Source organism: Tinamus guttatus, unplaced genomic scaffold (genome assembly GCF_059628265.1).
Source record: "Tinamus guttatus ecotype Peru unplaced genomic scaffold, ASM5962826v1 Tinamus_guttatus_pri_ptg000668l, whole genome shotgun sequence".
Taxonomy (NCBI): domain Eukaryota; kingdom Metazoa; phylum Chordata; class Aves; order Tinamiformes; family Tinamidae; genus Tinamus; species Tinamus guttatus.
The window spans coordinates 189112-261200 of record NW_028289202.1 but is presented as its reverse complement, the minus strand read 5'-3'; the positions used below and the strand labels follow the sequence as shown (position 1 = coordinate 261200).

Below are 72089 nucleotides of genomic sequence, written 5' to 3'. Positions count from 1 at the left end.
TCCATTGACCTGCTAGCAACGCTCTTCCTAATGCACCCTAGGATACAGTTTGCTGCCCTGGCCACAAGGGCACATTGATGCCTCATGGTCAGCTTGTCCACCAGCTCTTCCAGATCCTTCTTGGTAGAACTGCTCTCCAACAGATCAATTCCCCCAGCTTTTCTTAGTATAAGGGGTTATTCCTGCTTAGGAGCAGGACCCTGCACTTGTGTTTGTTGAAGTTCTTGAGGTTACTCTCTGCACATCTCTCCAGCCTGTCCACATCTCCCTGAATGAGAGCATCAGTCACTCCTATTACAACCACATTGCTGCTTTTTTGTTTGTTTGTTTTTAATGTAGTAGATTAAATATATGCTTAGAGTTCCTAGCTCTGCTATTAAAGACTTTTTTTCCCCAAAGTTTAGGCCCAGCAGAAAGCCAGATAATAAATAACTTTCATCTATCATTTCTGCAATACACCATGTGGCTATTTTTATAGGTGCAAATAATTGTTTTGGACTTTTATTTTCTTCTATATGGCATGTTCTTAAAATTTAGAGTGAAGTAGGATTAGTCTTAAATCTCATATTTCTTAGTTTCACAATATAGCATTTTAAATTTGACTGACTATATGACTGTTTGACTATTAATGCGTATTTGCAAATTGATGATTTGTTATCATCGAATTTCAGTACATTTGCACCTTCTAGGAAAAAGAAACTAGGTGACACTAGGCTGTCCAGAAAATATGATCAAAAGTTTTTAATTTAGTAAATCATTTAATGACTTGCTCAGTCTTCCTTGTAGGAACTGAAATATGAACATAAGGATACAAGAAATGATCACTATTTGCCCAGGCAGCTCCCTGTTATGGTACTCATTGCCACAATACAAGAAACTACAGAAGCAAATATCAGTTGTAGCCATTTTCTCTTCCACATTCCCATACTATTGGACTGAAGATATTAAAAAATACACCAATGTCCATTCCCTTTAGTAGCTATTTGTGGGTGATATTGCATACTTGGTGATCATGAAAAAATATTAATTACTTTACAGATATCTGCAAATTAGAGGTTGTGAGGGAATACTAGAGTGAAGGGGTGTATACTAGCATAAATTCTCAGAACTTCATGATTGCCTTTTGTTACACATTTTCATCTTTAAAAATTATACATTATATATATGTATGTGTATGTATGTGTGTGTACCTATCTGTAGAAACATATATATGCATACATGTGCATATATAAATATTTCTGTATGAAAAGTAATAAGACAGTGTATAAATGGAAATTAATTAAATAGCTAAATAATAATGTTTTCCTAGAATAATAAATATTTTCTTGGAATTCTCAGCGTGGAACATCTCCATTTTAAAATCTTAGCAATCCTTAATAGTAACTTGAAATTTTTATTGAAAAGCTATCCAGAGCCTTCAGCTCAATTTCAATTACAATTCATAGAAAAGTGTGTGTATACGTATATCTTTTATATATGTACATAATATGTAAAATGAGAGCTACACAGATATTATCAGGGAAATTTTATCATGAGAACAGATAATCACATTCTGCCTTTACATTGGTCCAATCATTAATTAATCTGAACAGAGAATATTAAAAAAAAGAAGGAAATGTATGTAAATATGTATGTGTGTGTATATGTCACAGCTAAGGGCCACAGTTTGTATAAATGATTCACAATACCCTGAAAAGAACTGGGATGATGCTAGTACTTTCAGCATTCTAAGAATTAAGCTGAGTTAAAGGGGAAACTCAAATTCTGCAAGCTATGAAAAGACAGATGTTAACCTCCTGAGTCCTCTTCCAGTCACCTGCCAATCTTAGTACAAAAACCAACACAAAATGTAACATGCTTTTATACCTATGTAAAGTCTTTATGAAGATTAAAGCCTTTCATTAACTTTTTTTTTCAGGCAAAAAAAAAAAAAAAAAAATCCTCACTCTCCTCAGAGATCACAGTGAGATCTTTTATAACAGATTTCCCTGTGTGTATTAATTCGTTTTTACTGTCGATATTTCAGCTGCTGTTTTGGATTACTGGACATCCATAAATCTATGGACCCAGCGGGGATGCACCCAAGAGTGCTGAGGGAACTGGCAGGGGTTATTGCTCAGCTGCTCTCCATCATCTTCAAGAGGTCATGGAGAGCAGGGCAGGTGCCAGAGGACAGGAAGAAACCAGTGTCACTCCAATCTTCAAACAGGGCAAGAGGGAGGATCCAGAAAACTACATGCCACTCAGTCTCACCACCATCCCTGGAAAGGTGATGGAGACCCTCCATCCTAGAGACCATCTATAGGTATGTCAAGGAAAAGAAGGTGATCAGAAGTAGTCAGCATGGATTCACTAAGGGTAAGTTGTGTCTGATGAACCTGATAGTCTTCTACGATGAGGTGACCAGCTGGATGGAAAATGGGAAAGCCATGGATGTTGTCTACCTTGACTTCATCAAGACTTTTGACACAGTCTCCCATAACATCCTCATAGGGAAGCTCAGGTAGTATAGACTAGATGAGCGAACAGTGAGATGGATTGAGGACTGGCTGGATGGCAGAGCCCAGAGGGTGGTGATAAATGGTGCCGAGTTCGGTTGGAAGCCTATGGCCACTGGTGTCTCAGAAAGGTCAGTACTGGCACCGGTGCTCTTCAGCTTGTTCATCAATGACTTGGATGAGGGCACAGAGTGAACCCTCAGCAAGTTTGCACTCCTCAGCAAGGGGAGGATGGGGCCAGGCTCTTCTCAGTGGTGGCTGGTGACAGGATTAGGGGTAACAGGTGCAAGCTGAAACATAGGAAGTTTAATCTCCGTATGAGGAGGAACTTCTTTACTGTGAGGGTGACAGAGCCCTGGAACAGGCTGCCCAGAGAGGCTGTGGAGTCTCCTTCTCCAGAGATCTTCAAAACCCACCTGGGCAAGCAGTGAAGTGTGGTACATCTTGTTCAAAGTCAAAAAGTATTAAATCTATTTAATCCAAAGGAATCATTTTGATTATTATTATCCCTCAGTCCAGTCCTGTTTCCTCAGTCCAGTCCTGTTCAATTTATTCATCAATGACTCGGATGAAGGCACAGAGTGCTCCCTCAGCAACTGGGGGGAGTATCTGATAGCCCAGAGGGCTGCACTACCATCCAAAGGGACCTGGACAGACTGGATAACTGGGCAGTGAGAAATCTCATGCAATTCAACAAGGACAAGTACAAGGTCCTGTACCCAGGAAGGAATAACCCCAGACACCAGTACAGGCTGGGGACTGACCTTCTGGAGAGCAGCTCTGCAGAGAAAGACCTGGGTGATGACACCTGGGTGGACAGCAAGTTGACCATGAGGTAGCAGTGTACCCTCATGGCCAAGAAGGCGAATGGGATCCTGGGGTGCATTAAGAAGAGCATCTCCAGCAGGTCGAGGGAGGTGATTCTGCCCCTCTAGTCAGCCACATCTGGAGTATTGTGTCCAGTTCTGGGCCCCTCCACAGATGTGGAGCTGCTGGAGTGAGTCCAGCGCAGGGCTACAAGGATGATCAGGGGCCTGGAAAATCTGCCCTATGAGGAGAGGCTGAGGGAGCTGGACCTGTTCAGCCTGAAAAAGAGAAGGCTGAGAGGGGTCCTGGTTTGGATATATAAATACCTCAAGGGAGTAAGTGAAGAGGATGGGACTAGCTTCTTTTCAGTGGTGGCCACTGACAGAACTGGAGGTAATGGCCACAAACTGAAACACCAAAAATTCCACAGGATCTTAAGGAAAAAATTCTTAACAGTGAGGGTGACAAAGCACTGGAACAGGTTGCCCAGACAGGTTGTGGAATCTCCTTTTCTGGAGATCTTCAAAACCCACTTGGATGCAGTCCTGTGCCACGTGCTCTAGGTGACTCTGCATGTGCAGGGGGGTTGGACTAGATGACCTCTAGGGGTCCCTTCCAACCTTAAGCATTCTATGATTCTATGATTATCTGGCATTGTTTTAGACTAGGTATCATTAGGTAGAAGTCTCATATCACAGTCAGATACAAGTGCTTTTTAACCAGGATGTTTTAGGAATATAAGAGAAATATTTCTTTATTTGTAGCTCTAAGAATATATTTTAAAAATAATAATATTTAATGATGACCTAGATCAGCATGATATACAAGTAAAGTGATAGCTTTACATATTAAAATACACTTTTTAAAATTAGCATCTCACAGTACAAGTTTTTAGTGTATTTACCCTTGCCACTCCAGCACATGGGATTCGTGCCTGTTATCTTTATGCACTGAAAGACTTTCACCCTATAAAATGAATACCAAAGCAATTGTGCATGTTCATAATCTCACCATCTTCAGTTGCTCAGTACTAGATGCTTTAGGCTTGACATAAATGACAATAAAATTCAAAAATACCTAACAACTTCCAATGACCTGCAGGAATGTGGGTCATTATCAGTTCAGAATTGCTTCTTGTTTAGCTCAGGTTTAATAACTAACAATCCTTCCTGACATGCACTCATGGTGCAAATTTTGATGTGATATCAATAATTAAAATACTTTCATTATGAAATAGAGGACTGTTCTTCTAACAATCAATTTTGAGAATTTTGAGAATAGAAGCCTGTATGACTTTTGAGGCAAGAAACAGACTCTTTCTAGTGGTCCACATTCTTAAACTCAAATCAAGCCTCCTTTTCAATCATAATGAAAATGTTATTCAAAATAGACAATAATATCAACAAAGTGAATGGAGTATACAGGCAAGGTGTCGTCGGCCAAAGAAAAGATATCAACAAAGGTCTTACATCTTCAAAATTAGTGCTCCAAGTGTTAAGCTAGCAAGTATTGGGCAAGGACAGCAGGTGTATCACTTCTTCCTATGGGCTGGGTGTGTGCGTGTGATAAATGTCCTTAATGGTAGGAGATGGATCATGAAAACTAAACGGAGAGAGAAGCATTTTTTTTCCAGACCAGAATAACGTGTCTAGCTCTCTTTGAGAAATGAGGCGTAAGACCTGCAGCTCTCCTCAGCATTTTCTACTAGTTAATTTACTCTGCTTAGATCAGCAGCCTCATTTTATGGATTGCTTTAGGTCTGTGACCCTCCTCATACACTATGAAAGGTGGTTAGGCACTTAAATGAGATTGTGGGTTCTATTATGTGACAATATATATATGAAAGGCAGAAATTGCAATTTAGAGAACTAGCTCCAGTCTCAAACATTTTATAGTCTAGATGGAAATGAATGACGATCATTGGTCTGGGTCTAAGAGTTTCTCATCAGTTCTGTGTAACTTACTTTTTATCAGATGAGTAAAAATATATCCCTGACTGCCTTTTTCTCTGCCTACTACTTTAAATAAACATCTAGACTATAAGTCTTCCTGAATGAAAGATGTTTGTTACTCTTAATGACAAAATGGACTAGAAAGCTAATGTTCTCTTGAAATTGCATGATCAACAAAAATGAAATAAAAATAAAGAGTCAAATAAAAATAGAAGGATTTAATATTGGGGTCAGTGTTTTTTTATCTTTTATCTTTTTTTTTTTTTTCCTCCTGAAACGGTGCTCTCTGGAGTGGCAAATCAACATGTAATGCACTAAAAGTGAATTCAGCTTCTGAATATGGCAAAACTGGCCCTACTTGTGTTTTAAATATGAAATGCTGGCATTTGGAGCAGATGTTCCAGAAAAGCAGTTCCCTTTCTGACATATATCCCCATATTGTGAGATTTTGTTTTGGTTTGTTTTGAAAATGTTGTATTGACCTCCCTGAAAAACAAGATTCTCCACTCATCCGTCCAGCATACAGAACACATGTAGGGATATCAGAAGTTTATTCTCAAGTAGTCATGAGGGTAAATCCAGTTTTCAACATGGATTCAACTTCCAGCAAGTGAATCTACATAACTGTATTTGATTTTTATATATAGACTAAGTCTAGTAACTGGATCAAAGCTATACACTCACCTAAAATAGTTCTTAAAAGAGTTATCAGAAAACTGTTTTTATTGTACTTATTTTCACAACAGTTTAGATATACGTATTTCTGTAGTAAAACAGAAGGAAAATATCCTCTCTGCTGAAACATTTTGTTGTCTCAAAAAAAAAAATGGAATATTTAAATAACAAAACTTTTGTCTTCTTTTTATTTCATAAATATTTATAGTGGGTATTTTAATCTATATTTGTGTTTAACTTGACAATGTTGAAATACTCCACTGCTAGCTAAGTGATCATTCTTATCTGAGACAAAACTATTTTGAGAATGCCATAATTTTCAACAGAGAGGATTTTTCTTTTTACTTCATTTTTTTAACCTTTTTTAGTTAAAGTCCAGGATATTAGTCTGTTTGCTCCCTCATAAGTTTGAATCCTCTTCATTTAATGTAAAATAATTTATAACATAAATAAAATGCAAACAACTTTATTCACCTATAGGCAAGGTAAGAGGAAAGGTATTCTCTCTCACCCTAGTTTAACCTCTTCCAAGGAAGCAGCTTTTTAACCTTATGAATATACCTGATCAGAAAATTGCAATCATATGAAATACTTATATTCTAAGGGCTAGTAATACATATAATAGATCATAAAAACAACTAGTTGTGATAATTAGGCTGTCTTTTGCTATATTTTGTCTTTTGCTAAGAAATAAACTAAGGAAAGAAGTAGAGCAATTTCTGAGGTTGTGCCAGCATATGCTGGTCATTGACCTTCTACTATTTATTTAAATGTTAGAGAAGTTGCAAAGAAGAAGTTGCAATAATTCTTTTCTCAGTAAATAATACTATAGGTTTGTTCCAAAATATTTTCTTCTCTCTCAAGGTAGTTATGGCATATATATAATTTTAAAAGAATTTTAATATCCAACAGGAAAAAAAAAATGTTACTAATCTGAACCTTCAGTTACTAGCATGAATGTTTTCAGTGTTAGTATGTATGCCATGATTTCTGTTTTTAGTTATATATTGCAATTTTATTGAAGAATATGTTAAATTTACTGCTTTTGTTTTTGTTTTCAAAACAGATTAGGTAAGATTGGCATGTGGGTGGCAATTCAGAGTATATTTAAATGGCTATATGTACATATGTTTATACAGGTTTACTCTATCCTGTGCTACTAATTTATCATTAAATCTTCTCTAGTGGGAGATTTAAACTCTAGCAAGTAAGAGTTCTGTGAGCAAAATATGCTCATCTTCATAACACGAAGCAGATATAGACAAAGCAGATAGTTTGCTGTACTTTTCAAGCTTCCATCACTGAGGGCTGGACTGTCAACATTAATCATATACTTCTAGGGTAAGAAATGGATATGGCTAAATTTAATTTGTTCCTAGTTGACTTCTTATTTTTGTCAAACAGATTAGAAGCAATCCAAATAACCTGTTGTGTAGAAAAAACTGCGAATAGTTTGCACTGAAGCTTAAGTGGGACCCCGTAACATTTTGATCAATGTGTGTGTGCAACATTCTCCTTTTGCTAAGCATTTTACATATTTTAGTTGCACTTTCGAATGAAAGGAATATCTACTTTCGCATTTTCAGTTAGGAAATATTAAGGAATTTTACTTTTGTGTGGAACAAGAATTTTATGTACACATCACATCATTTGTAGCCTTTATTTTTTGAGTTATCTTTCTTAGCAGTCAATAAGCTTCTGCATATACAGTTTCCTGTGCAAAGGAGTAGTTATCTTTTTCTAGCAGTGGTAGCAGAGAAAGCTACCACTGATCAGATCAAGATCAAACCAGATTAGCAGTGCCAAAATTCAAATGCATTCACATTTTTTAGAGACATTTCCTGATTTTGGTATGTTTTCAGTAAGTCTCAGGTGCCTGGTTGCTTCCATCTCTGTTTTCCTGAGGCAAGAAGGGCCTGACTTGCAGGAAACCCATCCAGTTCTGTGGTGTAGAAGTGGAGCAGGGGGAGGTCTGAGCAGGAGAATCTCACATGGGACACAGAAATACCCTCAGAGCCCCAGGAAGCTCTGAGGCAGGACCACACAACTTGACGAGTCCTTTCCCTGAAGAAAGGGTAAGAAGCGGCTGTTAAGAGGTAATTTCCATTTTCCCTGATCATTATGGATCTGTATAAGACACATACATTAATTTGTGTGCACAGGAAAGAATATGTTAAATGACATTTGAGTATAATTACATTTGTACCTCTTGCAGGTACATCTAAAGTGCTTGTTTTGGAGAATGTGGACCTCTATAATATTAATGAAATTTGTTATTTTCTACCATTATTATAAAACCTACCAATACCTAGTGTTGAGCAGGACAGAAGGCTGAAGCCATACATTTCTATTGTGCTACAGTCACAAGAGCTCCCACAAAGTCATATAGAAATTGCTGGGGTATCTCATTATCAACTCACATCTCAAATTAGGAACATCCCAGGGTCTGTAATTAATTATCCAGAACTGATATTCACTCATCCTGTTTACGTTACGTAAACGTTAGAATTATGTAAATTATGTTAGATTGTTACCATCGTTCTTCTCTCTCCACAGCAGTTTTCCTTTCTCCTTTATATAATTTGACTTTTTTCTTGTTTCTTGTGGGGATGAGGGAAATAGCCAGGAAGAGAGCTTCTCTGACTCACTCCCAAGCTAGCTCCCATCACAATTCCCCAGATTCCCAGAGGGCCCAAAGGCTGCAAAAAGCAGCAAAACAGCTCCATTCTTTTCACTTACCTGCCCCCAGAGCAAATCTTCCCCTCATTTCTGGCTGATTTAGTATAATTTTGGATGGCTTCCAAATGCACACTTTTATTAAAATAGCCCAACTCAACCCTTAAAAAAATGCAAACTAGCAAAATCAAAACAAAATCAAGACCTTGCACACTTCCTCCTGAAGCAAATGGAAGAGCAAATACAATTAAATATGTAATTGAATATTTTATGTGAGCAGCATTCAATTCCCTGACAAATGGCATTTCCAAAAGAAAACGTCCTTCATATCAAGTGATGAAATTAGGAAGCATTATAATTCTCTTTGCTCTTGGGGCTATGGTCTCCCTTATCTTGAAAATGCAAGAAGGCCAAATACAAAATGAGGGTTTAGGCAGTACATAGGTCCCTTCTTACCTGCCACTGAAGTGAATAGGAGATTATACTAACTAGATTCCTGCAATTATCATTACTAGTTTTTTCCAGCTTAGAAGTCTGGAAAGGCTCAAATGGAATTCACCCAATGGCTACTAAAAGATCTAACTTAAGAAAGAGTAGACCAGATAAAATGTTGTTAGGGAAGCTATATTTTTAAAATGCTTTTGCTGACAGATCATGAAGTTAATTTCAACAAAGCTGACTTTAAAGTATCTGTTCATAAAATGAAAGCTTCAGCTTCAGTTTCCTTCTACATATTAAGGGTTTCAAATATATGCTTCTCATGCTCATAGTCATTTAATAGCTAAATTGGGGCTGTCAATTGGGTAGAGAAAAGGTAGCAGCAATATACTTTTCTCTGAAGAAGTTGCTGCATGAACAGAATAATAATAGGACAGGAAAAGAAAGCACAAACTTATTTACTTTTTAAGTACCAGATTATATTTTTAATCAAGATTTCCTATTTCTGTTCCAAATTCTTTTTTTCTTATTATTTTTAATATAAGCAACTGTAAACAAGTCTGTGAGCAGGAAAAAAAAAAAAAAGTTGGTACCTTTTCCCAAAGAAAGCCTGTTACCTAGACAGACTTTTGCATTGTCTCTTTTAATGAGATAATTTAGACTTATTTACTTCTCAACAGACTTCGTTAAGCAGGAAGAGGAAAAAATGTGCAAAAAATGCAAAACCTTCTAATATTGGAGCCAGGATGTTTCTACCAAGATAGCAGATTTGGGTGCAAATTTCCTAATAAGAATAAAATGAATTCATCATAGACATGTCATATGTGCTATCATACATGTATATGTGATTTAGATGAAACCGGAGCTAGCTGGTTGCTTTGAAAAATTGTGCACCATTTCCTCTCAGCTATATTTTCAATTAAAAATAAATGTCCCCCTGTTTTCAAAGAGAGATGATCCTCCTTCTCTACTCAGCTCTGGTGAGGCCACACCTGGAGTGTTGTGTGCATTTCTGGGCTCCCCAGTACAAAAGGGACGTGGAACTTCTATGGGTCCAGTGTAGAGATACAAAGATGATTAAGGGACTGGAGCATCTATCGTATGAGGAAAGACCAAACGAGTTGGGCCTGATTAGCCTAGAGAAGAGAAGACTGAGAGGAGATCTGATCAATATGTATAAGCACTTGAGGGGAGAATGTAAAGAAGATGAGGCAAAGCTCTTCTCTGTGGTGGCCAGTGACAGGACAAGGGGTAATGGGTACAAATTGAACAGGAACAGGAAGTTCCATCTCCATGCAAGGAAGAACTTCTTTACTATGAGGGTGACAGAGCACTGGAACAGGCTGCCCAGAAAGGTTGTGGAATCTCCTTCTCTGGAGATCTTTAAAATTCGCCTGAATGTGACCCTGTACCACATGCTCTAGGTGTTCCTGCTTGAGCAGGGGGGTTGCACAAGATGATCTCTAGAAGTCCCTTCCAACCTCAGCCATTCTATGATTTTTGTGAAATGTTTCAAGCATCTACTTTCACTCTAGAATTAACAATCCCAGTGCAGAATAGGATTTATCAGGCTAATACTGCTTTTCAGCACTTGCCTACTGGGTACACAGTGCACTGGTAACCGTGAATCTTATTTTCAGGCATCTTCCTCTCTCTGTTTGCTATGTAGGGATTTTGGTTTCTAACATGACGTTCCTAATTTCTTATTTTTTTAATGGTTTCTGTGAGAGAATTGCTCGAGAAAGGGGAACTTAGAGAAAACTAGACTCTAACAGAAGTTATGTCATTATAGAGGCTTGTTTGAGATGAGAGACAGTTATCACTTCCAGGGTGGTTGGTATGTGCAGAATCTACTTCTCCACGATTCCCTTGGCAACACAATCTGCCCTCCTAGCACATACTAATAAGACTAAATGGAGAGTGAAGCAGAATGGAGACACCATGGCCAGACTTTTTTGATTTCCCTGTGGAGGGGATAATCTGATGGTGCCATGCAGAGGATGAGTGAATGGAGGGTGGAGCGGAGTGAAGACACTGCGGCCAAATTCTGTTGTACTCCCTGCACAGGTGGCAACCTGGTTGTACCACATAGCTGATAAGCCACATGGTGCGATGTCTGGTGCTGGGCCAACAATGGTGGCAGATCAGTCCCTTCCGATAGGCTTTACTCAAACTTCTTCTCCTTCTAATCTCGTTATAATACCAATACACAACCTCATCCCACTGAGCACAACTCCTCATTGAGCATGCTCTCTAGGTTTTCAATTAACATGGGGATTTTTTTTAAATCATTGAATAATGAAAGTAAGTATTACTAGAGTCACTCAAGCTTCACCTAAATGTAAAATAAAAAATATAAAAGGCGAAGTAAGAAGATATATAGTAGTAAGGAAGAATGGGGTGGTAAGAACTAGAAAGGAAGGAAAGATGGGGTGGTTAGAACCAGGAAGGAAGCATGGGATAAGAACTAGGAAGGAAGAATGAGATGGTAAGAACAGAGGAAGAGGAGCTAAGGAAGAAGGAAGAGGAGAGGGAAGATTCCATTGTAACTTCTGGATCAGTCAATAGGCCCTTTCCTCTCCTTGGGTCAGCACACTGTCTGAGGAGACTCCTCAAGATTGAGAGCCCTCTCCCATCTCTCACTCTGGGTGAGAGATGATTGCGCATTTGTACGCTAGGCACTAGCTAAGAACCCCACACTGTAGCAGACAGCTGACATACAAAACCTGTTTTCCAAATGTTACATTTGAAGAAATTGTGCTATTCGTGAACCCAACCACTTGTTTTGAAGGCAATTGGACCAATGGTCAGTAGACTGTTGGTGAATCTGATACTGCCAAAGTGGGGTGTATGGCTAACACAGTATTTGGTATCCCTATTAAGAGATGAATCCAGTCGCCCCCAGTCCCTGTAACCTTTGAGGATCGGGTGGAATGCAAGGGGATTAATCTCTTACCAAATTTTTCCCGCTCCACCAAACCACAACAGTTTCTAATTACGGGGTTCTAATATGGAGTCAATTCCCTTCCAAAGCGTAATATTGACTACAGTAGGTATGGTCTTTTTTCTTTTTCATTGATAGTTTAAATTATGTATATTATAACAAATGTATATACTTACCTCAGTTCATGCTACAGATGCTGGATCATAAAAGTGAGGTTTGTTTTACCAAATACTTGCTTTCAGAAGCCAGACCTATATAGGCATAATTCATTCCATCATTGAAAGAATGTGCTAGAGCATTTGCCACTGTCTGCTGACTTTGGAAAAAAAAAAATGTGCAGAAAAGTTTATGTATGTCCAAGTGCTTAAATTATAGACTGTTAATCCATTTCAGATTATGGCTCATGCCCACAGCATAGTTAAACCTTTCTTCCTGGAGTCAAGTATGTCAGCACCACAAAAGAAGTATTCAATCTTATTGTGATCGGGCCTTTATATCTTTCAAAGCTGACATGATCAAAAATTTTATGAATACACTAATTCAAATTCTAATATACAATTTCAATCCATAATTAGATTTTTTTTATGTCTAATTCAATCATCTAATGATTGTAAAAGCAGAATGGCTTCTATCTTTTTGAGGGATCCAAGGCAAATCACCGCATGTAGATATAAATAAAAGATGTATAATAATGCCTACTCTAAGGAGATCTTTAACATATAATTTTTACTCAAGTGTAAAAGTGAAAGGTACTACATGAAAGGCTTGGAGATAATCAGCAGAAGCCTTCAGGGGAACCTTATTATATAGCCTGCACAACTAAAAGATACAGTCTCCAGTCTCGTGGTAAAAGTTAAGTGCAGATAAATATGATCCTTTTAGTAATCAAGATCCATATGCATTTTAGCTTTGTTCATCCAAATAAATATAAAATCCTATTATCTTATCAATTCAGAATTTTGGTTTTAGTTAAGTGTCCTTATATTTGAAATACGAACCATGTAAGTGCAAATGGTGCTAAAAATTGACAGAAGTATGCTTTCTTGTGTAGATTTCTATTATATTTTTGTTTTGAGCTTTAACACTAAGTAAGAAGGAAATTTAAATAGCTACATCCTTGAATATTCTAGAACTGTGCATAGAGAATTTTTAGAGGTTTATAAAAAAATTAAAGGTGCATTTATATCAATGTACTATAATACCAATTAATACAATCTCACATTGTATGTTTTTATCTAAAAGTTAGACTTGTAATTTCAAAATATTATGGTACTCCCAATTCTACAGTTCTTAATATTGGGAAATAATGTAAATATTATTATTGTGCCTATATAAGCAAAACTGTCTCTAATATATTTTTTCAAAGCTACATAATAGGTATTTATTTCTAAAGATGAACCAGAATTGCAGGGGTCTGGGGCAAAGGGATTAGAGGAATATGCATCATTGTTCCTATGTTTAAAAAATTGGAGATGTGATTAAACTATATGCAAATTCTGTTGAATAAAAAGGGCATTTAATTCTAAACATAGAAATCTATGTTTTATCATATATAATTTTGTTGATGCTGACAGCTGGTGTGCAGGATAGAATGATTCAAAAAATCTTAAGCATATATTTGACAGTAAAAGTTCATGCAAAAAGATGCAAACAAGATGCCTAAACCTATTTAGCTATATGACTACCCTTGAAATAATTGAGCAACTTTTGCTGAATGACGTAATTCAAGAGACAGATTGTTTGTGTACAGGAAGAAGGAGAAAAACAATATGTAAAGAAAAGTGACATATGAGCATATGCCAATGACAAACAGGTGAGATCACAGCATATAGCCTGATGGAAAATTATTTGTTCTGACTGCACTGTAAGCCCTATCAGCTAGAATTCCCTATTGCAGAGGTTAGAAAAGAGAATGAAATCTATAGGAGAAGAAATTCAGAGTAATAAATAGTATAAAATATATTTAAAAAAAAAAACAGTAGATGTAAGCAGTAGATGTGATTTATATTAATTTCTTCTCTATTTTTATTATAGCTATAATACAACATTTTTGTATTAAAAAAACTTATAAGGTCAACACTGGAGAGTAGTCACTCACATTCTGGTGTAGGAAGCTTGGCTTTCTGAGTCTTTTTTTCTTTTTCTTTTAAATCTGTTCTAGGATTGGATTGAGTTCAACATAATCACAGAAATTAAAATTTAACCTATCTATCTCAGAAAACTCAGATGATTATGTTCGTGCTAATGCTAAGTTAAACTCGAGCTACTGGTCAGAGTAACAGGTTAAAGCTGTACTGCACATTCTTGCTGCCCTTGAGCTGCTTCTATTCTATTCTATTCTATTCTATTCTATTCTATTCTATTCTATTCTATTCTATTCTATTCTATTCTATTCTATTCTATTTCAATAAAAGTTCAGAGAACAGACTGATCCTTTGAACTATTTAAGGATTATTGACATATTTCCCCATCAGTATGCTCCTCTGCAGTCTCAAAAAGCCCTGAGAAGTCTAGCATAACTTCTTTCCTTCTAGACCAATCCTTTAGGTTGTCCCCAATTATTCCACAACTTCCCTAAAAAACAGCATGTTTTATCAATTTTATCATAAAACAGCCTCATTTAGTGAGTTTCTCCTTACTTGCAGTTGAAGCTGAAACGAGAATCTGAAATTTATTGTGCAAGAGGAAGGGGGAGTCTGTAATTAGCAACCTAATAGTGATCATATTCACCCTTGCAAGTTGTCTGGGTTTCCCCTAAAGTCAGAGGAGAGCCAGGCCATTCAGGCAATGGAGGCTAGGCTAAAGCACCTTAGGTCACTTCGAGACCTCAAGACATCTACATTTTATCAGCAGACTAAACTGACTAGTCTCTGGGCTTCACTAAGGTTAGAAATCATATCTCTGTTGACTTTGAGGACATCTACATTTAGACATTTAGCTCTGAGTCTCTCTAAAAGCTCCCTTTGATGATTATAAAACTTAATGATAAGAAAATGATAAATTCCTGGAAAAAAAGTGAAAAGGAAACAAATAAGCAAACAAACAAACAAACAAAAAGTAGAGGAAAATAATATCTCTATAAAATTACTCTATCAGAATACACTCTGATCACAATCCCAGGAAGAGTTTTCTGTATTTATAGATGCTTTATTTTACAGAGAGAGAGAGAAAAAAAAAAAAAAAAAAAAAGAGCTGCAAGACAAGAAAATGATTACCAAAGATCACAATGCATATAATTGTAGGGGTTATTTAGAATGTTTTCTTTGCTGGCAGTGTTAGCCCCAGCTGAATATCCTATAAATGCTACTGTGTGGATATGACCATATGCGTACATCTAGTGTGAACGTGCATATACAGAATATTCTTACTTGCTGTTTGCAGTTTAATTATTTGTTAGGTTTATGCATGCTGCTACCATGAAATTTCTTTTCTTTTTTTCTTTTTTTTTGAGTACATACCTTTTCTTCAAACACAGTCTGAACATAGCTTCTTTTAATTCTATTGTCATTATATTATAACATGTTCAGAACTGAATACATCTGGAAATTACCTCTTCCATAGCAGTTTTTTTTTAGTCATTTGACACAGCTCAGCACAATCATTGTGAGGATCAAATTTTAAATGCCATTTTTTTTGTCAAGTTGTCACATTCTCAAAATTACATTTTTTACTGCTCATCTGAAGAAGGATTTTTTACATTTATTATCTACAAATATTAATAGTCATCTGCATTCTCCTTTGATCTGAATTCCATGTCATCTGATCTACAAAAGACTTTACTGTGATACTTTTTTCATGAAAAATATTGTTTTATTTCTGTAAGTAATTAAATTTTGTTTCTGGTAACATTTTGAGAAAACAGTTTGCAATTGTGGTTGATATAAAAGAATCAAAAATGAGGAAAAAATTAAAAAAGGAGTCAAAAGGTAATAAAGTATACAGTGTTACATAACACCAAAAAATATCTCAGACTGCTTTTCAGAGTTACACATGCCTACTGAAGCACAGACAATGTTGTGATGTATGGAGTGAATGTCTCTCTATTTTGCCCTGCAGCCCTGCCACCTTCAGCCACTGAAGCATTAGTAACTTTGCTGTGGTTGACTCACAGACCCTGTTCTGTGCTCTGCATTTCCACTCAGAGGACAAGTTTGGATAATTTCCTGGAAATGTATAAAACTTCAGGTGTCATTGCAATATGTAATAACTTGCCTTGTCTTAACTTTGAAATATGTTATTTGGCGGGGTTTCTTTCCTTCCTTCCAGGTTTGGCTTGCTTGCTTTTCCTCACCTGCACTTAGTTGCAGAACTGCTTTGAAAAGAAGGAAATGTTCTCCTGCAGAAAGCAGGGAAAGCGGGCCCTTTATATATTTTATTTTTCCATTTGGTCTATTTCCCTGTGTGATTTTGTTCTTTGATCCTGCCTGATTTAATCAAAGCAGTTACAACTTTGTAAACAAAAAGTATGATTTGCAATGATATGCAAATGTGATGGGCTACACTCACTGCATAGGTACTTTGAATAATAATATGCAAGAATAGGAGTGTACTGTTTTGAATACATATCTTATAACAATGTACTCTTGATATGGAAAATTAATTTAAATATGTGGCCTTTGGCTTTAGACCTTTTTGCAGCATTGCTACTATTTATTCTGTCTTTGTGACACTGCTTTTTTTCTTACTGCAATACTTTTCTAAAAAATAGCTATGTTTCCTATTTTCAATTTGTTGTAGCACTTAAACAAGAATGAAATGCTATCTAGTGTAAAAAATACTTAACTGCTACAACTTACTGGCATAGTTTATGGACAGTAATCTGGAAGTATCTTATATCTATAAACCTCAGAAGTATGTATGTGTAGACATGCATTTCTTTCCCCCAAAATCCTAGCTAGTTTAATAAGAAGACACCAAGATGCTAAACCTTCAGTACAAAGTATTGATTAGATTTCTGCATCCTTAAACTAAAACTTGCGTGAGTTAAGACAAAGTCAGTACTTTAGTTTAGCTTTATAAATCAAGCCAGACTTAACCGTTTAACTCCTTGTTCCTTATCCAATAACCCATACTATATTCAAAAATCAATTTATGCTAAATTGTATTCACAAAAGGTATGCAGCCTGAAGTTATTTGGGAAAAGATGTAAAATGCTACATTCTACTTTTAAAAGTGTTTGATCAACATGTCAAATGTTGGATTTAAGAAAGAAAAGCAAACACACCAGAATGCAAAAAGCCAGTCATTCAAAATACTTTACATTTGGGAAAAGAACCTCATAAACAGCCCTAATTTGGGAAAAGAATCTTATAAATAGCCCTAATTCTTCGGGTTTTTAGGTCATTTTGCAGTCACACAAACTGGATGAAAATTATTTGTTTAATATTCTTTTCCACTCTGTGTAAATATACAAAAATAATTACACTTGGTGAAAAGCGGTGGAGAATTTAGACAAAAAACAGACAGATTTTGATAAAAAAACATCATTTGTTCTCCTCTATTTGCACTGAAATGATGATAGACAAATGTAGGCTTAATAGAGATATTTACATTCAGCATTTTACAGTCATAGAACACAACAAATCTCCAGCAGTTTTATAATAACAATTTATATACCCATATGTATGTATTAAGTGTTTTTGATTTAAAATATCCTGGATCTATTGATTCTGCACATTCATATCTTAGTCTATAAAAAGCGAACAGATAAGGGTGTCTGGATCTTCTTGGTTTTCTTTTATCTCTTAAGGTGGTTTCCCTAGGTAATCCTTTAATGTAATACAGAGTTTCTTTTTGCCTCTTCTCTTCCTAGTGAGTGCATTTTGTCTTTCTGGCTGTACAGCAATCCTCTATTCCAAATGAATTCTCCAACAACTAGATTATTATGCAAAGATAACAACTGTCAAATATATTTCATCCTCATTCTGAGTCAAGAGTGAACAGTTTGTCAAATTCTTCTCAGGTATATTGTCAAATTCTTCTCACGTATATACTTGCAGGAATGGCTACCTTGAGTTTCTCTAAAAGGGAAAAAGGGATGTCAGTCATGCATTTACTCTTCTAACTAACTAGAATAAAGGTGTAGAATTAAGACTATGTGTTTTCAGTAGGTAGTTCAGTAAGTTTCAGTAGTTCAGTAGATTCAGTAAGTTCTCACACTGGAGTGAGGAAAATCCAGAGCTATAATTTGGAATTCTTGAGCAACAACAGAAAACCACTGGATATATTTCTCGCTTTTCGTTCAACTTATAATGCAAGCAATATTAAATTGCAATACCTTGCAATTGCTTAAAAACTTCAATGTAGAGCTGTTGAATTTTCATATAGTTATTGAAACACAGCTTTGAAGTTCTTCACATCTTGAATTAGAATTTCACCCACCTAATTTTTTTAGCCTGATGCCAAAATAAAGGCTTCATGTTCATTACCAAAAAGGTGTTCTTATTTCATTGCTAAATGAAATTGCTAAATTTCATTGCTTATTTTTTTTTACAAAAACACCAAACATTCTTTGTTTGCAAAGGGAGGAATGGAGACATTGGTGATTATTTTCTATATTTCTACTTGGAAGCAAAAAGCTGATTTCAAAACCATATTTCTCCCTATGGCCTATCAACAGATTTACCTGAAAGTAAAATAAAACAAAGCAAAACAAATTACTACACAGCCAAATATTTAAGATTCTTAGCTTCCTTTTGAGAAGTCAACCATCGTGATCTTGCATTGAAAACAATAATCTCTGGGAACCAATAACGATAATTATAGGAAGCAAAGGAAACTAACATACTGGCTTCACCAAATTTATCCACCACTTCAGGAATTATTTACATGGAAGCATTTGCTTCTTGTTCGAAAAATGATGACAGGAAATTAACAATGATCTAATGGTCTACAAAAATAGTATATTGCCCATGAGAACTAGACAAATGGCCACATTCTGAAAGACAAAAACCACAAAAAAACATACATATTGAGCATCAAGCTGAAAAAAACAGGACAATCTCTCTGCACATAATTATTCATCAACATATGTTTTACAGGCTTTGACTATTAGTCCTATTACAATTAAATATTTTCAGAAGAGTTTAATTGTACATTACGCAAAATAATTGTAATGAGAGACAATGTATTTCATAATGATGATTAAAAAAGGTCTGTTTTTAATAATTACAATATTCCTCAAAACAATGTTTATAGTTTTTCCATGCATTTCATCGTCTCCTGACAGAGGATGATATTAATGATAAGTTCAAGTCAGAAATTAAAAAAGATTTAAATTAATACAAAAATAAACAATTTATGAATTATCTATAAATTTTTCCTGGTAATTAATACATAACAACTGATAGAAGAGTGAGTAGTTCTGTTTATTTGAATACTGTGTCATACCAGGATATAAGATAACTGGAGGCACTGATATATGCATGCCTTCAACCTCCCATCTCTAGAGGACCTGTTAAGGTCCCCTAGATCAAGTGGCTGGTTCCTGAGAAAGAAAAAGAAACAAGGAAAGGAGAAGACTCATCTGACCAGTAGCCCTTATGTCAACTAAATTTCTTCAAAATATATATGCCTAAATCCACAGATATGGAATGCTCACTTATCACAAATAAAAGTATAGACATAAAAAAGTATTTGGAGGCATAAAGGCAAATAGGCCTTTCAGATGGGATTTGAAGGAAAATGAAGGGGATGACTTTGGTACAGATGTGCTATGTGTAAAAGACAGTGGGGAGAAAATAGTGCGTGTGTGTGTATGTATATACACATGAAGACATGTGCATATATTTTACACACATGTATCCACAAATTTCTTTAATGCACTGTTGATTCATTTCTATTTAGAGTGAAAGTTCATTTATTACGATAATGGTTCCTTTGAAGAATACAAAAATATCAGAAGGATTTGATCTACGAGGCAATTGCTAAGGTAAAGAGTAATTTATGCTATTAAGTCTTCTAAACAGTATTCCTGTTCTGCAATCTTTAAAAAGAAATTGTAGTGTGGAACAATACACAGAGAACATCTGTTGCAGAAAAGATGCATTTAAAATGGTTTTGTGAATACATGCCCTGTGGTTAGATATAGATGTAGAATTCTGTTTGAATGAAACCTGAGGTGACAGTTGAGGGAGCACACTAATTTAATAACAGTTGATGAATTAAGAAACTGTATTACTTTTTAAAATCACTTAGGAAGTCTTCTCTCAATCCTCTTGGTTTCCTAGTTGATTCTTCTGGACAGCATGTCAAAAAGATTTGGAAACACATGGTCTGTACAAACCACTGTGTCTGGTTCAGCCTCTTTTTCACTTTCTAACATCAAAGCTTTATATTTCCATTCCAGTAAGTGCATGATGTATATGAGCTTTCCTTTTGGGACTACATAGCACTGATGTCACATAGCTTCTTCCTTGAATGAATGCATAACCTTTAGAAAACATCACATATATATCATTCTTTTCAAGGAAAAGTTGTTAATTACATAACAGTTCAAGTATTCTTAATTATGATAGTCCTCTCATTCATATTCACACATAACACAAAATCTTGTAATGTAGCTTTCCGGGAAAACACCTCTTTATAAGGAGACACAAGTACCTAAGAATTAAAGCCAAGTACCAGAAATAGTATCAATTCAGTGTCAGCTCAATGAGTACAGAATAATAATTTGAAGTTGACAGTAGTGGTTTCTGCAATGTTTCTTAAAGCAATCAGAGAATTACCAGTTTTGTGAACCTGGTCCATGCCTGATGATGACTGAGGTAAAAAAAAAAAAAAAAAAGAAAGAAAAAGAAAAAAAAAAAAGAACCACCCAGCAAACCAAACAAAAAACCCTTACATATCCAGAAGATAATTGCCAAAACACAAAATTGCCTCAAACAAGGCAATTTCAGTTACTTTTTAAAATGAATTTAGACCTTTCCAGAGTAACCCTTGACATTTTCATTTCTGGAGTAGATTATTTCAATGAATTCTTCATGAAACACATGTTAATATAATCTGATGAAAAATGAGCACTCTATTTAGAGTAGTGGTAGATAAAGGAAAGGTCATTATATATAAAAAGACAGACTTTTGAAAGTATTTTTTTTTATTTTATTTTAGTTAAGAAACAGACAACAATGATAGCACAAACATATTTATATGCAAGTTAAGATCTAACTTTGACTTTTAATTTGTAGGGGATCCCATGAGTCAAAAAAAAAAGTGTTGGACATTATGAACACACACACTTGAACTTAACAACTCTGTGAAAACCTAACATTAAATGGTGTACAATATACCTGTTCTTGATTGCTAATTTATTTTCTGGCTTCCTTCTGGAAGTGATTCAAATAGTTGATGTTGACTTGAGTCCTGGGTTAAGGGTCTTCTCCCATAAGAGACATGGATTCTCTTGTCTTACAATAAGAGTTGTAGCACAGTGTGCATAGACAATACTCGACCTAAGGGACTGTATTTCCCCATCCAACCTTTAGAATTTGTATTATTTTACACAATATGCCTTTAGTCATCATGACTATAATCAGATGGAGGGTATTATTTATGAAAAAAATATGGACCTGTCTTTTTAAATCTAAAATGTAAAACTGATTGTAAGAGTTAGCTGAGTAAGAATAAAAATCTCACTAAGAATCTAAGCTGATCTCGGAATCTTACAGCTGAAGTGAACCCTCTGCTCCAGGATGGCATTATCTGTACACACAATATTCTTCAGAGGTATTTGTCCAGCTTGCTCTAAAAACATCCTGGTATCTTTATAAAGATGAGTAGAAGAATTAAACCCACATAAAATTATAAGGTTTTTTTATTATTAGCATTTAATTTGAATTTACCAAGATAGGATTTAAGACTATTATTATTTCCATGTCCTAAAAAATTATTCTTTTCCTCCCTACAGCATGGTTTTGTGTATTAAAAGAATGAAACCACATTCCTTCTTTGGTTTCCTCTTCGTTAGGACAAATGCTCCAATCACTTCCAATCTTGTCACAGGAATTTTATTTTCTAGACCTGTGATCATTCTTTTTGACCTTCTCTAGACTCTTTTCAGGTGTTGTAGATCATTCTTGAAGTGTGATCCACAAACCTGAAAACAGTACTTTGGTCTAGGTCTTTTGGAACCTGAATAGAGAGGAAGTATTAATTCATGCCTTGCAGCCTATGCTTTTGTTCATTGCACATCTGTCTTATTTGCTGTAGCACAATGTTTTCTTTACTCACATTCAGTTCATGAACTACTATACAAATGCCTCTTTCTGCACAATTTTGGTTCTTGCCAGTATTTGGTAGCTTATTGTTTGCCTAAACTTAGAACTTTACACTTGTCCGAAGGATCCAAGAATTTATATTCACATGTGTCTGTGTGTTAAGCGTAAATGTACATGCATACATATGTATGTGCAAATATGTATGCATGCATGTGTGGGTAAATATACATTTGTGTATATATTATATGCTGTGTATATATGTTACATATTTTATACCGTATATCCACTTAGTCTGGAATGTCTTAGTATGTCTTTCAAAGAACATCTGGTTGGTTTTCCCTCAAACATATACATAAACAGCAAAAACATGTTCTTTGTTGTTATTACAAAATAAAAGCTTCAGTACTGTGCAGCTGCTTTCTTCTGTCTTGAGCTTTCCTGCAACCTAAATGAAAAAGGCCTGTGTTTCACTGTAGAAGCATCCAGATAGAGCAGGAAAGTCAGTCGCTTTCACGCCTACAAAGAATCAGTTACGTAAGTATCACCTTAATGGTCCCAAGGCAAAACTAAAACACAGATTTTAAAGGTAAAATTTGGGAATTACTGAATTTTGACTAAAATATGAAATCACATCCTTAATAAATTATTTGATTTAATTTTCAGTCTCTGAATGCACTTTTATGCAATATAATGACCTTATGTGTATTAAAGACCAGGAAGCTACTGTTTTATCCATTGGTGGACAAAGCTCAGGCATAATCATTTAAATCCTTGTTATGAGAACTCTGAACTCAAGTCTTTAGGATGGAGCCTTCTCCATGACCCAGAGAAAGTGTCATTTGCTTTTCAGGTCCCTGAGCAAGCTGACAAGACTGGCAGTTAAAAGCTTTCTTCTTCTTCTTTTCATATTATTCACTATTTACTACAGGCTGAAAGAAAATATGTCTGTAGACAACATGTTTAAATGCTTAGAAATGGGAATGAGCAGTACCTTTAAGGCTTTAATCGTTGGGTTAGCTTCATTGAAAGGCTTTGGAAAATAAAAAAAGCCAGTGTAAACTGACTGTCCCTTTGTTTTTCCTATTCAGCTTTGCAAGCCAAGAAGAACTAGTGGCAAGGGAAGATTATATATATATATATATATATATATATATATAGAGAGAGAGAGAGAGAGAGAGAGAGAGATTTTCTCTCTACCACATTTTATGTGAGAAGGGTCCCTGTGCAGAAGTGAAGGAAAATAAAGGGCTCCTAGCTATCATTTCAAGGACAATTTTTACTCCACATATAAAAAATGTGTTTTAAACAAATGCTTCAGTACACAGTCTTTGATAAAATTACAAGGATATTCAGTCTCTACAATGTTTTTGCTAGTACTAATAAATATAAATAGTGTTACAGTAAAATATTAATAGTGACAGAAACTGCGTAACCATAAATTTACTGGTTGAACTCTTAGTGACTGTACTCCAGAAATAGCAAATCCTTAATACTTCCTGTGCTTTTAATGTTCTGAAATGGCAAGCCCTGACACTGCACTTGCTGGAGGTCTTTCTTCTATGATTGCTCTGGATTACTACAGCACATTATATACTAATATGTTGCACTGCATACTGATATGTATCATCCTTTATTACCAACATTGCATCCACAGCTATCCCCAGCATCTGGCTTCTATACAGAGCGCAGAGACCAAGAAAGTCTAGCAAGACAAATTAATAGAACTAAACAACAATAGTTTTGAAAAGTCATATTTCAGTCATTTCCCAACAGTGCTGTAATTTCTCGAGTTGCATTAATATCTACACTATATTTTCAAGAGCAGAGAGCCCTTTGTCTCCACCATGCCTCAACATATACGAGGTACTCTACATATGCAATTTACATAAAAATTCTTCATTTAAATAATGCAAAGGCTTGTGTTATTATTTGGGCATTGAGTAGGAGCAAATTCAGATGACGAGTATAATCCATGGGGAAATATGGACTCTATAAAATATTTTATTTCTTACAGATCACCTTGTCAACTGCAAAAAGCAGGATGAATAATAGGCAGATTTGGAAAGACATGGAAACTATTGAACCTTCTTCATTCAAGAAAGATCACTGTAACAAAGATATATCTTTATGCTCAGGCAAAAACTAAAGACTGTATGTTTCACATTCTCATAGGCATATTATTGTCATTTCTGTTCTTTGAAAGAAAATAGTGGCACTGATCTTAACGCTTTCAACCTGAATTCAGAATTACTGATGGAAGATTTGTGACAGTATAGAATAAAAACCAATCTGCCCAAATACTACCCTAGTTGGACCTTAAACCTTATGTTTTTGGTTCCTCTCATCCTTCTGCTACCTATCTCTGTCCATGCCTACGTGGCTGTCTACTTCACCATAAAGTTCCCTCAGCAAATACTTCGCTCAAAATTTGTTTATGAGTAAAAAGCCACACACTGAAAATATGAAGTATTTACCTCTAATGTTATTGATTATCATCAATTATCATATCTCAGGAAGAGAAGGATGTTGGGCCTCCCTCCCTCTCCTTCTCTGGGAGGAGGATCAGGGTGATGTCCCCTCCCTCAGCCTGGAGTCTCTTGCGTACGTTTCTCCTCTTCTTCCCTGCCTAGTCAGCTACTTCATTGGGCAGAAATGGCAAAGTTTGGATAAAAAGAAAGAGGTTTCAGGGTGCCCTCCCTGGGTCAAAGGAGGCCAAGAATCACCCTGGGCCAGTGACAGAAGGTTCCAACCGGCTCCAACCGACACTAGAGAAGAAGCCTGAGCGCCAGAGCAGCCCATGGGGCCTATTTAAAAAAAAAAAAAAAAAGGTTATTAAAATAAACAAATAAACAATAAATACATAGTGATGACAAATTTTAAATAGTAAAATTTCTTGTGAAATAGTTTAGTATGTCTTTTTTTTAGACAGCTGGTATGTTTGAGCCCTATGAACTAGGTTTCCTGATTTTGTAGTATTTCATGGTTTGAATTATGTTGGCTTTGTAATGGGCCATATGAGGTGATCAGATAAAACGACATCATCCTTGTGGTTGGGAGGTGCTGGGGTTTCATGTTGTTTTGTTTTCTTTTATTTTTTATTTATTTATTTTTTCTTTTTTTCCTGGTACTCACTTTGCACTTGATTCCTCACTATAATTTACTCCTCTATTACCAGACCTTAGAGCCTCACAGCCACAGCAGCAGTTTCACTCCCCCATATTATTCAGTCAAAGACAAAAAAAAAAAAAAAAAACTTTGCCAATGAATCACATCACAAAGTTTGCCAAGACTGAGCTAGATATATAGGCATAGATATAGATATATAGACAGCTGAAAAAATATTATATAGGTGATTAAATGGCTTCTCTCCACACACATGAAGGAGCACAAAGGCTTAATGGCAGGAGGGACCCCACAAGCCAGTCAGTCAGAAACACAAGCCCCTGTCCTGGACCCCAGGACTGTCCCAGGAGATCATCAGCCCTGTGGTCCAGGGTGACTCTTGGCACCATGAGCCAGAGGGTCCCCAGGACACCTCAGACTGAGAGGTTTCTGCTTGGGAGGAGAGGCGAGCGTAGTGCAGAGCCTTTGGGAACTGCACAAGACCCACTCTGCGGTGTTTAGGGAGGAAGCAAAGGTGGGATCAAGCTGGTTTTGAGAGGAACATATGTGAGAAAAATAGAGGGACAAGAGGATAAGAAGGGCTGGTCACATGTAAACCAATGTAATATGCTTGTATAGTCAATATGCTTGTGTGGCCACGTCCTGTGCCTGGTCAGCACGGTCTGTCCTGTCTTCTTGCCTGAATGAGGGACAGTCTGCTCTGTGTGTCTGTGTATACATGGAGGTTGAAGAGCCAGAAACTGCAGTGGGGACCACAAGTCACAAGGAAAGAGAGAAATGGAGAGATGGGAGTGCATGTGTACTGTGTGGATAAATGTTCCAGTATGTCACCACTCACAAATATCAAGACAGACTAGTTGGCAAGTACGACAAGGAGCTTAGTTCTTAAGTTTGAGACAGATACTGGAGAGACCTGGGCATCTGCAAGTTAACTACTTAAGAGACCAGGGGATCCAAGATGACTACCAGAGAGACAGGGAATTCATGAGATCAACAGAGAGACCCATTTTCATGGGCGTTTCCATGCAAGAGGCAGGTGGAGAAGAGAAGATTCAAGGGCAAGCTACCAGGTGGACTGAGTGTTGTCTAAGGGCAGTTATTATAGGCCAGTTACTACTGTTGGACTTTCATCCTGATCAGACAGAGAGCACAACAAGAGGTCACTGGTTCCATTTGTGTTTGTGAAGGTGTTTTTGTTTTGTTTTGTTTTTTGTCTGCGTTGATCAGTGTGACCAGCTATGTGCATGCGTGTTGTGTGTACCTGTTCCTACAGAAAATATACCAGCTGGATGGACCTGGGAAAGGGAAACTACAACATCCTTACCTCTGTTGGGATACTGAATTGAACGAGTACATCCTAACAGTAAAACTGTTCTTTCAGAGTCACCTTTTATCTTTGATCTTGCACGCAACATGCATCACCAACTTGACTAAGTGAAGAAAATATTTGATCTCTACAGTAATTTACCCCTTACACCTGTATTTTAGATATATACAACAAAGCCTGGTACCAAAGATGGTTTTCAATATTGAATTTCCCTACTCTGTAGACTAGCCTATTAGTGGGACAGGCAACTTGCAAATAGATATTTAGTAAGCATGATTGATAGATACGGATAATGGCTGCTGGAGTATAAAAGCTGATCTATCAGTACGATAAAAACATGTAAAAGATTAATAGATTGACAGAAAAACACATATAGCCTCAACAGATAAATGGTATCATATACAGAAAACTATTTTTCTCAGATTTTTTTTTTCACAAAAAAAGAGGAAAAAATCAGTATATCGTTTTCACGAGTAGAGCTTGAGAATTTGTCAAAAGATGATTTTTAAATGGAAATGAAGAAGTAACTATATAACATGAATACAAGAAACAGCTTTACCTTTTATATTGCCAAACTGTTCTTAAAAAAAATCCTGATATTACTAATATTACTGATATTACAAATAATTACCAATATTACTAATTTCAGTGGATTTTTTTTTGCTTTAATTCTATGCTCTCCTTTCTAGGTGATAGAGAAAGTAGAAGCACTTTTTTCCAACAAATACTCAAGCAGAAAGTATTTTTCCAGGTTACCATTATTTCCTGTCACAGCTTTGAAATATTCACTTCAACATCCATTTTACACAATTTTAATTCCCCTAGTCTTCTTTTCTTCTGCCTTTGTCATTAAATAGTGACATAGGATTTGCATATCCCTGGTGCAGTTCATACAGATAAATAAACAAACGCATAGAAATTAATGAATTATCTTGATATTTATCATTCCTACATACCAAAATAAAAAATTAGACTGTTTTATAATGTAGAGGGGGGGGGAAAGAGCAAGAGCAGAAGAAAAGGGAATAACTTGTCTGACACATTGTCTGACACATATTTTTCCTCTAAAGTGTCTCTAAATGAGTTGGAAGGGAACTGCAGTGAAAGATTTTGATCCACTGATAGAAGTTCCTCTCAGTTGTGGAAATGGGTGGCCTAGCACCTTCATCTTTTGTGGCCATATAAAATACACATATTAAGTCATCTCCTTCATGATTGTAGCCTTTGAGGAACTCAGAAGCCACTCTCTGCTAATACAGTGCAGCCAGTGTACAGATTCACAGGGCAGTCCGTTGGTATGGGTGTGCTTAGCTGTGTATTTCAACAGTCTGGCACTCACCAGAAGTAACTTACATCTTTCATAAGACACAAATCGCAGGCAATTTTCATGGGAATTGCTTATCTAATTACAGAGTTAGCTAAATAGAAAAGTATGTATTTCAATATTGGTTAATTTTTTTTTTCAGGAAAGAAAGCAAAAGTATTTATGAAAAGAACTTTGACAAATGCATATCTTTCCCAAACTGAAACTTTCAATTTCATTTTGCCTAATCAAATTTTGGGAATTACAACACTGAAACTTCCATATTCCTTTGCTCATTTTGCAGTCTGTATTTCTCACGCACTCATTAATTTTGTGCAGCCAGGTCTGTCAACAATCAATCTAGACAGGAATTTCTAAAGTGATTACAGAAAACATTGTTCAATGGGGAAACTCATTTCACAGGAAAAAATAAAATCACAGGCTTACCTCCTACAATTTCCATGGTGTTTTATGAAAGGTTAGGAGTGGGTAATGTCAACTTAAATCAAAACACAACTCCAATTCAGTTTGAAAAAACAAAATATTTAATTGGTGACAACTGGCATCAATTAAAAATTAGATGTTATTTTTGGCAGAAAAAAAGGTTTTCCTGTACGACATACTTTTTTTTTTTTTTTTTTTTTCTCATCACTCCTACTTTGATAGATAATTCCCAGACAGCTTAGGCTACAGAGTTTCTTTCTTCATTTTTATTTTTGACTCCCTTTATAAATATTGCTTTACTAGTTTGTGTTGTAAGGTTTTGATCCCAAAATAGGAATGAATGCAACGCAAAAGCATAAGCTAGCAAGTTTATTGAGACCTTAGCCATCCGCCATCCTTAGCCAATCCATCTCAGATGGCTTTCAGATTGGTTAGATATGATTTCTTCTTCATGTTATTTGATTCTGTTATTTTGATAGAAAGTCTATGTTCTACAAGTTTGCCCTGGAACCTCCTATCATCAGACATGAGGCCAAGGATTCATTGAAGTAATACCAGAATACCATGTATCTGATACATTGTATCACCTGCTTAAATAGTTGCTGTCTGAAAAAAAAAACAAAACAAAATAAATAATGCAGGAAGGAAATTTCCAAATCTTTGTGGGAGTACATCATCATATGTAGGTAGAAAAAAATCAAATTCCCGATTAATATTAATATCAAAGAATTGTGTGATGAAAGTCTAATTTTCTGCTTTTAAAAGGTAGGAGTAGGGAACATTTTTGTCTGTTTCTAAAAATGTTGTGAAGTCTTAGTCTATGTCTGTGTTTGAACTCAAATTAACAGATGTTTCATTAACTTTTTGCAGATGATTCTCGGTAATTATTTTAATCATTTGTATCTTGTACTTCCTCTTCTTGCCAAATAATTTGCAGAAACACATCCAGGTTTGTGCTACCAAAAGTTGTGCTCTCAAAAGTTTAATTTAGACTAAATATGGAACTATCTTAAGAGTAGCAAATGAATGTTTAAAGAAGTTCCCTAAAAAAAGTCTAGAAACAATGTCTAGTTACAGTACTATATAATAAAATTTGTTTCCACTGGGATCCTGCACATGTACCTATTCATAGAATCATAGCACGTTCAGGTTGGAAGGGACCTTGAGAGATTATCTAGTCCAACCCCCCTGCACATGCAGGGCCACCTAGAGCTTGTGGCACAGGATTGCATCCAAGCAGTTTTGAAGATCTCCAGAGAAGGAGACTCCACAACCTCTCTTGGCAACCTGTTCCAGTGCTCCGTCATCCTCACTGTTATCTTTTTTTTTTCTTTAAGTTCATGTGGAACTCTTGGTCTTTCAGTTTGTGGCCATTACCTCCAGTTCTGTCAGTGGCCACCACTGGAAAGAGGCTGGTCCCATCTTCACTCCCTCCCTTGAGGTATTTATATACCCTGACCAGGACCCCTCTCAGCCTTCTCTTCTTCAGGCCAAACAGGTCCAGCTCTCTCAGCCTCTCCTCATAGGGCAGATGTTCCAGGTCCCTGATCGTTCTTGTAGCTCTGCACTGGACTCTCTCTGGTATATCAACATCCCTCTTGTACTGTGGGGCCCAGAACTGGACACAATACTCCAGATGTGGCCTCACCAGGGCTGAGTAGAGGGGGAGGATCACCTCCCTCGACCTGCTGGAGACTTTCTTCTGGGGGTTTGTCTGGGTTATTCCTCCCCAGGTGCAGGACCTTGCACTTGGCCTTGTTGAATTTCATGAGGTTTTTTCACCACCCAGTTGTCCACTCTGTCCAAGTTTCTCTGGATGGCAGCGCAACCCTGGAGTATCAGCTACTCCTCCCTCCTTTCGTATCATCAGCAAACTTGCTGAGGCAGCACTCCGTCCCTTCATCCAGGTCATTGATGAATAAATTGAACAGGACTGGACTGAGGACTGGCCCCTGGGGGACACCGCTAGCTACAGGCCTCCAACTAGACCCTGCACAACTGGTCACCATCCTCTGGGTTCTGCCATCCAGCTAGTTGTTAATCCACCTCAGCATCCACTCATCTATCCCACACCTCCGGAGCTTGGCCAGGAGGATGCTGTGAAGGACAGCATCAAAAGCCTTGCTGAAATCCAGAGAACTTATTAAGAACATAATAACAACCCTTTCATGTCAAATCAAAAATCTAATATTCAGTCTCCAAGAATGGTTAAAGTAAATATCTAATGAGAACTATATTAAAAAAGGAAAATATCACTTTTTTTTTCTAAATCTGAATCAAAATACTCAATTTCAGAGTAGATGACATACATTTCACTATCTGTGAGAAGACAGAGTCCTAGCTAAGATGAAGCACTGCACTTAAACCGATAAGAAGCTTGATATTCTTCCCACTGATCAGCTTCCTTTCCATAACAAGCAACATGCCCCAAGACAACATAGCACTTGAAAGCTCAAGAAAAGGAAAAGACATGAAATATTTTCTGAAATTAAATTAAGAGCAAACAGACTTTCACTTAAGAAAAAATATGTGGATACGTAAGACCCTTTAAATAGTCCCACTGAGTTTCATCAGATGTAAAGTATTCAATATGCCTTCTAATAGTCACTTTTTTTACATGTTTTTTTTACACTTTTTTGAACAGCCATTTTCAATTTTTTGATGGGAGAAAAGGGACTATGGAATCTTTTTGTGCATCATTTGTTCAATATTATAGGCAGTGAGTCATTTCCTAGTCAAAGGTGATGTTATCTGTGCATATGGTAAAGAAGAGTGCTTACTTCAGTCATAAAAAATAGTAATCAGATACTATTAAAAAAAAAGTCTATGCTGCTGCAAATCTGATTCTAAGCAATTAACCTGAAGAAACAAGGAAAACGTACATCAAATGTCACCAAAGGCATAATACAAACAAACTGATAAGGTAAAGTAATCATATATGCTATTTAACTATTCTATGTACCTTTATTTTTGGAAAGGATTTTATGTATGTATATATAGTTTTTAGAGCTCATCTACACTTCTGGTCAATCTACTGTGTGCATACTTGATTTTGGAATCATGGAAGAACTTTGTGAGTGCTTTTATGAATGATATAAATTATTATGTCTTTTTTGGTTCCCAAATCAATTTCCTGTGGATTCACTGAAGATTACATCAAATAATAAGAAACTGGATGTTAATATTGAGAGTCATAGAAGCATCAATAATTGAAAAAAATTCCCCCCAAAATCATTATTAAATCTTCTTATTAAATCTTGGATATTTGTAAAGCTTTAAAAGAAATTATAAACTCTTTTTGATTTTACTGTTAATGGAAACAACATAAACAAATAAGAAATCCACCTTCCCCTCAAAAAAGACTATAAAGCTAAGCAAATTGTCATATGATTTTTTATCATTTAAATTTATTTATATCAAATAGTTTTGAAATCAGTTAACATTTGGAGAAGAAGGACATTTGTCTAGGTTCTTAAGACAACATTTTTATAGGTATATCTTTTAGTCAAAATTTGCATTCATCATACACCACATGCTAATTTGACTTTCTGAAAAATAGAATAAAATAAGTATGGACTGTTAAAGTCTGGAAGACCCTTGAAAAAGTAAGATTGTCTCCATCTTTGAAATGGTTGCAACACCAATATGTCAAAAATAGAACTTTCTAAATTCAGCTAGTAGATAAATGGATCATTTAGAACTTCAGCATTTTATTTAGAGATTTGAATTTATCTGTCATGTAAAAAATATAATTTTAACAATAGATTTAGGTAACCATATCTTACATGTATTCTGACCAGCATCAGAGAAACACTGCATAATTAAACTTGGCATCAATATTACTGCTGTATCTTACAGAAGTTATCTGAAAAGCTTTTATTTTATCAAAGTGCTTGCTGAGTACTGGACTCTTTCCTTAACTTCATATTCAAGAAGCCTATTTTCAGAATGCTCAGAAGATAAATGTTCTTGTACTTTGCCCTCAGACTTTTTTTTTTTTTTTTTTCCCACAGAAAAAAACACAGAACCACAGAAATGTTGGTTGGAAGCGACTTCCCAAGGCATCTCGTCCATCCTCCTGCTTGGAGCTGGACTTTTTCTTCCTCTAAAACAGCTGCATGTCCAGCAGTCCTGAAAAGCACTCATATCTCATAGGAATTCAGGTTCCACAGCTACTTTGGCTAATCTATTGCAGTGCTGCATTACCGTTCTTAGGAAAAAAGTTATTCCTTATATTGAAATATTTTTCCTAATATCCATTTATCTTCTTAACCTTCAAATATCTAAAAAGATACTGACCTTAATAACCTCTGTTGTGATCTTCTTTACATACTTATCTTAAAAGATAGATAGATAGATAGATAGATAGATAGATAGATAGATAGATAGATAGATAGATAGATGTACACATAAAAGGAAGAAGAAAGTAGACAGCAAGTTTTTTTCAGGAAAGATTATCATGGGAATTCAAAGAATTATTTTTCTAAAGTTAACTTATGGTTTGCCTTAGATTTAGGTACAATTGCTGGACTTAACTGCTGGTGACTTAGAGAAGCAGCAGCCCTAAGTTAACTTTTTTTTTTTTTTTTTTTTTTTTTTTCGGCATACATCTGTGCAGACAAAATCACAGACTTCAGATATTCATCATAACTATGGATCCCAAAAACATCTTTCCATTACTCTGATCCATTTCCATTGGATCAGAGTACGAATCAAAAATTCATAAATAATATTTTTCTTTCTATTTAGTTGCTTTCATTAGATATCAATATAAGAAAATAATAAAGCTTCTGTTTATTCTGTGACTGTTTTAATGAATAGAAATAATCATGGAACCTGAGCATGTAAGAAGTCTGGTTAACTCCAGATGATACTCCAGTGCTCAGAGCAGTGATAATCATCTCCTCCAGCAAAATATAATTACTTTAAAATCTTTAGGATATGATTTAGTCAACATAATGGCATGAATGACAGTGTAAATATAACTATCCTTAGTACAGCATTTCCTTTTGGGTTATCTCTATGCACATGCAGTCAATGGAGTTTTCTCTTTCCCCAAAAAAATTTCTAAAGTTATATATTACAGATATTTATATAACACCTGAGGTGGTTAAAGTTTGCAGATATTAATCCCTATTTCCTGGTTGCCAGTGAAATCATCTACACTATGTGAAAAGTAGCATATCAGTGTTGTATTTCTGATTTATTAATAGTTTACATTCATGTTTAAATTATATGGATATAGATTAATCGTAATTCTATGGAATATAAAATGCCTAGAATCAAACCAAAGGAGCCATCTAAATATTTAGCTGTTACTCAAAAACCCTCTTTAATGACTGTTCCAACATGTATGGATCAAAGGTATTTAGATGCCCGTAACTGTCTCAGCTTCAGCACCCTGTAATCCAACATCCTATTAAGTTTCAACCAGATTTGAGAGGATTTTGAGAGATCTGATTTAGCAGGCATATTTATAGCCTTTGACACAAAGGATCTATAAACTTTGTATTCCTGTTTATTCTCCTTGCAAAAGAAACTTGCATTTCTTGCACAGCACAGCACATACTATTAACAGGAAGAATTTGGAGGCAATCAGAACTCATTTGACAGTTTTATTCTTTTTAGTGTGTCTAAATAAAGCACAATTCAATTTGTAGTTAAGTCCAAATGAAAGTGTTAAGTAGACTAAATATTTAAAACAGTGCAAAAATGCTAGGATGGCTCTGAATTTAAAGCTAAAAAATAATATTCAATTTTGTGAGATAAAAAAAATATACAGTTTATTTGAAAGTGCAAACTTATGCCAACATTTCATGGAATAAGATTAGAGCATATATAAAAGATTCCATGCTTCAAACATTGTTTGAAAAATTCATTACATGCTCTTCTATAATTTAAATGTCCACTAATTACAACTGGATGATTTTTTTTTTATCCTAATTTCTAAAACAGTTTGTCTGAGTAGTGAAATAATGTGGATATTGGATGAATTTCTCTGTAAGGGCAAAGAGCTCAAGTTACATTTCTCCTTGAAATATGAAGACAAGGTGTTTCTTCTTTGTTGCATTCCATCATTCCATTGCAAGTACTAGAAGTAATATTAGGAATAGAAGTAGACATTGTAGTAGTAATAGGAGGAACATATTGTGGATATTTTGAAATTAATGCCTTAAAACACAAAACTTTGATAAATGTTTTAGGATATTTACCATGCACATGTACTTGTACCCTGTCTTGTTGAAATCAATTTTAAAAAAAATCTTTTTCACATCTTGCTTTCATTGGGCTGAACATCTGGTGTTTCACTTTCTTCCTTGAGGTTAGCTGCTTTCCATTAGACTGTGGTTCTTAAGAATTTGCTCTGTTGTGTCAAAAAACCAAAGATGACTGTTAGGAGATGAGCAGGAAAGAAAATGTTGTCCTGTATCTTTTCATTATAGCAATTAACTTTGCAGTATATATTCCAGCTAAAGATACATTTCATTTCTGTTTCAAGGAAAAGAAAGGATTTGATACCTACTGCTGGAGCAAGATCAAGAATACCATAAATCTCAGAAAATCAAAAAGAGACAAATCTTTTGAAGCATCATACATCCTCATTAATAGATCCATCTGCCCTGTCCCAAATCCAAAAGGGTGCACCAAACACCCTGAGTCTCAGAAGAGCTGAGGACTGAGGCCAATGCACATTCTGCAAACCCTTCCCAAGAAGCAGTGTACAGCAACTGCCAGAGTTTCTGCAGCTGAGCAGGATTTGACAATGACGTAAATTTGTCAACTGAGATGAAGGTGTCCTGTGCTGGGGCAGTACAAGAGAAATGTGCCAGAGTCTTGATTTTTTTTTTCTCAAAATGACTTCAGTGCATTTGATTGTATCTTGCAGATTGTGACAGTGTAGTGGATAAAGTATATTTGTGTAGATTATGGCAACCTTAGAGGGATAATCCAGATGGTAACTTTGAGGGCCAATCTCCTTTTTTCTCTTGCCACTCCTACTTCTCCCCATGAGGTAATGTTGTTGATGGTACCTTTTTTTTTTTTTTTTTTTCACTAACATACGCCCCCCCCCAAAAAAAAAAAAAAGGATCATGAAAAAGATGTTTTTCTCTCTCAGTCAGAATCATCTCTTCAGTTTCTCATATTATACAATTAGAAATCTCTGGCTAAGTGGCACATATAAAAAGTTGTCTTTGGGAGTTATGCTGGGTACATCTTTGTTATCCAGAAAGGGGCCAAAACCTGATTCTCAGATACTAATCAGGGAAAAGATTAAGAGAGAGTGAGAAAAGCTTAGATTCGTGTCTTGTAGCTTTGACAAACCAGTGCAAAAAAGTCTGACCTCATATTCAGTTTGGGGTTTAGTTACAAGAAGGTTGATCCATCATTCTATTGTCATTATTCAAAATAATCACATCTTCATTCATGAAAATATTGGTCCAGTTCTGAATAGGCCATTACTCTAGTTTACATATAAGTTTGTGTTTTAGGGTGGAAGGGTTCGTTTGGTTTTTGTTGTTGTGCAGCTTGCAGAGGTGTCACTGCAGGTAATATGTTCAAGCAATAGTATTAAAAGCCTCTCAAAAATACTTGTAGTGGGAAGAAAAATAAAAATAAATTCATTTGACTTTTATGGAAATAAAAAGGCAAGGATGGGTTAAAATAAGTAAGTGCAATATATTGTTTTAATAATGGTTTATTTAGGGAACAGGTCTATTTAATAAATTTTGTTCACTAAAATGTGAAGGGAAAAAAATTATAGCATTGGCTGCCTTGAGGTACCCTAACATAACAATTCCATAGCTGCCAAGTACACCAGTGTGCCTGGTGAAGCACTGTTCTTGCACTCAATTAAATTATCATACTGACAGGAGAAAAATGAATCCACTTTGTTTCAGACTGTCAAATATGGTTCACCTTCCAGCCTCCATTATCCTAGCTAAGTGAAAGAAGAAACCACTTAACTGTTCCTGTCAAGGGTGAAGGGAGGCCGTATCCCTAATAAATAATTTTCTTAAGACCCCTCCTAATTGGCAAACATGAATAGCAATTTTAAGGACACATTTGTAATTGTTATAACAGAAATGTTCCAAGGAAATTGCAGTCATTTCATCCTTCTTTCCTCCTATGTGATACCATCCATATATTATCTGTTTATCTTAAACAGCAGTTATTGATGCACCTTCAATGGAAGAATAAACATATACAGCCAAGTTCTTACACTTTTTTTGTTGTAACAATATAAAGTTTCTTTTCAAATGGAAAATCACTGCTTGAGATGAGGAGAGGCTATAGGCAGATCCCTCACTCCCCATCAAACAGACATTCACTAAACAAGAGCCTGGTAGGGACTGATGATAGAAAGTGGATGACGTGTCACACTAGTGATTCCCGGATGCTGCAAAACCACTTGTGGTGTTAAAGCCTACCATCAAATAGAGTTACCCTAATATAATGAATGCTGTGAATCTCTGTGCTGAGGGAAAGCTAAAAGCTAAAGCTCTCTTTACTTATGCTGAGTGATGCTCTGATACAGCTGTATAACTGAATTGCTTTGACGTGAATTTAGCTCACTCTTTTTTTCTGATGCTTTGAGACTGCGATGAAGAAGAATGTTTTGCAGCACAGTTGTCTTCAACGTTCTGCCAAGTAACTGTTAGCAGCTAAGCAAAGTGACATCTGTGCATGTGGCAATTGTCTTCAGTCTGAAACCATTTCTCTTAAACCTAAGCCTGCGGGCCTGAATCATCATTTCTCTGGATCTTGGCAATAGCAGGATATTTTTTTTACACCCATGTCTTCCTAATGTAGATGGCTACTCGAATGAAAGACACTGAAATATTAAATCCTGTCATTTTGTACCATATTTTCTTTTTCTTTACGCTGATTTGAGATCTCTGAAAAGACTAAAGAGAACAATACTCTGAAGTCCAATTCAAAATTCAAAGCTTTTTGTAATGTAATTTATACTGACTGCATTTTTTTTTCATTGGACCTTAATATTTTAAAAAATAAAGTCACTTGGATATTTTATGGGTGGGATTTAGTTGTTAAATATAGGCATCTGGTGTCATTTAAATGTTCTAAAGTATCCTACCTGTGCTCCAGTTGTACCACTGGGTTTCCATAATCTATGATATGTCATGCCTATTTGGATGTCTTGAATATGCAAGAACTTCTAAAAGAGCACTAGACACCTAAGCTGATAAAGCAGAATTTTCCCCTTTGCCTTACTATTATCTGCACTGGTAATTTTTTGTATTATCTTTAATTGTCAAGAACAAAGATAGCAAGGAAACAAACACATGGTAATAGCTTTACTGTCACTAATCCTCTTATTTACAAAGGTTATCTAAACTAAATTATTCTCAGTCTTAGAAAGAGGAAAGAGTTCTCATTCTCCAATTACTGAAATTTGATTCTTAGAAGTCAATAAGTTTGACTGTTATAACAAAATGGTAGCATCTACAAAACATTAATAAGGAAGTTGATTTGTTAACAGTGACAACATGTGGTCAGATCCTCAGATTATACAAGTTAGGATAGCACCATCAAAGTCAGTTTCTCTACGCAAATTTAAAATAACCGAGAATCTGACTTTCACTTGTAGCATAAGAAAAAAATTCTGTCAGAAACTTACATACAAAGAATACGGAGAATATTTGTATATACAGAAAGGTAAGACAGCAGCAGGTATACTGGACTAAAGAATATATCTTTTAACTTTGATTTATCAAGACTTCAGTGCTAAATTTAGGACACATACATAGACATGTAGTAATTAAGCTGATCTTTAGCTCTACAAATTGAAATCAGGAAAAAAAATTCTTCATGCAGAGAGTTTACAAAAGATTTGCTTAGAGGAAGATAAATGCAGGTCAGAGTTTGTGTTTTGGCACTGTGTCAGTCATGCACAGAAACTGAATGGCCTTACTGCACACTGAACAAGATGCTTCTGTCCACAGGACAAGAGTGAAGACCCTGGTGTTTAATTCCCAAACAGTTCTAAACTTGTGCATGCAGGAGTTGCTGCCTTCTTTTTAAAAAAAGTGACATCTAAGATAAAGACTTTTAAAAAAATCTTTATTTCATTTTCACTGATAAAGAGCAGTTCCTCGATTTTCTTGAAAGGCAGCCAAGAATAAGCTTTTTTCTTGAAAATTGAAAAAAGAAAAATAGAAAATTATACAGAATAAATACTTAATGTAAATCTAGCTATATTTTATTGCAAAAAATAAACCTGCAGTGTTCTACCTTTTCACCTATTTTTCCCGCAACACTTTATTTTCTTCTAATTTCTGTAAAATATATAGTATTTTTGTACAAATAAAAACTAGATACCATTACTGTTCTTTACATGTGTATTTTGTTGTGGTTATTCTATTTGTGGGTTGGTTTTTGGTCACGTAGAAAAGGATCTGCTTTTGCATCTGGAAGTTTCTAACCACAGCAAACTCATTTCTTCCAAGAATATTTAAAGCCAGCACAAAAGTTATTCATATATATAGATAGATAGATAAAAATCAAACTTATTAAACACAGTAACATATTTACAGCTGATTCTCAGTAGCTTTTCAAATTGCCCAGGATTATGAATTGAAACACCAGTGATGCACAATATTTTATAGCAGCAGCATAAGAAAAGATTGTCCAAACTTAGGTAAAGCTATCAGAAAAAAAATAGCAAAAGGCTTGCTTTTTCATTGCTGTTGGGTAAACATAGTTATATATTTTTTCCTTCCACATAATGATACTGAATGCACGTGATGATGTTCCACGTAAGATACTTAAATATTTGCAGGCTCTGGGTGCATATGCCACTATCTTTTCCTTTTATTTTTAATTGGCCTTTAATATGACAGAGTTTCAATTCCTTTCATATTTATTATCATGATATGTTAGGTGTGGTTGTGGACAATGTTCTTTATGTAGTGCAAGTACTAATATCTAACCAATACAGTCTAATCTTATAACTACAAGTACAGATTTGTTTTGTTTTTAAAATAATCCAATTAAACCGAGGGAAAAAGAAATAGTTATCAAATATTTTTCTACTAACCAGAAATAGAACAGAGAGCGCCACACACACGTTTAAAAAATCTAGAAGAATATTGCAAAATTGCAGTAAGCAATCTTCCTCCCACAGTTCAATTACACAAAGTTCATGTTTAATTTGGGGTGAGATGTTGCCTGCAAACTTCCCCATGGCTTCCCACAGTGATCCCTGAGTTTTTTTTTTTTTTTTTTCATTAGGATTACTGCTGTGCTTAAGTTCTGAGAGTTGATGTGTTATTATAAGGCACTTTTATTTACAATGGTTCCAACTTAGAATAGAAATACAGGAATTCAACCCCAGCCCACTGTATGTTTGTTTCATGTTTGCTGCTCCAAGACTTCCAGGTAGTCAGGCTCAGCATGTAAGTTAGCTTTAAGTTCAAAATACTCATTTTTAGTCTGTTCTAGGAAAACCTTTCTTGGCCTGGAGTACATTAGCGTCTCCATTAACTTCACCTCCTCATGTGTTCCAGGATAATGAACCTCCATGTCGGGTTGGAGCTGGACAATATTTTTCCTTAGGTACTCTGTGATACCTAGTTGTTGCAATTCTCTTTCTTTTTCAAGAATGTTTCTGTAGAGGGAGCTGGCATCCTGAAATGACAGAAATTCAGCCGATTGATCAGTAGCCTTATATTTGACATTTGCACCTGTAAGAGGCGAACTGTTCTCTCTTTCCAAGAGGCTTCTGCGGAGATGTCTGGAATCATTGTCTTCTTTGTCATTTCCTTCATCCTGTTGCTCAGTGTGTTTGGGGCTGAAGGATGGGCTTCGATAGACCTGAACCATGGGAGTAACCATACGCTGTTCATAGAGAGTTGCAGCTGGGCGCTCAGTTGTGTGATGTGTTGTCTTATGCCCATACATGCTGTACTGAAGATGAACTGGGCTGCTATCTCTCATTTGTTCATCTGCTTGTTCCTTTTTGCATCTTCGCCGACGATGCAAAACAAGAACCACTATTCCTGCTGCACAAAATACAATAGTTATAAACACAATTAGGAGTCCTAGTATTAGAACAGAAAGAGGGACAGCATCCGTAAGGGAACGCAGGATGGAGTCTGCAGCAGTGGTTGTAGTAGAAGAAGTTGTCACAACCATAAAGCTAGCGTGAGTTGGTAGTGTAGGGCTGTTTATTAAGCCTGGACACAAGACATCACTGTTCAAGGATTTCAGTTCTTTTTTTGCTAGGTGTCCTGGAGATTTACAAAAAATGGCACCCATCATTGTATTTTTATTCAGCTTTTGTATCCATTTTTGCAGACCAACTGAATCACAAGTACATTCCCAGGGGTTGTCTTCAAGTTCAATTTGTACCAGCATATCCAGTTCATCCAAGACATTACTCACAGGTAAATGGGCAAATTGGTTTGTTTTCAAATTTAATCTGGCAAGTGGAATACCTGAAAAGATATGGGGTGGTAAAGTCTGTAAGAGATTGTTGTTTAAGTAGAGAACCTTAAGTTTTGGCATGGCATTAAATGTGCCTGGCAAAACTTCTTTGATGGCATTATATTCAAGGTACAAGTATTCAAGGCGCTGAAGACCAAGAAAGAGATTCTGACTTAGCTTGGTAAGATGATTCCCATTGAGATACAATTTCTGCAGTCTAGTCAGGTTCATAAAGGATCCTTCTTCGAGGATTTCGATGCGATTGTTCCCCAGGTGAAGCATTTCCAGGCTGGCATAGTCTGTAAGATCTGACTTCAGTAATGTCTGAATAATATTTCCAGCTAGAATAAGCTTTTTAGGATTTGGAGGCGGAGGTCCTAAATCAGACAAGCTTTCGATATTTCTCTCTTGGCAGTGCATGAGAACTCCTGAGAGCGTATGGCTGGTGCAATGACAGGGGATGGGACAATAGATTCCTGGAAACTGAGTAGTGGGCTTTGAAGCATGAAGCACAAAACTTGGCTCTTTAGTAGGAGCTTTAAGGATAGGAATTACCTTAGTTGATAGAAGACTATCACTAATAGAAGTGGTTACAACCAAGGGCAGTGATCCTGAAGGATCTTCAAGTTCATTGACAGGATGAGTGGGACAAAGCGATTCCTTTTTCAACCGACTTAAGATGCTGCCTTTGATAACTGGAGGGCTATTGCATACAACATCGCCTATTATTGACTGGGGAGGCATGTTTTCTAGCCATATCTTCAGCTGCAGCAAATCACAGTTACAAGCCCATTTATTGTCTTCCAACTGAAGATCTAATATTCTACCGATGTGTTCTAGAAAGCCAACATATGGCAGTGTCTGTAGCTGGTTTCCACGAAGATCTAAATGGGTCAATGGCACAAACCGAAATATGTTAGGAGGAAGATACTCAATAGCATTATCATTCAAAATGAGCACTTTGAGCCTGTTGAGCTTGCTAAAGGCACTTGCTTCAATCACTGTGATGAAATTGTTGTCTGCTTGAAGAAACTCCAGATTTTCCAACCCATTAAATGTATCTTCTTTAAGTATTTCTAAAGAATTGTGATTGATATGAAGTTGCTTAAGAAGGCTGAGACCGTTAAAAGCTCCAGGCTCAATATCTGCAATATTATTAAATCCAAGATGGAGAGAGATGGCATTGACAAGTCCAGTAAAATCATTAACATGTAACATAGTTAAGCCATTGTTTAACAGATTAAGATGGAAAGGCCGTGATGGTGGGACATTTATTTCTGATATCATCTTGATGCCTCTTTCTTCACAGTTTATAACCATGGTATCATCCTTTACTTCACAGGAACACAAACTCTGACAAGATCCTCTGGTTGAAGAAAAAGTCTGTGACTGTAAAGGGTCAGATGCAGCCAGAACTAAACATAACACAAAAATCCAGAGCTTCATCTTGCCAGCAGATTCTGAAAGAAAAAAAGAAGAAAAAAAGAAAAAGAAAAAAAAAAAAGAAAGAAAAAATTCTGCTTTATGCTGCTATGGAAAAGTAGGAATTATTTAGCAATATATTATCATTGTACAAACAAATTTGTATGGTATACAAATACCATATATATTATGCATTTGTGTGTAAAATATATCAATAGATGGAAGTTATAAATTGCTGTCTGAAGCCACTTAAGGAAAACATAATATTTTAGAATATTATTTTTTATCACCACATAGCACTGCAAATTTGAGGAGTTCCTAGGCTCAGTGTAACTTTGTCCAGCTACTAAGAAGTAAGATTGGTTTGGTTTAACAAGTTCCTTCAGGCAGCAGAGAGGGAATTTTTCCTTTGGTTCTGCAGCATGAGTGTAAATCAGAAGGTATCGTCTCTGCTGTCCTTATATCTCCAAGCTTAAAAAGAAGTAGAGACTTTAGTGTTTTCCATTTATTTAAATTTTAATGTATATGATTTATTTATATATATTTGCGTATATTTAGTGAAAGTGAAAATATTACCTGCTTCTTTGTAGTGGAGTAACAATAAGCACGTAAAATTATTTTTAAAATAATAATAGAAAATCTTAATTCCAAGGTGTAGAAAGATATCATTGGCAGGGCCAGCAAAATCATTCATGCATTAACATAGTCAAGCTGTAACATATTTTCTGTGTACACTGTAACTGTGTACACAGCTAGCTAAGAGGAAAGAGAGAACTGGCAATAAAATGACCTATCAGAAGAAGCAGGTAAGCAGGTGACAAACAGGTTTTTGGACAGGAATCTTTAGACTCCTTCCAATTATTATCATCATTAATTATAGAAACATTCCAAATGTACATAGAATTAATATTGCCTGGCTAGTCAAAATCTGTCACCAGTATCCTCAGTATGTTGTGTAATGAATTAACAGCTTTCAAGCCATTTGGTCTCAAACTCGAATTGCCTGAGACAGACATCCTATTTGTACAACTATGAAGTAACAAGCTCAGTGAACATATCTAATTCAGATATGTATTGTCATTGGTTTCAGAGTAGATATGCTACACTGTCTATTTGAAGATTCTATATTATTTTTCTATCAAGGCTGTCTAATTAGCAAGAACAAAGGTATTCTGTGATAGATGAAGAGAAATCTCTGTTTATAACCTTTTAATAAAATAAATATTTCCACATTTGCTAAAAGAAATAACAATTCTTACAATGAAACAGATAAATTAAAATACAAGAACTTTTAGGGTACAGTGTTTACTCTAGGATGGAACAAACCAGGCTTCTGAAGCAATCTAACTAATAAAGGTCACTTGATCTTTTCAAAGCAAGCTATTGAAACATGGAAAACAGGATGTCATCACACTACTAAGCTGCCAAAATGTTAATTTCTGAGGGATGAGAACACTTCATAAGAAGAATCTACTCAATTAAATGTAGGAATATTCTTACAGCATAATTATATATTCTGGCCTCACATCAATACGTATTTTATTTATCAGGCTATTATTTATCAGGCTGTTATTTTTACTAGCAACTCTACTTCTGAAGGCTTCCACCACAAAGGGTTGCAAGGATATGTACATTTAAGCTCTTAAATGATCTGGTGTGAATGTTTTACACACACACACACACACACACACACACACACACAATCCAGCAAACGTACATAATAAATTACACCTTTCACCATTCCTGATAACTGGAAGTAGATGCATCAATTTAGAGCCAGCAAGTGCTATTATAGTGTGAATTTTCTTGTTTACTACCGTAGTTCTTGAACACTGGCTGCCTATACTTAAGGAATATAATCTCTTAAATTTAAATTCCCAAGGTGTTGTATAAGACACAATGTGTCAAGACATTATTTTTAAATATCCAAAACAAAGCTAGAATCATCGGATGTTAGATATTTGTTCATGGTTTATATACAGCAATATCTTTTCCAGTGACCTAAGGTGAAAAATGCAGACTCTTAACACAGATGCCAACTTCAAACCCACCGTATGGCTAATTAGAATTCATTTTATTACTCTTTTTCTCCGTTAAAATTCCATCTCAGATCTGCATCAAATTCAAACTGCACTTTAAAAAGGTCCTTAGCAAAATTTAAAGAAAAAAAATTAATCTGAAAAGCATGTTGCTTTCTAGTACATATTGAAAAATCCGTTTATAAAAATGAAAGCCCTCCTCCCAGAGATGAAAGTAAAAACATTTGCAACCAATTGGAAAACATTCCCATTTTAATCATCATCATACTGCTGTGGGCAACCCTGTTAAGACTCTCTCTCTCTTCCTCTCCCTCTCACACACACACACACGCACGCACGCACATATGCACAAACATGTGCACAGATACACACCTAAATAAAGATGCTTGAAACTTCTACACAGACTACGCAGACCTAATAAGTAGCATTCCTTTTTTCCACACATACCCCATTTTTTGGTTTATGCACTGAGGAATAAAGGTCTCAGTGGGCTACAGTTGTGAAATGAAAACTACTTTCAAGTAACAGATGCCCAACATTCAACGGAAAGAATTCATAAATTTTAATAAAAATAAAAGACTTGACAGGGCTAACCTTATTTCTCTTTTATGTGGTGAGTTTTTTTTTTACAGAAAATCCTACATGGTGACTTACTTAAGTGTGTTGTTTTTATCTACCTTCATATAAGTCATTACTAACTGCTTACATTAACTGCAATTACTTACATTAACTGAGCTTTTTTTGTAGCATAAATTCTAAAAGGCTAAAAAAGTCACAGTTCTTTCCACTGCATGAATTTGAACACTTTCAGAAGCAGTCACATTATGCAAAGGCATTGCATGCTTGAGAAGTGAAAATCAATAAATGTTTTCCAAATATTGGAATAGCTTTTTATTGTGCATCATTTTTTTCATTCAACTACTTAAAAAAAGAAAAAGAAAAAAAAAAAGGAAAATCAAATATATATATAAAAAAAAATAATGTAAAGAAAGCCCCAGCTAGGAAATGGACATTTCTAAAAGCTTTCAAGATTGCCTGTTAAATCCTGGAGGGACTCACAGTCACTATTCTTACACTTCAGAAAATAAAAACAAACGCCCACTCTTCCCCCCCACCCCCTGTCACCTCCACAGTCTCAAATCATCATTTCCTTAATACACTATGCAACTATACTGTTGCCAGATTGAATAAATGAACCTGGCAGACTATTTGAAACATAGTATAAACTGCCATCATTTAACAGAAAAGTTATACAAAGTCATGCAGACAAAAAAAATAAACCAGTAACGAGAAATTAATTTCTAGTTCTCTGAGCTAATTAAATAACTGGAATCTTTCTTACCTGTACAGCAGTAACACTCCCTGAAGGGATCAGCAATGCACAGTTAGAGCAGCTGTTTGAATGCAATTTAATTTTCCGCTATGAACACACACTTTCTTCTGAGTTTCTCTTTGCTGCAAGCTCTGGTAAAACTATAATTCCATAAAGTTAAAATCCTTGTTCAGGAGACAAAGTACAGAGCATTCAATTGATAAAAAATCTTCCAGGCAGAGTGCACATTAGACCATCCTGCAAGGCAGTTGTCCTTCTTCCTCAATTAAAATTCACAGCATACTTCACAGCTATGCTGACTTTTCTGTATATAGTTAACTGTTTGCAAGCAATTTGGATGCAGTAAACAAAAAAGATGGTCAGCAGAGCTTGACTCGTTCACTCTTGGTTTGTTAGATTTTAAAATCCAAGCTGCTTCTATGTTCCCTCTGCTCTTTCTAGTCTTTCTTGTTAGCTCAGTTTGTTATTAGTCAGATTGCCAGGGGCTGGGAGGTAGGCGTAAATAAAGAGACTTCTTGGCTTTTGACTCAGCCTTTAAGCCCTTCCCCATCTGAGAGCTTTAATCTGCCAGTGTCATTTAATACAAGATACAGCTCCACCTTGAGACAGACCAGCTCCTCCTCCTGCTGCAATTTGTCTCACCTCCTTTTCCCCTTATCTAACTGAGCCTCTGAAAGTAAAATTCAGTTAGATATCCTGTAGATTGCTTAAAATCTATAAAGGGTAGATTGCTTAAAATCTATTAAGGGCTAATTTTACAACACAGTAAATATCTGCTGCAGCTTTTGCAGTTTGTTCTGTTAGACAGATATTGTATTTAGTTTATATCCGCAAATGCTTGCTTCAAAACCTGAAAACATTTGAGCCCAAAAACACTCTATACAGTAAGAAAAACTTTGTCCTCCAGAAAATATATCTATCACAACGAAATACAGGATCATTCAAATGTATAAATGAGGAAGTACAGCTGTCAGCCCAGTCCACCCAATGTGCCTGGGATAGGGAAAACTGGGTACTGTCGTTTTATACATTTTAGTTCTGAAATAAATTAAATCCCAGACTCTCTGTGTTTGTGCTCACACAGTGCCTGCAGTCAGTATTTTTCAAAATTTCGCCTCTTGTTCTTTAGGAAGAGAATTTTTGTCTGTTTTACAGATATTAGCATAGTGTGTTGGTAGCTATCCATGTGAGATTATATTTTATTCTCATGAAATGTTGCTTTGATAAAAAGGGGACTGTGGTACAGGGGGAGAATGGTTCTCAAAGGCATGTGTTATACTTAAAGTGTTATTTATTTTCCAGTCATAGAGAAACAATTTGTAAATATTTTAGGGCTCGCAGCATTTTTTTTTTTTTTTTTTTTTGTCATCCAAGGCATGTTTTCTTACTCTCTCCTGCACTACTGAGGCTGCTTTTATGTGCTGCAAATACTACTTCCTTGTTCATCCCACTGCCAAAAAATAAGAGCAAACCCTTTTGGTGAGCGACAGTAGACTTGGTGCTGAGAGATACAGCATGCCATTTCTGCTCTGCTCTCCTTATTATGTCTTTGATTAAAGATTGTTTATTGTAGTCTCAGTATCAGTTCAGTCTCATAACTTGTTTTGTGCTAACAGTTCTCCGAGCGGCCTCATTGATCATAAGTACGGTGACGTGTTGTTGCATGTGATGAAGGCTACCGACATTTGTATACATACCTGTATACATGCATACTTAAATACATATATAAATACACACTAGCGTATGCATACATACACATATGCATGCACATTTACATACATATACATGTTTGAATTACAATAAATACTTTTGTGCTTCATTTTATAAAGATTAAATATGCAGTTTAGCAAAGTAATAAAAAGGTAAATTACTTTGAAGCAAGTAATCCTAACTTTTTTTCTTGTCAGAATAACAATAATTTGACTTCCATTCATTTCACTACATCACTTACTTATTTGATTGTGCATTGCTACTTTTAATGAACTCCAATTCCTGATTGCAGAACTTTTACCATTGAGGCTCAAAGATTCTCAGCTACCTGTGACAGGTCAAATAAATCATTTTCTTTATTCACTCAGAAATTTTAAATTGCAAATCAATTTTCCTAATTTTTGCTGAACATTTTACATGTATTTACACTTATTTTGTGGTTAATTTGAATAAGATAGAGAAAAATCGGTATACCCAGATATTCATGTCCAAAATGAAAACAACTTTGCTCTTTGCTTTTCAGTTAACATCCACAAGAGTTAAAATTGATGGCAAAAATGTTTCCAGAAATGAACTATTTAAAATAACAGAGTATTTCTAGACATATATAATTGAAACATAGCTAGAATGGTTATAGATAATGTATGCCATTCCACAAACTGCAAATTTACCAGGTTTATAGCAGTATGCTTATTGACTGCTTTTCCGTAAAAAATGTTAAGCATCAAGTAGGTTATTATAAAGAATAATCAAAACCAGTATTGAAGAGGCCGTTTTCTTCAAGATCGTAGCTATGAGAGTGGTCTTTTGTTTTCATACAAAAGTCCATTGACATCTGTGCGCTTTGATGCAATTGCAGCTATCTGACTGGACAGGCAGTTTGGGGGATTCATGGATTTTGCCCCAACTTTAAGACAATTTTTAAATGAAATAATTAAATTTCTAATGGAAGAGAATGAATGCCTGCATTACAGAAGGAAAAAAAAATGCATATTATATTTTAAAACTTTGAATCATGGAGATGCTTCTCCTGGGAAGGGGGCACTTTAAACATTCCACTTATCAATTGCTCTGACAATTTTAAAGTTTTTAAAATCTGTATTAATAAAACTTGAAACTGTCAACCTTATTTATTTTCCAAAAGGCTTAAAACTTCCATGTCATTTCTCTTTACTTCTACACAAATACATCTTTATATCAGAAATGAGCTGGCCATACTCCTTAGCTGTGTGTGTATTACACAGAATTCTCGCCCAGATAGTGAATATTCTCTAATATCAATATTTATGTACATATTAACAGGGAATGTAGAAATAAACAGGGTAGGCCTTTCATTTATCCTTTTTTATTCTCTACATAATTATGATTCATTACATTTTGTGTTATATGGTAGGCTGTGTAGGCTTCTATAACTCTATATGTTGCAGAGGAAACAACTGAATCTGAATAACATAGGTTGTGTATTTTGCTATGTCCAGATAATGCCTGGAAATTTTGCTTTATAATCCCATGTGATCTCTTGTGTTGAAGGTCTTAGTAATGAATTCCTTCCATGCAGAAAAATTATGAAGAATGTTGGGAAGACTATATGGAAGGCTTTCTCACATCCTTTCATTCAAAATATGAGAGTACCATCTCTAAATTGATCTGGAGAGTGTTTGTCACCTAAGAGATATTAACTCCAAATGCTGAAATTAAGTTCAAAAGTTATAGATTAGACCTCAAAACATAACTTTACAGCAAGTCATGGTAACTTACCTGTTTATTTGTAAATTCAGTGTTTAAAAATAGCGGAAGGAAAAAGATAAATCTGTCACTGATAACAACTGCATTTTAACTAAGGATGCACATTTGCTATTTCACTGGTATCTCCCATCATTCATAACTCCTGTCACTTATCAATACGCACTTAAGGAGCAACTGATTCCACACTCAGTGTTTGAGTCAAATAATGTCTTCTCTCATGCCTGCAAGGAGCCATTCATCCGCTTTGACGATTTATCACATCTCTTTCTTGCAACACCAGCTCTTCAAACTCTCCACGCTCTTCTGGTCTGAGATCTTCGGATTCTATACTGAAAGTCTTTTACAATTAGGTAGTATCTGGCTATTCATACCTCTGGGAGAAAACTCTAGGATTGTCTGCATAATATATACGAAAATTCCGTTAAGAGAGCCAACCTCCAAGACTGTACCTACACTATCTAATGAAGTAAGTCAGAGAGCATAGCATATAAGTATATACACACACAATACAATAATAAATAAACAAAAGGACAGATAAAACTCTTAGAATATCTAGTGCCTGCTATAAAGCAGTGAAGTTTCTATATATGTAGAGTGTAGATCTCATCACAGAGCAAGTTAAGAAGGATTTTCTTGAACTAGAAGTTTCATCACAGCCAAGTAAACAGGAAAGGAATAAAGATTATCACAAAGAAAGAGAAGTGTTTTGTTTGTTTGTTCGTTGGTGTTTGTAAGTATCCATTTATTTAAATCAGCTGAGAACCTATTTGCCTACAGAACCATGGCCCTTCTGCATAGATCATAATGCAGTTTCTAAATGACCAAATAATTTTAGACTGATGTATGCATACATATATACATACAAATCCATATGTAATACCCTATATACATTGATAATCATCATCATGCAAAAATAACATTCCCTGAGGGAAAAAAGTAGTATTGAAGCTAGTATTAATTATGCTTCATTCTTCAGAATAAAAGGTTACATAGGCCTCTAAATGTACTACTAGAGTAAACTGGAACTATGTGGTTTTTTTATTCAGTTTTATCCAACTTGTTTTACCATCATGACTGCTTGCTAAATGATAGCTTCTTTGTCATTTAATAAAATGTGGCACAGTGGCTGTAAATAGTCTCTGTTTTGGAAACATATGACACCAAGATGATTGTCTTGGGAAAATATGGCATACTTCTTCAATAATCCTGTTTTGTTGTATTATTCAGCTTATATAAATGTGCAGATTTTTTTTTTAACTCATACTATATCCTTCTTTAGGATCTGTGTGACAAATCCCAACCATTCTCTTTGTTTTCATTCAGTTTACTTGCTCACAAAGAATCTCATTTCTGCATAATGTAGGAATAGTTTCAGGTAGTTTCAAAGTTAAAGTCTCCTAACTTATTCCGAGACAATCTGTTTTGTCCATAATTTATAGTGTTGAAGTAACGAATGTCGCTTGCTCTGAATTAACCTTTTGGAACACATTCCTTGCCTTCCCTGCCTTTCCTTGCCTTCCCTTGCAGTCTTTTCCTTCACCTAGCCTTGCTTTCCCTTTCCTTTGTTTCTTTGTTTCTTTGTTTCTTTGTTTCTTTGTCCCTTTGTCCCTTCTCCCTTCTCCTTCTCCTTCTCCTTCTCCTTCTCCTTCTCCTTCTCCTTCTCCTTTTTCTCTTTCATTTATTTAGTAATATTTCTATATCTTCCTAGTGGATTTGAGTGAGCTTGACAACATTTGAATGTCAGTCAAAAAAAATCTCTAAGGTGACTGGTCTGCTTTTTTGTTTATTCTGCTTGCCAATGACCTAAGAACCAAAAAACTTGAGTCATAGCTTGGCATCATACAGAATGTAATACAGCCCCAAAGCCTGTATATTAACTTACCTTTGCTCCCTTTTTTCACTAACATTTGCAAATCTAGAAACATGAGTGCTCATTGTTCTTAAAACACTTCAGTTTTAGAGTGTCTCCTGCCTATCATACAGCCAATTGAAACTTCTATTTAAAGCTAAGTGATGTAAGGCAGATTTTGTCCAACTAGGAGGAGGAATGCAGTCTTAATTAACAACATAATTTCTCTTGACTTATTTGGGTCTTGCCCTCTTTGGACCAGGAACTTTTTCTTTCCTAGTCACTCTGGACTTCCAGTCCATAATCTTTGAAGTACATTTGAATAAAATTTAAATTTTAAAAAAATCCTTATACAATTATATATACTATCTATGCTTTGCTTTTTCTTTTCATTCTCAATACAGTAGAATCAGCCAATTAGCTACCACACAGAGCCTTTAAGTAGCCAATCTCACAATGTAGTACAAATACTCTGTTTGAAGTAGGTTCAGATTTTCTGACTTTCATGTCTGGCAGTAGCTGAGTGCCTTGCTCTTGTTAGACCCTTGAAAAAACATCACTTCAAATGCTAATCATTGGATGATGCTAGCCCAGAGATACAGAAATTGTGCAAAGATGAAAAGTAGCTTTTCGAAATAAGTAGCAGAATATTTTTAGCTGCTGTACTGCATTTCTTTTAAAGGAAAGCTACTTTGTCTTCTGTTCCTAAGACAGAAGGTGGAGAAATACCTACACACATGCTGTATAAGTTTGCAGTGTTATTATGATGTTCCGTTCTGAATATATAAAACATATAAACAAAGAAAACTATATAAAACAACTTGTTTTCCCACTGGCCTTGATTAATGCACTGATATTTAAGATGAGTGTCCTATTAGACATACATTTCTACATGCTGACTATGCCTAAGCCTATTGATGATAATGCATGCCTGTGCATAACCTAATTGTACATTACTTGTTATTGCTGTTCCACAGAAATCCAAGTAATATAGATTATACTGGGCAAATTAGAAAAAACACCTGAAGAACAAAACCTTTAGAAGACAATCAAGTGTGAAATATCAGTAGATTATGCAAACATCCATAGCATTCAATTAGTTGCTCTTGCAGATGCTATGTACATGTTCAGTAAAATCCATAGGACCAAGTTTAATGCACTAATAAATTCATATTTAAGCTCTGCTTGAAAGATTATCTCTGCTTCTTTCTGATAATGTGTATCCTCTACAAAAGCATTGACTTATATTCTAAACTTTAAATATTTCATATAGGGGCTGAAGAAAGTGAATTCATAGCACAAAGAACATAGAAGATCTCCTAAGTTATAGGTAGTGTGGAGAAATGTATCACAACTTGACAGCTGGAAAAATGCTCCTCCCACTTTGAATCCCCCACACAGTATTGATCTCAGTCAAGTTTCTGATCCATAGTACATCAGTTAAGTCCAAGTTCATTAATCGATAGCACCTTTTTTATGCATGGACAAATCTGAGATTATTCATCTGATCTATTTTACAATACCAGTCTTCAGATAGGATGAATCACTATGGACATCCCTACTGCTTTCCTGTCATTCAGAGATATGTTGAGAGGTTAGCTTGTACCTGGCCGTTTTTAGATGTCTTCACTAAGATAAATATTATCCTAAATGTTTTTGTCTTAGGTTGACATTTGACAGAGGTACAACAAAATTCTCTGGTTTTAAGTTCATAGTGGGCATGCTCATCTTTGTCACAATAATAACACCTTTCAGGAAGTGTCAGACCTAGAATCAGCATTCTCCTTATCTTGATTTGTCTCTTCTTCCAACAAACTGTTGTTTATGTCACTCTTCTCTCTTCCTGGTGCAGTCATGATATGGAAGAGACAAGAAAATTAATCTCTAAGGGAAAACAGTAAAAAATTATACAACTGACTACAAAGACCACTTAGGAGGAATGCAAAAAATCTCTGCTTCAGTATCCATACTGAAAAAAAAAAAAAAAGGAAAAAAAATATTATTTGGGTTATTTGGGTATTTCATATATCTAAATCTACCAACACTCTATCTACTACTAGTATATATCTCCTTCAGTATGGCTGCTCAGTTCTGCATTTGGCTAGATGGCCATACTCTTTTACACTACTATCATGGAGTTTACACTACTATCATGGAGCAAACAGGGCCCATTGAAGGAATTATATCTACCAGATTTGGTACTCAGTTCAGTAGTAATAAAAAGACCCTCAACCAAAATGGGAAGAACAAAACCAAAACAAAAAACATAAAACAACAACAACAACTAACTTGCCAACTATAACAGTCTTGGCTTCTATTCTCAAATAACCATTTATTTTTAAATGTAACTTTTAAAAGTGTGAGTTACTATAGAAAGTGTAGCCACTGTAGAAATAAACCTACTAGGTTTAAAAAAGATCTAACTCACAGTGTAAAAACCATATAACAACAAATTCAGGGATTTCTCTCTATTTTAAAAAAGTTAGTCTAAGCTATTTTTTGTGGAAGGCATATCAGATCTCTGCTTAAAAATCACATATGCATCAGATGTGTAAAACAAGTATTTGAAAACACAAAGAGGTTTTTTTTGATGAATTCATCAAGTTGTATCAATGCCTTTGCTTATAATTTTAATGGCACAACTTTGGTTCTAACATTAGTCACATTAGTCAAAGATCTGTTTTATTTCCAAAACAAGAACAAGCTTATATAAACTTCTATAGTGTTATTTTTCATTTGTGATTTAGCCAGATGTTGACTCCTGTTCTGTTTCTGTGCAGTCAGCCAATGCAGACCAAATGAACCTTTGAGTAGTATGTGAGAGTACTTATTCTGAGTAAAATAGAACAGTTTAGATACAAATATCTGAAGTATTTATTCAAATATTAGAGTGTATCTTATTTTGCTATGTCCTTTGTGGTTCAAATCTTGTGAATCTAAGTTGCTTACATGGGCTTGGAAGAACATTAGTACAAGGAGGTCAGATATTTCCTTTCTGTAAAAGAGAAGAAAATCATCTTTATGAGAAGGAAAGAAAAAATCAATTTAGTTTCCTAAAGGGTAAAGGATAAGGACAAGAGTGAGAATGCTTCCGGTAAAGAAAAAGACAGAAAATAGGCCAGGAAGAGTGAACTTTCTATTCTTTCTGCTATTGAAGAAGATGAGAATAGGGTGAATCAATGATTTTCCTTACTGACAGCCTGCTTCTCATTATTTGCAGTCACATCATTACATGCCTTCCCTCAGTGACATTGGCAGCATATTGCAGAAAGCATAGGAAGGAATATATAGACATGTATCTGTTTTCAAAAATCTATTGTCCTACACATTGTGTACCATCAATTTTTCATATGTATAAAGCTTCTTCAGAAGTTTGGCCCTTTGTAGTAAAAACATTAAAAATAAAAAAGTAAAGTTTTGTTTCAACCACATATCAATGGCAGCTTCCAAATTGATTTTTTTCCCATGTTTATCTGCCTTAAACATCATAAACTAAAACCAATCATCTACTGACAATTTTGCAAAGCCATATGGGCTTCAGTGACTTACAGACCATAAGCCACTGTGAGATTAATTGTGGGACGACTACTGAGTCAGTAATAGAGTTTGGTATTCTGTATGACACTGAGGATGGACTGGGTCATGAATATCACTTAAAACATACCAGTAAAGACCTCAGTAAAATTGATAACAATAAACAGGAAGAGTGAATAATAAAAAAATGCACTGCAGTAACCTGACTGAATAGATATAAACAGGTTTCTCCTTTACTATACTTGTCCTGTTTCCAGGTCATAGTTACTTTTTGAAACGATAGTAGACAAAGAATTTCAGACAGAACTATATTCATGTTATAGAAAATAAAATATCTAGCTTTGGCGCTGCAAATTATTTTATTTTCTGCAAGTTGTTGTTGTTTCAAATGACAGCCATATATTCACCAAAACAGAACATGAGTGGTGGAGTCACCATCCCTAGCAGTGTTCAACAAATGTGTAGATGAGACGCTTAAGGACAAGGTTCAGCTGGCATTCTTGAGATGGGTTTATGGTTGGACTTGATGATCCTGAAGGTCTTTTCCAACCATAGTGATTTTATGATTCTATGATATTTTGAATCTCCTGGAAGTTTACCATCCATATATGTATCAAATAAATTGTATCCAACTCTCACATCATTTTCAGTTTTAAAATGCTTGGTTTACCGTCTCCACAGGTTGGTTAGGATCCACACAACACTTTAAAACATATTTGAAACAACAGCAAAAAAAAAAAAAAAAAACAGGAAATATATTAATATTTTTGTTAAACTCCTGAATAAGATAAAACCAAAATCTGGAATCTCTTGGGATCTCTCAGAGGCTTTAGGTTCCCAAGGAGGATATAGCAAAAGATAAAACAAGTATTTTCTTTGTTTGTTTTACTTCCCCAGACATATACCTATACAAAATTAGTAATAGGTAATTCCCTTTCCGCATAATTTTCAAAGTAAAGCTCTATAGCTCTTACAATGAAAATATTTCTGTTTTTGAAGGAAAAAGATTTTGTTATATATTAAGAGGTTTTAGGTATAACTTAGGAAAGGAGGTTTCTCCTTTCATATGAGAGGAAAACAATGAGTCTAGAATTATCTACATCAGAGAAGAAGAGAGGATAACATGCAAAATTATGGCAAGGAGACCAGAGTATGCTCTCTACTCTAGTCTCCTTGCTGTGTTTCATGAAAAATAGACCTGGTTGAAGCTATGAACTGTAAAGTCAGAGGTAAAGTCAGACATGGGAGGTTGTATGGACAATGTCTGCAGTGTAATACCTGTTATTCTACAAATAGAATAGTTTGTTTCTTCCATTAGTTCTCTAGCTTGTGGTTAATGAGTAATACCTCTTCCTTGTTCATCCTGCCACTGTATAACTATGAGAAATTTTGTCTTTTTAACATCAAAGAGTAGGTGAGTCAGTGAAAAAAAGAACCTCACCACATTCAAAAACAGAATTATAATCAGCAGTTTTCCTAAGAACTGAAGTTCTATGTGTCTGTGATCATTTGATTTCATCAGTTCTCAAAAGATATTTTTATGGTGCAGTGATTGAAATGATTTGTTAATTCAACATCTAATATCTAATCTAACATTCACCCACATGTGAATCTAATATGTAGGGTCAGAATTTTATGAAAGGCACTTCATCTCAATATAATTCTCAAATCTGAATTACTTTATCTCATCAGGAAAAAATTAGTATATATTCAATTTTATTCCAAGTCTTGTAGTGCCATATGGTGCCCCTCTAGAGGTGCTATGGAAATATTACTTAACTAATCTGAAAACTTAGTATAAATCACTTAAACAGTACGTCTGCACAAAATAGTTCATATTAAGCAAGGCATGCGATGTTAATTTGGAGAAATCACAGTAAACTATAAAGCTCACTTAATACCAAACATGAAAACTAAATATTTATTTAAAACATTTTAGAAAGTTGTCGATCTTGCAGGCCCCCAGACTTGTCTTCGATTCATTCCTAATATTTATAGTCAATCTGGGGTAAAATAAACATCTACTCACAATTCAAAATAACTGATCTGACTTAGTTTTGAAAGATATCAGTTCAAATGAAAATAAAAGTTGTGAATGATAGGTTTTTTTACATTTCTTTTTTCCGGCTGCAAGACTGATAATCAAATTTGATAGTGAGTTAGCTCAAGTTCTTCGAAAAGCCTGCTTGCTTTCCTTAGTAAAGTAATTTTTGGAACCTCCTTTTACTATTGCCATGATTTTAATTACAAGTTTTGTAATTTCAAGGGATGTCTGTATCTAAATATTGTGCAGTTTTCTTATGTCCTGGTAGCTGAAATAGTGCCTGTACCATAAATTCATAGTGAATATAATCATGATTTCATCATGCCAGGTTATCTGCTCAAAATTAATCAAAGTAGTCCAATTGTCAATTCATCATACTAAAATACTGAAACAAAATTCTATTGTCTAGTGTTTCTAAAATATAAAAAAAAAGAACAGTAATGTGGCTAATCAAAAACTAGGTCTATATATAGACTACTGTATATAGATATATATATATATGCTGTTTATGTCTCTATATATTGTTTATATGTCTACTAAATAAACAGGTAAGTCCATATGACTGTAGAAACAAAGATTGCTTTGTCTCTATTTTGTCTCACTGTCATCCAAATGTTTTTTTACCCTTTTCCAAGAAACACTGATTGAGATTCATTAACTGCTAAAGGCTAAATACACCTAACAATGAAATCAAAGGGAAAAGACTGCAACTGAGGCTTTGCTGAACCTCTAGAGATGTGGATTATAAGAATGTTATTAGATTATTAGAATATTAGAGATTATTAGAATATTAGATTATTAGGATATATTAGAAATACATCCATTTATCAGGATTCTTGGAATAGGTAGTATGGTATGAAGAAGCAATTGACAAATTTGTTTAGCAAATATGATAACATTAAACATGCTCACATCTTTCTCAGTTCTAACTTAATCATTAATCTAACTTAAATCATAAAATACTGATACCTAGGGTTTTCAATTTTAATAGCTGATATTAAGCATATATACAATTTGATTTCTTTATCTGGGGCTATGTATTTCCACTCCTTACAATGCATCATAAAGAAAGACACCACATAGAGGAGCAATCTGTAGTTATAAATGAATGAGACAGATAGATACAAATGTTAATTCTGCAGAAGCAGAGTAGAGAGAACACTGGTTAATCCACAAAATGCTGCTGGCAGATGCTCTTTATGAAGTTACTTGGTCTAAAATACAGTCTGGATGACTAATGGTAGCATAGAGCAAGGAGGACTTTTGGCTTAAACCATGATTCCAGACTACAACCTGCTGTCCACTTTACCCAGTAGAGACTAAGGAGGGTAAAAGGGATTACAGCAATAATACTGGTTCGTTATTTCTCAGTTTATGGGAAAAGCTGTTATCATTTAATTTTGCACTATTTTACACAACTGTTTTAGCAAGACAAGGCAGAAAATCATGATGACTTTCATGATTTTTGCAAACTAGGGTAATAATTATATTTTTCCATCTATTATATAAATATGTGTGTGTGTGTATTTCCTTTCTATAATACCTAAGGAAAAAATATAATTCCATACAATCAGGAAATATTTTACCTGTATTTAAGGTTGGAAGGGTTGAATTTACAGAGTGCAGTAGAGTTTTTCCTATACCCTATTCCTTCTGAAAATTTGCATAGAGTGTGTTTGGAAACTTTATAGCGACTTTGAACTCTTTAAAGTAAGTACTGTTCAAAATAAAAAGTTTTGAAAACTTTCTTGTGCAAAGTAATGTGCATAAATTCAGCAGAATGAAGACTGACTTGACAGTTAATAAGACAGGGTTGCTTCAGAATTATAGTTCAACATCGCCCTCTTCTGGCAGAATGCATGAATTAAAATGTCATTAATGGATAGATTTTGATTTGCAAGATTTTTGAACCTTTTTTAGAGCACTTTTACTGATTCAGACAAAAATAATTTGTAAAATTAATCTATAGGATATGACAATAATAACAATTAGATGTGGGTTTTTTTGTGTCAATTGTTATTCACCAAAATTAAACCTCCTGACTTGCTTTAATCATGTATTTAAGATATTCCATTTTAGATCTACCCATTTTTATAGTCTATGCAAACTTCACCTGCCTTAGACAATTCTCAAACCCTGTTAATACCGTTATGTTTTAACCACTTATTCACACACACAGAAAAATGTATTTTTCCCTTTATTAATGTATATCCAAATGACAGAGGAAAGCAATCAGTTCCAAAGAAGACATTAGGAGTTTATTTAAGTTTTAAAATAATGCCAAAAAGTGAAGAAAAAAAAAATGTTGGAGTTCCAGGAGAGCTGTACTTAATATGAAATGTATCTTTCTTACCACAGTGACTTATTCATTAGCTAAGAATAACTGTTTTTCCTTCTGTCCTTTAACCTTGTAAGCAGTTTGGAATAGCTTCTTAGGTATTTATATATTTTATTATGGGTTTCCAGGATTGACTGTCTTTGTTTTTATACTATATATATTATTCTTTAGATAGATATTGAAATTTTGCCAATTAAATCTATTCAAAGTCATAACAAGTCTAAGAGGGGCAGTAAGTGTCATCAGGAATCTATTCCTGTTAATACCTTAATTTTAGTGATTCCAAAATTAATAATCATGTAAATGCAAAAATTGAAAGTTCATAGCACTTGGCATGGTGAGCAAGGCTACATTTATTCTCAGTACTCAACAACTTTTTCATAGCTGCCAAATAAAAAAATCTTTAACTGAACTGCACTTTTACATTAACACCAAAAATAGCTGCCATAATGTCTGTAATTTTAATCTTATTTCAGGAAACAGACAAAATCCATACAGGATCTTCTGCATGCAAACAGCTAGCAGAGTTTGGAATATTTTCACATTTTGGTTCCACTGAAATCATTGAAAATATTACCATTTATTTCACTGCATCTGCTATTTCATTCAACATATGTATACATACATATTTCTGTTTCTTCCGTATCTGAGTTTCAGTGATCTTCTTCATGCTTATAATATTATTTTTATAAATACATATATTTTTTTCCTGAAATACAGTAGTGCAATGAGTAGTATGGTAAAGGCAGTTTTGCCTGAAACTGCATCCCGCTGCCAGGTATTCATATATTTACTTGCACTCCTGTAGATCAAATCAACAAAATGGGAACGTTAAAAAACATCCATCTAGAAATGAGCTTAGCAATGATGAAATTCCAGTTGATTATAATTTGAATGAGGTTTGTGTTTATTTTCTGTTTTTATTTTTTCTATAAGTGACAAAGAAATGAAAGAAAAATATTTCTTCCTTGTTTTTCACTAGCTGTGTGAGAAGAAAAATAGATCAAATATTACATCACTAATTAATAGTACTTGCAGTTGCAAACGATCGCCATCCAGAGAGAGGAATGATCACATATAAATAATAAAATAGTTTAACTTTAAAAAAAAAAGGGGGGGGGGAAGGTTACTTTTTATGCATTTCCTATAGCCCTAGAACAAAATTTTCCCTCTGAATTTTGCTAAATTACTGTTTACGGATTTATGTATGTGGAGCAGGAGGGGGATGAGAATTAAAATTTATGTGTATGTAAAAACATGGAAGAGAATAAGATTTCCTGCCCATAAATCATAAGATTTTATTCCCTGTGTCTATTAGTCATTTGGCTTATTAAAGAGTAAGATTATTGGCTAGGTGAAAGTTGCTTCAAGCAAAAGTGCACCATAGAGTTGGATTGGGATGAGTGTGTTTCAAAAGTAAGGAATCACTGACCATCAGAGTTTAATTAAACCATATGCTTTTTTTTTCCTTTATCTTTGATTTAAAATAGAACTTTTGTTTTAAGGAACGATTTTCATTTTTATTTGCAGCTTTATCTTTGCATTGTAACTTCTATGTATTTTCTGCACTGAGAACATATCCCATGTCATCTACAAGTCCTTGTGCTGTAATAAATATTTCCAGCCTCAAGACAAAGGATCTACAAAGTAATCAATTGACTAGGCAGAGGATTCAAGACTTTTGTGAGAAAAAAACAGCACAGAAGAGAGATAGAGAAGTATAATTGGATCTTCCTTCTGGCCTTGTAGTGTCTAAAAACAACATCTCTGCAGATGTAGCTTTTGATTAAATTTCTTCATACTTCATTTAAAAAAATAATAATAATTGGTTTTGATAATTTACAAGTCCAAAAGAAAGCTGCATTTACATCTTTGCAGACTACTTCAATCTAAACTTTGACAAAGATATCCTATGAATTTTATGAATTCATTTTATGCTTCCAACACAGGAATAATCAATGAAACATGATAAACTACTGTTTCCTGAAAAAGACCTCAAAGGCAGAGTGTGTTCTTTTGAGTAGCTATGAACTCTTAAGATGTTTAGATGCTACGAAATGTTGATGTATGATGTGGTGTCATATTACAATGGTATAAATATTAAAATATGACATAGCAATTGAAATATAAGGACAAGATTTATAGCTCTGCAAATGAGGTATGTACACTCTTAAATAATAAAGGCATTACAAAAGACAAACCTATCTCTTGAGCTTTTTCCTCCTTTTTCAGTCTTTTAAAAACTGCTCCTGACTCATTATGTTTTAAAAGCTGAAGTTTCAGAAAAGCTTCCTCAGTTTTCAGTTTTTGACAACTTGTTAGCTCTTTTCCAACAATGGATAACAACAATAACAATAAATACATTGTACATTAGTATTAGTTTAAGAGTTACTGCTTTATTTTAGGCATCTCTTATACCCACTGCCGTCAAGTAATCTAAATTCTGCCTAATTCAGTAAGAAATTCTCAGTTTTCTATTTTTAGCTCAGTATTCTATGTTTTCTTATATTTACTAGAAAGTAAGCACATTAGATATTTAAGCTTGTTCTACTAATCTCAAATTATTTGAATGTTACAACACTATCTCTATATTCCATGAAGTGCACAGTCTCAGAATTTTCCTGGTATACTCCTAAAGTTCTTTCTTGTGACCTTTCTTAGTCGCAGTTCTTCAAGTCTTTTTTTAGTCTGTCTTTTTGTTTTAGTATATCAAAAAAATTACTTCCTTAGCCAAGTGTGCCATCTGCTGAAAAATCACTGACAACACTGAAAAAAACATCAATACATCTAACTCAAGCAAAGATTGCTAGAAAGCAATTTATATAACAGGAACCACTGTCTTTATATAATATATTTGTGCCCATCAAGAAAGCTCCTCGTTTCTTATTCTTACTATATTTTTTAAAATATGTATTTTCTTACATGACATTTTTTCCCTATTTGAGAACCGACTATACTTCCATGACAGATTTGGCTGACTCACTTGGAACTGCACTGTAACAATTCACAACTACTATGTGAAGCTGATCATTGGATACAGATAAATATCACAGAATCGCAGAATCACAGAATGGTTGAGGTTGGAAGGGCCCTCTAGAGATCATCTAGTCCAGCCCCCAGCTCAAGCAGGGACACCTAGAGCACGTGACACAGGGTCACATCCAGGTGGGTTTTGAAGATCTCCAGAGAAGGAGACTCCACAAGCTCTCTGGGGAGCCTGTTCCAGGGCTCTGTCACTCTCACAGTAATGAAGGTCTTCCTCATATGGAGGTGGAACTTCTTGTGTTTTAATTTATACCTATTACCCCTTGTCCTGTCACTGGCTGCCACCGGGAAGCGTTTGGCCCCATCCTCTTTACGTTCTCCCCTCAGGTATTTGTACATACTGATAAGATCCCCGTCAAGCCTTCTTTTCTTCAGGCTAAACAGGTCCATCTCTCTTAATCTTTCCTCATAAAATGTTGGCTAGTATGTTGGGCTAGTATGCTGGCTAATAGATGTTGGCCTAATATGTTAGCTTCATTTTACACTGGCTATAGAAAAGCTACTTCAATATCTGCCTCTACATCAGGGCTGTTAAAAAAGGAATGAAAATGAAGAGCTTCTCTAGAAGTTCTATGAAATCTGTTTGTTTTCTGAAATTCACCCAAAGACTGAAGAATTTACAGGAATTCAGACTTATTCTTCCAGGAAAATGTTGTTCCTCTAGGCAAACACAGGAAATAAATAAACATCTGAAGAAACTAGGATATTCATGTCACTTTAAATGACACTGGTGTTTTAAAGTCCTTTTCTATTAAGCACTCTGTTCTGCCTGTAAAATCAAACAGCAATTTGATTTCAGAATCCTCTCTTATCACTAGATCAGTTATACAAAGAAGAAAAAAGTCTTAAATACAATAATATGGTAAGTAATGCAGTTGACATACTAGCTACAATTGTCCATTGGCACAGCAGGATTGAGAGAATCACATGATCCATTTTCAGAGAAAATAAAAATTTGACACCTGAAAAATAAGATTTTTTCCTGTCCTCCACCGCCCCTCCCCACCCTATGATGAGAGGAGGACAAAGAGATAATTTGTGCTGTAATTACATCAACCTTTATAAATGAAAATATCTGAAGCTTTAATGTTTAACTAATGGAAAAGTGTTCAGGCTGTAGCTAGTGTAAAGCATCTGGACAATCTAACATTTCCCTCTAAGTGTCAAGCTCATCTGAATTAATTTTTTATATCTTTTAATGTTGTCCTGTAAATTTTCACTGAGAGACAAAGTTGTTAAATATTTCTTCATTCTCTTCATATAGCAGCTTAGGGGAGGAAAAAAGAAAAAGGAACTAATACATGTTTATTAAATAATGGAAAAAATCTTGCAACTAGAAAGTGTTGTGTTTACCACAAGAAAAAAAAAATACCATTTTTGTCTCAACTCTTGTGTTCTATTAAACGTATCTAATTACAATGTGAAAAGGTGTACACATTTTCCTATCTGTATAGGGAAATCTTCACTCTTCAATAGTGATGCCCTTTGAAACAAAATGAGCTATACAGTGCTCTTACCCAAATAGAACTAATTATGATTTTGCATATTAGCTGCCCAAATGAAAGTAGGATATACAAACATCATTCTTTTTTTTACATAATATGAAGTGTCCTAGGCTACTTTCATTAAAGCATGATTATATGGGTATGATACATGTATCCTGAATACTTTATACTGAAAGTATTGTAGTGTAGATGGATACTGGAGTAAACTGGAATGAAAAAGATCTTGAATGCATCAGCATATTTTTTGGTTCTTGCAAGTCACTTGCTTCTTCTCACATAAGTATTGATGACTCACAAGTATTGATGACAATTTGAGATGTCACCCTATATCCCAGAATATATATCTCTAACTACAAGACTGTTTAAACATTCCCAGCAACAATTCCATGAAAATCCTTTTACTTCAAACATTGAAGGGAAAACTCCTTTAAGAGGATCTGCTTTAAAAAGCTAGGGTCTGTCTTTAACCTTTCCTGCCTGTGAGAAATAAGGCAAAGATAGATTCAGATTTTCTGGGTCATGTGCTGTGGTGCCATGTGTCATTTCCTATCAGGATGCCTTGCTATACAATATCTGGTAATTTGAATTCATTCACCTATGTTCAAAGTCCTTTGAACATCATCTTGGGTCAGTACATATGAAGCAGATGGTCATTTAGATAGTGAAATCAGTTCTACTGTTAAGTTTGGTGCACCAGCTTCAGAAATATTAGAGATGTGTAGGTTTTAAAAGGGCATGATTGTTGATATTACTAAATAGGATATCAATTACCGCGTGGTAATGAAAACATCACCATTTAGAGTCACACACATCAAAATGAAATGAGAATGTCAGAAGAGTTTGATATTAACACGCTGCTTCCGCTTGATTTTTTTAATGGTGAACACTGTAATCTGAAAAATTACTTATCATGGCACTTTCTGTGATGTAGAGGTACATCAATACTCCAGCTGTAGGAAGAAAAAAAATAGATTTTTTTTTAAACCATTATTCACTCTATATTTCTTTCAGGCATTTCAGATGGTATGATTTGTCCCTCTAGAGAAACTGGAATGGAGCGAAATAGAAGGACTGCTATAGACTATCATCTAATGAAAGTTAGGAGCAGAGGACAATCTCCAGTGAAGGACTAGATAGGAACGCTACCCTGCCTCTCACCGTGAGGATTAAAAGTTAAACCATGTGGCATATTGAAAGGCATTGAAAGGTGACCTTCCAGTTAGTCAGGGATATTCTGTTAATTTTGTATGTGTCTTTCTAGAGCTTTCTTGGAAAAGAAAGATGTATTTTTAACTATATAGAAATAGATATAGATTACAGATAATAATGTAGATTATTGATGTAGGTAAAGAAATGAATGATTACTGTGATAAATTAACTTTTTGCGTGAGTTATGTTATATTTGATCCTTGACAGCTGCATTTAACAATGAGAAAATTAGACTGAGGTAATCACAATCTTTCTTTTTCCTACTCTTTCTTTCCATGTATGTGCATGCATTTATGTAAACCGCCTTCCTGTAACACCTCCAGAGAGGCATGAATCCATTGGTAAGATGCAAGCAATTTTAACAGAGATATGCCAATATCAAGGACAATAAGATTCTACAAGGTTGATTAGAGTGAATGCCAGGGTAGGGACTACAGATCTTATCTTTGTCATATGGGAAAATATACACAGGAAGCTTAAAATATATCTAAATATATCTATATCATAATCTAGAATTTAAGCAAGAGTTATAAAGGCACACATCATTACCTCTGAATATAGATTCATGTGCCTCAAAATAAAAAGTTTATAAAACTTAAACTCAGTGGATCTTTAATTGTAAAAAGCAGATTAGGCATGATACAGATCACAATTTAAGATTTTTATGTTAAATATACACATGTGAATCGTGTCTCAAATGCCACTGCAGTTAGTGGGGCTGTCAAAGGAGCCTAGAGAGCTATTTAATTAGTTCTAAAATGCAAAACAAAGTCTGGGCTCACTTGCCTAAATAGTAAGTCCAGTGGTAGAGATGTCCTAGAGCATCTAAAGTGCTCATGTTGTGAAGCAGGTGAGAGGGAGGCTTGCATGTTGCTAGGAGAGCATCTGGAAGCAAATAAGACCTCTCAGGATATCTCTAATGTTATTACACATCTATTCTTAGGCAGCTGAAGTGAGCTTCAACATTTAGTTAGCTGCATAGATCTCTAGTGTTCATTGACTGATGTATCCATGTAGCCCTGTAACATGTTATGGCTATTGCTAGTAACAGGCCATAAATGTTTGTATTGGGTTTGCAAGACCTCAGGACTGAAGCTTGTCAGACTTGCTCTGACTGAGCTTTTCTTGACCTGCCTGCAGCTTTTTTTTTTACGTAGCTTAGATGTGACAGCAATTTACCTAATTCAGCATGTGTCTATGGCTATTCTTTTTTACGTTTATCTTTTTGTGGTATAACCAGTAACAAGCAGTTATTCCATGTCGAATGAGATTTTTACAGTGAACACAATGATGTAGTTCAGAGAACGACAGACCCAATGCCATAGCAGAACCCTCGAAAGAGGCTGCACAGGACATGATGCGGAGATGTACAGGCCTGGGATGATGAAAGATGTGGCACAGGCTTGGCCATTGAAACCCCTTGGCTATAAATCATTCACTCAAGTTCTGCTAAAGAAATGAAGTTGAGAGAAAAATTGGATTTGGGAATGACAAAGAGAACAAAGAAAGAGCATCTAACATATCTAAAAGGTGTCACCATATATAGTACATTTAGATGTAACATGCTACAGGTCAGGTAAGAAAGAAAGAAGGTCAAAAATCCTGTAAGCATGTATGTAAAAATGTCCCTGCACCCCTGCATGGACCTTAGAGTGAGCAAGAAGAAACCATCTACATGAACATCATATTGCGCCTGGAGAAGGACTCCAGTTGCTGACAACATGCCATAACACCATCACACAGCCATAACAAAAGCAGTGACCTTCAGACACAGAGGAGCAGGGAACAGGAGAGCATGACAGCTATTAAATCTTTTTCTATCATGATTAGATATGCAATAATAATGATTAGATTCTTAAGATTTCTATTATACTAACAATAACAGTTATTCAGCTTACCTATATGTAAGATGTTCTTCCTCTTTGCCCATAAACAAAATTTTGGGTCTAACATTGGGACAAGTCCCATTGCTTTCATAAAGCTATTAAATAACCCCTAAATAAAAACAATCTGTTTAATCTACTGTATTTTTTCAGCAAGTATAAAAATTTGAAGCAACACAAATTCCTTTGGCAATAAAGAAATATCACCTGCCATTTATCCCCTTTATATTAAGCTTTTCCTTTCAGAATTGTTTTCAGATTTCCTATTATTACTTTTTTTCCCATCACTTTGTTCCTTTGCCAATTGCATGTGTCATCAGTAATTTTGGAATTATTTTAAATTGTGACCTTATGAATTATTTTAATTTACTTTGACATATGTACCTTAATTTGTGATATTCAAATAGATATCTGAACTTAAATCTGTCTTTCATTCTTTTTTAGTCCTAAGCTAACTCAGGAGCTCTTTAACTTGTCACAACAAGCATACTTCTAAAAATAATCAGTCTCCATGTAGCCAAGCTAGCCACCTCTGCCCTCTAGTGGTCATATTTTCTTCGCTCACTTCTTAAGAGCAGTGATAAAAATACCTTCTGAGAAATAAAATCTTGCCTGATTTTATCTTATCTCATCTTAGAAAGCTTATAAAATTCAATCATCCATCAATCAATCATCCATCCAGTGGGAACTGTTTTTCAGCATCGTGTCTTTTAGTCCCTAGCTTATAAACTTTAAAAATATCCAAATAGAGATAAAAATATGCAAATAGAGATATATGGTTACATCATTCATGTAACAATATATTATACAGTATGTTTGACTTGTGTTACTGTGCAGTTTTGCAGATATTTCTTTTTGTGATGGATTCTCATTTTTGAAGATCTGCAGTATATGAGATCAGATCTCAGCTTGTTTGGAGCTCTAAGCTTGATGCTCTTAATTTTTTTCTTTAAAACATGCCCTGAAAAAAAATAAACAAACAAAAACCACTAAATGCATTGTATTATAATTTTATTATAACAAATATAATAATGACTTATTACAAGTTAAACCTGCGTACACCTTTTTTTTTTTTTTTTTTTTTTTTTTTTTTTTTTTGAGGAAAGCATTCAAAGCTAAGGAGTACCTGCAGTACTCTTTCAAATAAGTCCTTGCTTCTAGGTACGATGGCCAGGTTAGTCGGTCAAGCACAATCATAGCTTTCCTTTTCTAGCAAAGCAAGTTTCAGGTTATTGCCTCTGTAAATACCCCATCATACAGCACTCCCTGATGATGTGTAGACTATTTACCTTTCCTGCAGCCCCTTTTTCCCAGTGACTCAGTGACTAGTCAGAGACTACCTGTATGCTTGCAGCCACCCCAGTCCAAGTCCCAGAGAGGTGCATTGAGCAATTGCACAATCTATCCTCAGAAGACCAGAAGACCAGGGCAAAACTCTCTGATCAGGTTTTGGAGGCCATGCCGGTTGAGACTATCCTGAAGTGTGTCTGACAGTGTGTCACTACTGATGTTGCACCACCCTTGGCTGTCCCATGGCATCTCAAACAGTTCCTGTAGATCCTGCAGTGTTTGAAAATATGGCTGCCAAGTAACCATCTTGGTGGCTGTCATTCAAAGTTATAAGCAGTCCCCAGATGTGATTGCATAAGAGTTATGCAGAAAATGGTTGTAGGTGTTACTGGGTGGAAAAATTTAGAAGACATGCTATTATGCAATGGACTTCCTATAGTTTTTGCAAGATGTAGTGTTTTGTTTGTATTGATATATAGTGGTACTTATACATCTATATATATATGTACATAAATATAATAAATATAACTTTATATTATATAATATATATCTATACCTAGATTTACATATTTCCTTAAAAAGAAAAAAATTGTTCAACAAGTAAGAAGTTTCCTGCTGATGTATTCTTTCATATAGATTGTATGAACAAAAAAGAAAAAAATTAGCACGCCAGATGGGGAAAATATCTAGAGGAAAAGATTGGAACAGAGAGGGAAGAGTGAGAAAGCATATCTAACCTAAGCAGAAAAAGGTCAAAGTCTCAGAGGGAAAAAAATTACTAGGAAATAGAAAGGGCATGCACACACACAAAAATACATTGTTGCCAGGATTAAATCAAGTTGAGAGCAAAAGATCAGCCTACAAGGACACAATAGGCAAGAGAAGATTGGTTTTATCTTTTGGTTTGTTTGTTTGTTTATTCTTGTCTCCTCCCTCTGACTCAGAGTTTCCTTTGCTTTTTTAAGTAAGTGATTTTCTTTGTTTTATAATAAAACTTTTTTCTTTCTTTCTTTTTTTTTTTCTTTCTTTCTTCCCTGAAGTCTGTTTGGTCTTTTGAGGTTGGTTAGCAAAGCAAGATAAGTTTCAGACAGATATCTTTTAACATCCTGCCCAAGTTAGGCTCCTACCACAACTCTCCTGGCACTTCAGACTTACTTTACTCTCAAGAGCAGGAGAAATGGGCAATGCATTTCAAATATGCTCTTACAGAGTAAATTCTGTACTTTAGACATGCAAGTTAGCTCCTTCTTAACTGATGTCAGCAAAAGGCTTTCCGCAGGCAAAGATGTTATTCACTATCACAACAGATCTTTATTACATCCTAATTAAACTTTGTTCAATGAAATTTTTAAACTACACTGTACTTTCCAATCGGTTCCTGTCACTTCTCTACATTTTAGAAGACCTTCCCTGAGGGGATCCAGGCGGTCCCATGTGGAGTCAGCATTCATTTTATCTGTAAACTTTAGCATCTGCTCAGCATTTTGACAGTAAGGCATTTTGATGGCCTGTACAGCTTTCTGTGATCTAGCAACATAGGGTTTGTTTATTTTTAGACAATTTCAGACAACCTGCTTTGTTCATGACTGACTGATTTTCTTTCCAGGTACATAATTCCTAGGTCTGCAGCATGGTACATATCTTTATGTTTGGTTCATGCACACTTTGTTAATACTGTGTTTTCTCCTTCTGGATGATAACAGCAGGCCAACTCTAACACTTCAACACCTTGTTCTGTCATTAATAACAACAATAATAACAACAATAACACTAAAAAAGGAGCAGCAGATGGCTACTACACCACTGCTAGATGAGTATCAATAGCTACCTACTGTTGATTTAAGTAACATAGAATTTACCCATTTCTTCATATTTTTATTGCTGTTACAGGAGTACAGTAAAGCATTGGCTCTTCTACACCCTACCTGCAGATCTCACCACTTCAGATCTTGTATGCACAGATCTCACTAGGAAATATCTGCCTCAATGTTCTTCAGCTGGCTAAATGACCCAAAGTGCCTCCCAGCAAGCTGAGACAAGAGGTATAAAAAGGTATGAGAAGTACAAAGAAAATATTGTGTGTTTTGGCACTGACTTAATATGTTTTTACTAAATTCTTCAGTTCCTGAAAACATAAACTTAGGACTTTCTACTTTTCACATCTTTTAACCAGGGAGAGTGAGTATTAACCCATATTTAGTCACATTGTCTATTTGCTTTTTTTCTTCTGCAAGACAACGTCTCAAACAACTGCCCATAAGCCTTCTTCACCTCCACCATGAATAACATAACCATATTGTTGATGTTATATTTTTTTCTATTTCTTCTGTACCTAGGGTTTTGTGGGTTTTGTTTGTTTATTTGTTTTGTTTTTCAGTTTTTATTTTTAGTAGATTTAACATCTGAAGTTGTTATCAACTTATTCATTAGTAAATATCAGATGGGGCTTTACAAGCTACATCTGCATTACTAGGAGATTCTTCTTGCTGAAATAATCTCTGCTTTTTTTCATGTATTGCAAATTGTCTTGCTTCTGTACTTCCTCAAGCTGGCTGAACTGGCTGCTCTACATAGTACATAGTTTTGGCCTTCCCTCAGCCCTATGTGGAACATCTGTGGCATGTACTGTAGTATATACTGGGCTGGGGAAGTGGGGCTACTGCGAATAATGCAGAGAGTGTGGAAGGTATGACCTAAGATGTAGTACTTAAATAGGGTACAGCTAAGGGTCTATGTTAGTACCTGATATGAAGGATTGTTTAAAGAGCAAAATATGTACAACAGTGTTGGAGAACTATCTACAGTAAAGAATATCAACTCTGATGGCTTTTTACCTTTACTGCAGAAAACAGTCTGTGAGGAATTAAAATGCATGTTGTGGAGATGTTTTGTAACCCACAACCCCAGGAAGACTTGGGAAGTTAATTGTAGCTACTCCAAAACAGTCCTTAAAATATGCTTGTGTATCAGCTACTTAAATGTCATAGAGACACAGTATGTGAATATAGACAACAGCCTTCTCCTGCTATAAATAGAGGATATGACAGCTATCATGTTAGTGAAAGGTGCATATGATTAGATGGTTAGAAGGTGTGAAGAAATACAAATTTTAGCACATCTTAATTCAGTAATTTGCACTGCTCAACTAGAGAAACCCACTGAGCAAATTGTGTTTATTTGTTTTGGCTTTTCCTTTGAAGAGGCTGCCAAATGTAATTCTCCTCTGTTGTCAGAACATCCAAGTTCTAAATAATTTGATCTTAACCCCACCAGATGGCATTGTTGAGAGGCTTAATTAAATTCTGACAGCATAACATCTTGTTAAGTTATGGTGACAATTAAAAAGGGAGTGAAGGAGAGTGAGAAAAATGAAACTCATTAATATTCTTGTGAATTAGTAAAGCCAATCAATAAACAATCTTATTGCAGAATAAAAGTTAGACTCTTCAAGAAACTTTTTGTAGTTTAAAGGAAAGTCCATTTGTAGATTCTTAATGATTGTTCACTTTGAAATACGTTCTTTCAGTGCCTGTCTTGCACTCTGAAAGAAATGAAAAGGAACCATTTAAGTGAAAATTCTATTTAAATGTATTGATTTTAAGCAAGTTGATGAAAATGGCTCTTATTGTATATAAAAACTGATACAAAGTGATTTGCACTATGCAAAATTGCAAAAAAAAATGTTTGTCAGATTTCAGAATGTAAAAGTAAAGATATTTTTGAAAATGTTTAATTTTCTTCATTATATAAATAGTGTAAATATCCTCCATTAAAATGTCAGGTTATAATAGTAGATTTTATAGAAAATCTTGAACTCTAACTTTTGTTCATGTCATAAATCATGCTTCTGCTTGAAGATACTACAACAGACCACATCCTCTAGAACATTAATTTGTTATCATTTTTCTGGTTTTCATAAATTCCCTGCCCAGTACATGTATTTTTCTGAAAACCGGAATTAGTTTAACTTTTTTTTTTTTTTTTTAATTTAAACCAGAGTAAATTATTTCCGCTGAACAAGTATAGAATGTCTTGCTTGTAAAAACATATACATTTAGAAATTAGCAAAACATAATTAGTATATTGTCTATTCTCTCCTTTTAACGTTATGATAATTATGTATTTATTGCTATTCATTATGAAAGTGTTTAATGCTGCCTTGCAGAAACAATAAGGAGTGGTTGAAACGGAACATTAGAAATGTGTCTATCTTCAACAGTTTGTCATCAACAGTTAGAATATATACATATGGCGGATAAAAGTAGAAGGACGGAATGGGGACATAAAGACAGGG

The 72089-nt window shown here is 35.1% G+C and overlaps 1 protein-coding gene across 1 annotated transcript; it reads right to left on the bottom strand.

Moving 5' to 3' along the window:
• Positions 1-39688: 39688 nt before the first annotated feature.
• SLITRK6 (SLIT and NTRK like family member 6) lies at positions 39689-42294 on the bottom strand. The gene has a single exon (XM_010223460.2). It carries the CDS (start codon positions 42292-42294, stop codon positions 39775-39777), a length of 2520 nt encoding a protein of 839 aa, XP_010221762.2. The 3' UTR covers positions 39689-39774.
• Positions 42295-72089: the final 29795 nt, after the last annotated feature.

Coding starts and splice junctions, on each gene's coding strand:
- SLITRK6 (XM_010223460.2), bottom strand. CDS start 42,294: ATGAAGCTCTGGATTTTTGTGTTATGTTTAGTTCTGGCTGCATCTGAC.